We start from the raw sequence: 72089 nt of genomic DNA on the forward strand, positions 1-72089 counted from the left end.
TTCTCACTATCAGCATGGAGGCCTGTAAAACGTGTCCCTCTGTCTCCCCTCATTGACATGATCACCTACAGAATGACTGACAGAGGTCTGCTTCTGAATGTGAACATTCCACTCAATCCGCTGTGACATTCTCATCATCGCCCACAGCCTCAGGCTACTGTAGTGAACAGTCAGAGGGAGCCATTGTGTGTCCATTGAGTTGCTGCTCTCCCTCTCTGTCCCTGGCCTTCACCAACCCACACTACATAATGGCCTCCTCTTCTCCCTTCAAGTCTCCTCCTCCTTCCCTTTCACTGCACTGTATTCAGAGAGGAGTCCTCTCTGTCCTACTCTGTGAGATGTCTGGCTTGCCTGTTGTGAGAATTAGTATTAGGTAGGGGTGTAACGGTTCACGTGGGTTTGGTACGTATTGTGGTTTTTGGGTCACTGTTCAGTTTTGGTACAGCGGGAAAATGAAATTCCAACAATTACTGTAGCTCATATTAGTTTATTTTACAAAAGACCCATAACTAAAAAGCACCCCATTTGTGGCCCAAGTCCAGCTTCTGTGACAAAATTCACAATGTTCCTGGCATTGTCTGTTTTGACAAAAAGTAGGAGCTCTTCACGTGTCCAAAAAGTAGGACCCGTTCCAAAATGGACCTGGGTCTTTCCCACCAGTACCGATATGCATTAAAAAAAAATTATATAGGAGACCTGTTCCGAATGGACCCCGAGGTAAACTAGAACAGTTCCGTACAGACCTTGTCGGATCCAGACCCGGTTCGTTCCAGATTAAAAGTCCATTTGTAAGTGACTTGATTAACCAGAACTGATAAAGCATGAGGGAGAGCAAGGTGTCAGAGCAGAGGCCTTGTGGTGTGTGTACTGCAGGAGTTCCTAAACCTTTTGGCCCGCAACCCCATTTTGATACAAACATTTGTTTGTGGCCCGACCATGTAAAAAAAATAAAGTTATGTAATCAAAGGCTAATGTTCATTTTTTTATTGGGGCTATGACATTCTATTTCAAATTAGCCTGACAGTATTCAATCTGAATGATGGTTGGAAGTAACTGAAATGCATCAGAAAGGTATTGGGATGTTCAGAAGATCATCAGGCAATAATTTTGTATGATATTCTGTGTAGAAAATAACATCACTATTGATTGTTATTTTTCCCCCAGTCTGATTTACTGCCAGGTCGTCTACTATTTCTATTGAGTCCTGTGCAGCTTTGTGAGCATTGTAGTGGGAAACAGAAGACACATCCCACTGGGCATATTGAAAATCCCTTACATTAATGTCTATTTGCAAATCCAATCAGTTTTCCACGTTGATGCAGTAATCACATTGAATTTGTTGTTGTTGAAATGATGTGGAAACAACGTTGATTCAACCAGTTTTTGCCCTGTGGGATACGTGCTTCTGAGAGTTATCTTTCAGCAATGCGGGCTAAATCATTTTGTAGCTTAAAACTCTTTAGAACCCATAGCGGCAGCGAACGGCCTTTCATTAAATTACTATAGCGGCAGCGAACGGCCTTTCATTAAATTACTATAGCGGCAGCGAACGGCCTTTCATTAAATTACTATAGCTGCAGCGAACGGCCTTTCATTAAATTACTATAGGGGCAGCGAACGGCCTTTCATTAAATTACTATAGCGGCAGCGAACGGCCTTTCATTAAATTACTATAGCGGCAGCGAAACGGCCTTTCGGCAGCGAACGGCCTTTCATTAAATTACTATAGGGGCAGCGAACGGCCTTTCATTAAATTACTATAGGGGCAGCGAACGGCCTTTCATTAAATTACTATAGCGGCAGCGAACGGCCTTTCATTAAATTACTATAGGGGCAGCGAACGGCCTTTCATTAAATTACTATAGCGGCAGCGAACGGCCTTTCATTAAATTACTATAGCGGCAGCGAACGGCCTTTCATTAAATTACTATAGGGGCAGAACGCCTTTCATTAAATTACGGCCTTTCATTAAATTACTATAGCGGCAGCGAACGGCCTTTCATTAAATTACAATAGCGCAGCGCCTTTCATTAAATTACTAACGGCCTTTCATTAAATTACTATAGCGGCAGCGAACGGCCTTTCATTAAATTACTATAGCGGCAGCGAACGGCCTTTCATTAAATTACTATAGCGGCAGCGAACGGCCTTTCATTAAATTACAGCGCAGCGAACGGTCTTTCATTATTAAACGGCCTTTCATTAAATTACTATAGCGGTAGCGAACGGCCTTTCATTAAATTACTATAGCGGCAGCGAACGGCCTTTCATTAAATTACTATAGCGGCAGCGAACGGCCTTTCATTAAATTACTATAGCGGCAGCGAACGGCCTTGTTTTTCTAACAATAATATCAGTGTTAATAATCACAAAATTTACTTGCAAACTTGTCATATTCGTGTGGCTGTTGTTGTCAACCAGAAAAAGGTCATGCTGTCATTTGTCTTTTTTTCCCACTTCATTAGCCAAAATGACAGCGCTGAAGTAGGCACGACTTTTCACTGTGAAAGAGGCTGCATTTATGTTGGTTGGTGATAAGGATTCGAACACATACTTGCACAATGAAAAGCGGTGATGTCAAGGTGAGTGAAATATGTAAACAGTAGATATATGCTTGGTGTTGTCAATGTTTGCTGTGAAACTTTGAGTCAGATTAGCACGTCCTGTCATGATCACTTAGTTGGTACAGGCAAGCACATCAGCGGTGGAGCTCAAATGATTGCTCTCGGCCTCATGGAAATAGTTGCAGTGTTTAGCTGTATTTTGTCTTGTTTCTACTGATGTAATTAAAAGATGGAAACGGCCCAAGATGCTTGCTATAGCTTGCTAGCTAGTTAGTCTGTTAGGCAAGTTGTGTGTAGCGGTAAATTTGGGCTGCGCTCATGAATCGTCACCCTCAGCTATCACTTTCACTAGCTATCCATACAGACATCCAGCGAACTAGCCACCAAAATGAGTAGAGTCTTTGTGTTTGTCTGCTTAGGTTATGGTTTGTCAGGTTTGCTAGGTGCAGATATTCATAGGCTATACATTGCCTTGTTTTCCTATTATTTGACAGCTTAGCTGTTGTGTTAAGGTAGATGCCTATGCAGTGGAGCTCATATGATATTGAGTTGGATATTTAATTACATAGCCAGCTAACAAGGGGCTTGTTTTGTCCTGTTTCTACCGATGCAATTACATTTGGAAACTGTCCCATCTTCGTAACTAATCAGCTAACATTGGCGAAATCTCTAGTTGAGAATTGATTGAGGCGAAAGAGAGAGCGGGAGAGGGCGGGAAAGTGTGGAATGGGAGGCGTGTAACTGTATCACACAATTTATTATGGAAAACCCTAAGAGGTGATTAATAGGAAGAGAGTCTAAGGTTGAGAGAAAGAAAGAGACTGTGTGAGAGGGAGAGAGAGATTATGTTCCTGACTACAATGGTATCCTATTTGTTGCTCCCCTCCTCTCCCTCTGTTACTCTGTTCCTCTAGGTCAGGGAAAGTGAGGGAAGTGATGTGGAGAATCAGGGCTTAGCAGCAAAAAGGCAGGGAGGAAGAGGAGTTAGAGATGACTGGAGTGATAGAGATGTGGAGCGAGGCAGGGGAATGGAGCAAGAGGAGAGTAGAGGGAGAGAGGAAGAGGAGAGTGAAAAGGATCAGGAAGGGGAACAGGGAGAGGAGGAGGGAGACAGAGAGGAGGGGGGAGTGGAGGAAGCAGAGGGAGAGGATAAAGCAGAGTGAGAGGAAGAAGCAGAGGGAGGAGAAGAGGGATAGCACACCCGAGAGGGAAGCCTATGTTTCCATGGAGTATGTCTGCCCAAAGTCTTACCATTCACCCTTGTGCCAGACAGCCTGGGACGAAGGTGACAGTAGCAGGGGTTTTGGAGTTGTCTTTAACCACTCTGGGTAGGGGGCAGTATTTAGAATTTTGGATGAATGAGGTGCCCAATGTAAACTGCCTGTTACTTAGGAACAGAAGCTAGGATATGCATATGCATGGTAGTATTGAATAGAAAACACTCTAAAGTTTCCAAAACTGTTCAAATAAATGTCTGTGAGTATAACAGAACTGAGTTGGCAGGCGAAAACCTGAGGAAAATCCATCCAGGAAGTGGGATATTTTTGATGTGGGAAATTTTCAATTGAATGCCTATACAGTATTGAATGCCTATACAGTATGTATTGGGATAGGACCAAGATTTCAATTCCTATGGCTTCCACTAGATGTCAACAGTCTTTAGACATTGTTTCATGCTTGTATTCTGAAAAATTAGAAAGAACGAGACCATTTTCTAAGTGGACTGTAGAATGAACCAGAGCTGTTTTGCGTGACCGATTGCGTGCCGTTCGTTGTTTTTCCTTTTCTATCGAAGACGCTATTGTCCGGTTAAAATATGATCAATTATTTAGACCATAGACAACCTGAGGCTTATTTATAAAGTTAATTTGACATGTTTCTACAAACTTTACAGGTACAATTAGGGTGTATTCGTCTGCATGTCATGACCACCTTTGAGCCAGTGGATTACTGAACAAAACGTGCCAACAAAACTGAGTTTTTGGGACATAAAGAGGGACTTTATCGAACAAAACAAACGTTTATTGTTTACCTGGGACTCTTGTGACTGCAACCGTATGAAGATCATCAAAGGTAAGTGATTAATTTTATCGCTATTTCTGACTTTTGTAATTCCTTTAATTGGTTGTAAAATGTTTGCATGCTTTTGTAAGCGGGGCGCTGTCCTCAGATAATCACATGGTATGCTTTCGCCGTAAAGCCCTTTTTGAAATCTGACACAGTGGCTGGATTAACAAGAAGTTCATCTTTAAACCGATGTATAACAATTGTATTTTTATAAATGTTTAATTTGACTATTTCTGTATTTTGAATTTGGCGCTCTGCAATTTCACCGGATGTTGGCCAGCTAGCGTCCCACCTACCCATAAGAAGTTAAAAGTGGTTGGAACTTATATCTGTTCCAGAGCTTGTAATGGATTACAACAAGAAAATGGGCGGGGTTGACCATCTTGACCAACTGAGGAGCTATTACAATGTTGGACGCATAGGCAGAAAATTGTGGAAATATGTGTTTTGGGGGTGCTCAACATTGCCATCATAAATGTGTACATTGTGTGGGGGACCCTGCAAAGGCCCCTTTCCAGAAACCGCAGGTGCTGGTCCATAAAGGCATTCAGAAACCACTGTTAATTACAACCACATCTACCGGATATTGGAGGTTACTGATGGAACCCCGGTTCAATTAGCCAAGCAAAATGTTTATGTTTTCTGAGTTTCTCTCGCGACCGCATTTTCAAATCAGACGACCCCATTTTCAAATCAGGCGACCCCACATTGGGTCTTAGGGCTGACCCCATTTAGTCGACCAATATTTTTTTAGTCGAGCAGTCACAAATAAAATAAAAATAGCACGAGACACCTGTCGAATTCACACCTGTCTGGTCTGCCGCGGGATGGCACACCAGTATCACATTTACCGTTAAATCCCATAATTGTTTATATAAATTGTTTGTTTAGTTACGGTAATTTCTGTTAATGCATTCAATATATTATTATTATTACAGTCTTTTACCGTTCTCATTGTCGGTGTGGACACGTTGTTTGCGGACCACACAACCTAGGCTACATTTCTGAGGAACACGTTTTGGTGTATTTCATTCCATTTACAAGTTGCCAATTTATGAATTGTCTTTTGTTTGAAACGCTCCTGTCAATGTTGATTAAGGGTGCGCCCCCGATTACGCATAGAAGTAGGCCTAGGCAACCGGCACAAAAATATAGGCCTATAAATGTTCCCATATGGGGATCTGATAGTATTTCTGATTGTCTTAACTCACCACCACTGTGGAGCTTCTCAAAGTAATTTCTTATTCACCTCAAACAGCAAGTAAACTAAGCCTGTTTTTACATCTATTGAGAATGACAATAGTTCCTCAACGTAGCCTATTTGAAAAAGATTTCCAGTTCTCTTTCGATAACCACTTGGGTGAAAGGAGGAAAAAAAATGTAATGCTCTGATCCGGTGGAAACGTCATAAAATCGGCCTACCTGATTACTTCTTATCCCTTGCGCAAATAGCCTACAGCTGTGTCTGTCAGGAGCTCACTGGCACAGGAAACTCTGAAGGCCAAGAATATTTTCTACAATGTTGCAAGTTTGCTAGTGCCAGCTTCAGGCCAGACCAAGTTGATAGTTGATACAATGCTTCAACTTTCTTGAAGACAGGCCATGAGTAGACAATGTGTTTTATAGGATATTTATTTTTTAAATCAGAATATTTTCAACCTGCAGGCTGCAATGTTTTTATTTGTTGGCTTTATGTAGATTATTTTTTACATAGTTGGCCATTACAATTTGTATTAAACATATGATAATGATTGAGGTACAAAGACTATTATAAATTGAATAAAACGATTCCACGAAAATGTGCATATGAAAATCATAACTGGCACGGAAATGCGTAGAAATTATAAGATTGAGTGCCACTTCAAATAGAAAAGGTTGCCGACCCCTGGTGTAGCCTATTACCGTCAACTTCAGGAGGATAACGGCAGAATCTGCAAAGGCCAGCAGCAGCTGGAGGAGGGGGATCGGGAACAGGTTTTTTTTCTTCTGGCTAGGTTACCTTGATCTCTGGGGCTCCCTTCAGTAATTTGCGTGTCTAATTATTTACATCACAGTGTGCTTAAGGCATCAGACAAACTCAGTAGCCTAGATATAGTTGATTTTATTAAAACTCATAGGGTTAGTCTATATATGGAAAAATACATATTTTAACATTTAAAATGGTCACTCTTGGTCGACCAAGATAAAAAAAAAATGTCGGGGCCAGTCCTTCATTGATTGAATAATCTCCTAACTTTCTTTGCCACACAGAGGCTCTATGACTGTAGGGCCCCTTTGATGACTTGTGATTGGGCGACAACAACAAGCTAAGCGCCACTCTCATGAAAAGCATACTGTACCGTCTTTGTCCGCAGCATACCATTTCTTCTCTCTATTACAATCAGCTGTGAAGGGCTGCTTGAATACAGAGGGGAGACAATGTTGTGCTGTTGTTTCTTTGCATTTCCGCCTTGCTCCGGTGCTAGGAATACTGTCAGCATAAATGTGTCAACATGTTTGAGGTGTTGGGAGCTGCATAGGCCATTATTGTTGAGCAGTGGCAACATACTGTCAACATTTTATCCACAACTCTCTGTCCATCGCCATTGTGATCTACTCTGAAGCCAAAATGTTCACAAACTATGGAGGATCCTATGGAGGATTCTGGCTTAAAATTCTCGCCATCGTACCCCACTGGGCACAGACGTCAATTCAACGTCTATTCCATGTTGGAAATGACGTCAAAACAACATTGATTCAACCAATGTGTGACCAGTGGGACAGTTCCCGGCTGCGACTCAAAAGGATAGTTTGAAATGCAACAGTTAAGATCCAAATTTGTATTACAACGTGCACATAGGCTCTAGTTGTTTTAACAGAATAGCCTAATAGCTCAGATTTACTCAAGAGTCAATGGCATACAACGCAGCATACCATAGGCATAGCGTTTACATTTTTTAAATATGTATTCATTTGGGTTCACAGTGTAGACCGAAAGGAGGTCCCTGTACCAAACGGTTTGGTAGCAATATGTGTAATGTTACAGAACATCAAACAAATCTACATTTTAAACCATATTGAAAATCAACAGTGTTTTTTTGCTTCAATAGTGTGATCAGGGGCTTGGATCTAAAGTTTTCCTTCACAGAAAATACATTAGCGCAACACATTTGGCAGAAAATACTGTAGCTTAAGTGCAACGCTATTTGGCTAGCAGCCACACAAGCAAATCAGCTTACAATGAAAAAGCAAGGTATTTTGGCCAGAAACTATGCAAGGCCATCAAATTTGCAATGTTTATCATAGAAGGAAAGTGGGCAGAAACTATGCAAGGCCATCATATTTGTAACGTTGATCATAGAAAGAAAGTGGACAGGATATTTCCTAATGTTTTGTTTGAAGTTAATCTTGCATTTTACCAGACAAAAGTAGGCTACACTGAGAAAAGCACCACAGAAAAGTAGCTACACATCAGTCAGAGCACTGTGTGCTGATAGAATGCCCGTATGTGAATTCTCATCTCGAGTGAAGAAGTGCAAATAAAGCACAAAATTAGCAGTTACAAAACACAAGATATTTCTAATGCATATTATCTTTTCTGTTAATATGACCCCTGGTGGTGCATTCTTTTAGGTCACGAACCACTTTCTTGAGTTCTCTTTGATTACTTTTGACTATTTTGAGGAAGTGTATACTGGCTACAGCATCTCAAGATATTCAGTACTATTGCAGCTTTTTTCTTGCTTTAAAGCAGGGGTCCCCAAACTTTTTCCTGTGAGGGCCACATAACTTTTCCCTTCTCTGATGGGGGGCCGGTGTCAGTTTGTAACAGAAAAAGTGTGACGATCGTAGGGGAGCTTAAAAAATTTATTGTTTTCCAGAAAGCCACACATAACCAAATAACCCTTTCCAGGTTCTTTACAGAAAAAAAGTCAGGAAACAAATAATAACACTATTAATGAAATAAATAATAACTAAATAACCCTCTCTGAGTTCTTCACAGAAAAAACAGGAAATAAATAATAACTAAATAACTCTCTCTGGGTTCTTCATAGAAAAAAAAGCCATGGAACATTAACTTTCTGTCGTGCCATGCACAATCTTAACAGATAAAAGTTCAGCTCAGTTGTCAGAGCAGAATCTCTCTGACACATATGAGCAGTCTCTTAAAGTTCTTGTGTTCCTTCCTTATAATCCTTTTGTAGGTTCCAGTAGGCTTGTAGACACCGCTGTTTGCAGCTCTCTCTCATCAACTTCCCTGTGAAAACCACAAAAGAAGCAGGTTGAGAAACGGAACTAAGTGATACAGCACCTACACAGCACAATACATTTCACTACCAGTATGGTTGTAAAGATGGATTTTATCCCAGTAGATTTTATTATGATTATATTTGTTTATGCTCAGAATGACTCATTCAAGTCAGAAAAGTGAGCTTACCTATGTATGTTCATCAGTGTGAACTGTGGGCCTGCATCTGGCTGGTGAGAAGTTGAATATCAGGTTCCATTCTAGTTACAGCCAGTCTCAAGCACTGATGCAAATGTTCATCTGTCAATCTTGATCTCATCGGGGTTTTCAGCAGTTTCATGCGAGAAAAGGTTTTCTCGCAGATATACGTGCTGCCAAAAACTGTGGACATTATCATTGCGTGTTTTTTGATGTTTGGATATGTGTCGTTTGGGAGGGCGGCATAGAAGTCAATGAGACTGTTGGGCTTCAATGCGTCTTTCAGAACATCACAGTTCTGTAACTCAGCCAACTCAAACTGATATGAAGGCTGGGCTTCATCAATGTCGGCAACAAAGGGGTTCTGAAAAAGACGGATTTCTTTTGCATGAACATGTAGTTCACTGAATCGCACACCGAACTCCGCCTTCAGCATTTCCAGTGCTTCCACGCACTTTTCAGCTGGGAACGGGACCGCTGGGTTCTCTGTCGACAGGTTTTGGGTAGCAGGAAGATGGACGAAGTTGCGCTTTTTCACTTGTTCCAAAAGCAGCGCTAATTTCACCTCAAATGCTTTTATGTGTGAATACATGTCGCAAATGAGTTTCCCCTCGCCTTGTAGCTGCAAGTTAAGGCTGTTAAGTATTTCTGTCACGTCTGTTAAAAATGCGAGGTGCCATTTCCATTCTGGGTCGATCAGCTCTGGGACCGTTTTGTCTTTTAAATGAAGAAATGCGTTAATTTCGGGTAGCAGCTCGTAAAAACGCCTCAAAACTCTGCCCGGCTCAGCCATCGGACCTCTGTGTAGTACAGCACATCTCCGTGCGTAGACTCCAGTTCAGACAGGAATTCTTGGAACTGCCTGTGTTTAAGTCCCTTTGCTCTGATGAAGTTTATGCACGACACCACAACCTTCATTACAGAATCCCACTTCAACACTTTGCAGCACAGTGCTTGCTGGTGAATTAGGCAGTGGACTCGTAGCGGGGCGGTGAGACCCCTTTTTCCAACTCCCGGTTCATGCGTCCTATTAGACCGCGAGTTTCGCCCACCATGCTAGGAGCCCCGTCAGTCGTGATGCTAGCTAGCTTTGACCAGTCCAGGTCCAACTTCTCCATGGTTTGGCACACTTTGTCAAAAATATCCTCTCCCGTTGTAGTCCCTTTGAGACTTTGGAGGGCTGCCAGCTCCTCGCATATCTCAAAGTTTGCGCTAACTCCACGAATAAAAATGAGCAGTTGCGCTGTGTCTTGCACGTCCGTGCTCTCATCCAGTGCTAATGAAAAAAGTCAAATTCTTTCGTCTTCTGCTGCAGCTGGGCATATACATTACTCCCGATTTCTTCAACGCGTCTGGTGATTGTACTCGCCGACAGACTTACGGCATTAAATGCATCTTTCTTCTCGGGACACACCTCCTCCGCGACAGCATCCATACATTTCTTAACAAACTCTCCGTCAGTGAAAGGCTTACCGCTTCTTGCTATCAGTTTAGCAACCCGAAAGCTGGCCCGAACGGATGCCTGGTTCAGCTGAGCTTGGCGTACAAATGTATTCTGCTGAGATAGTAGTCCACTTTTTAGCTTTGAGAGTTTGTCTGCTCGTATTTGGCCTTGCAAGCTATCGTACTTGTCTTTGTGAAGGGATTCATAGTGTCGGCGAAGATTGTATTCTTTGAATACCGCCACCGTCTCTTGACAGATGAGACAAACAGACTTTTCTTTGCATTGAACAAAAAAAAAATCGTTTGTCCACTGCAGGTTAAATACCCTGCATGCTGAATCAATTTTCTCTTACCTAACCTTTTCGCCATTATTCCGTTCTCTCTTTGACAGGGCCGGGCCTAGGATTTTTTTTCTGGAGGCCAAATAGGAAAAAAATTCGATAGCGTCTCTGGTATTGTTCAGAGGGCCGGGCCAAATGTGCTGACGGGCCGTATCCGGCCCGCGGGCCGTAGTTTGGTGACCACTGCTTTAAAGGGAGTACGCGAGCACACTCGTTCCGTTCCCTCCCCAAGTTTGGATAGGCGCCAGCCGAAACCAAAACATTCAGAAGGCTGCGTTTACACAGGCAGCCCAATTCTGATCTTTTGCCCAATTACTGTCAAAAGAGCTGATCTGAATGGTCAAAAGAGGGGAGGGGGGAGGGGGGGGGGGAAATCGGCATGGCCGATTAATTAGGGCCGATTTCAAGTTTTCATAACAATCGGTAATCGGCATTTTTTGGACGCTGATTATTGCCGATTACATTGCATTCCACGAGGAAACTGCGTGACAGGCTGACCACCTGTTACGCGAGTGCAGCAAGGAGCCACGGTAAGTTGCTAGCTAGCATTAAACTTATCTTATAAAAAAACAATCAATCTTCACTACTAGTTAACTACACATGGTTGATGATATTACTAGGTTAACTTCACTAGGGTAGGGGGCAGCATTTGGAATTTTGAATGAAAAGCATGCCCAAATTAAACTGTCTACTACTCAGTCCCAGAAGATAGGATATGCATATAATTAGTAGATTTGGATATAAAACACTCTAAAGTTTCCAAAACTGTTAAAATAATGTCTGAGTATAACAGAACTGATATGGCAGGGGAAAACCCGAGGAAAATCCAACCAGGAAGTACTATTATTTTGAAAGCCTGTTTTTCCATTGAAAGCCTATCCACCATACAAAGACCCAGTTCACGGTCTCTATGGCTTCCTCTACATGTGACCAGTCTTTAGGCATTGTTTCAGGCTTTTACTCTGAAAAATGAGGGAGATACAGCACTTTCAATCAGTGACCAATGGAAATTTCCATTCATCAGCCATGCGCCCTGATCGTGAACTCCCCTTTCTTGTTTCTCCTTTCCTATTGACGAAGCTTTTGTCCGGTTGAAATATTATTGATTATTTATGACAAAAACAACCGAAGGATGGATTTTAAACATCATTTGGCATGTTTCTACAAATTTTTATTGTACTTTTTAAAAACTTTTGGTCCTGGAATTAGTGCCTTCTGCATTCAGATTACTGGACAAAACGCGCAAACAAAAAGGAGGTTTTTGCTCATAAAGATCGACATTGTCGAACAAAACAAACATTTGTCTAACATGGAGACCTGGGAGTGCCCCCAGATGAAGATCATCAAAGGTATGTGATTAATTTTAATGCTATTTCTGACTTTTGTCAGGAATTTTTATTATGGGATTTCTGTTGTTTCTGTGCCCTGCAGTTTCACTGGCTGTTGACGAGGTGGGACGCTTACCCACGTACCCTAGAGAGGTTAACTAGCATGTCCTGCGTCGCATATAATCAATGCGGTGCCTGTACATTTTTTATCGAATCACAGCCTACTTCGCCAAATGGGAGAGGATTTAACAAAAGCGCATTCGCGAAAAAAGCACAATTGTTGCACGAATGTACCTAACCATTAACATCAATGCCTTTCTTAAGATCAATACACAGAAGTATATATTTTTAAACCTGCATATTTAGTTTAAATAAATTCATGTTAGCAGACAATATTAACTAGGGAAATTGTGTCACTTCTTTTGCGTTCATTGCACGCAGAGTCAGGGTATATGCAACAGTTTGGGCCGCCTGGCTCGTTGCAAACTAATTTGCCAGAATTTTACACAATTATGACATAACATTGAAGGTTGTGCAATGTAACTGTAATATTTAGACTTAGGGTTGCCGCCCGTTCGATAAAATACTAAACGGTTCCGTATTTCACTGAAAAAATAAACGTTTTGTTTTTGAAATGATAGTGTCTGAATTTGACCATATTAATGGCTCGAATTTCTGTGTTAATTATTTTATAATTAAGTCTACGATTTGATAGAGCAGTCTGACTGAGCGGCAGCAGGCTCGCAAGCATTCATGCAAACTTTACTGCGTTTTCCAGCAGCGCTTAGCAATGCTTGCTCACAGCACTGTTTATGACTTCAAGCCTATCAACTCCTGAGATTAGGCTGGCAATACTAAAGTGCCTATTAGAACATCCAATAGTCAAAGGTATATGAAATACAAATTATATAGAGATAAATAGTTGACGCATCATAATTGCTATAATAACTACAACCTAAAACTTCTTAACTGGGAATATTGAACCACCAGCTTTCACATGTTCTCATGTTCTGAGCAAGGAACTTAGAAGTTAGCTTTTTTACATGGCACATATTGCACTTTTACTTTCTTCTCCAACACTGTGTTTTTTTGCATTATTTAAACCAAATTGAGCATGTTTCCTTATTTATTTGAGATTAAATTGATTTTATTTATGTATTATATTAAGTTAATATAAAAGTGTTCATTGTTCATTCAGTATTGTTGTAATTGTCATTATGTCACGCCCTGACCGTAGAGAGCATTTTATGTGTCTATTTTGGTTTGGTCCGGGTGTGATTTGGGTGGGCAGTCTATGTTCTATGAATTTCTATTTCTATGTGTTTGGCCGGGTGTGGTTCTCAATCAGAGGAAGCTGTCTATCGTTGTCTCTGATTGAGAACCATACTTAGGTACCCTTTCCCCCACCTGTTTTGTGGGAAGTTAACTTTGTCTTTGTTCAGGGCACATAGCCCAAAGCTTCACGGTTTGGTTTTTGTTCTTCGTTTTGTCTGTGGCATTTTTTAATAAAGAGAAAATGTATGCTTACCATGCTGCACCTTGGTCCAGTCCTTCAGCCAGCCGTGACACATTATTACAAATATATACGTTTTTTAATTTTTTTAAATCGGTATCAGCTTTTTTTGGTCCTCAAATAATTGATATCGGTATTGAAAAATCCTAAATCAGTCGACCTCTAATGTGAAGTCACTTTCAGGCACCTCCACACACACTAGATGAGGCATTACCCCAGTTGTTTTATGAGCTTCATTTACCTACAATATGAAAACAGTGTTCTGTCTCTCTCTCAGTCCAGACATGAGGAAGTAACACCTTACGGAGTCAAACCAGGTCATCATTGCAATAGGGAATACACAATCTTTCCAGTAATAACCTAATAACCTCCACTGCCATCAACATCCTGCCATCATTCTTACCCAAGTTTTTCCATAAAAACAAAGGACAGTGTACTCTTCACACAGTACAAATCAGTCCACGTTCAGCCAAATGTTTATACATTTGTCATAACATAATTAACATTAGCCTACCTAATAACAATCTAGTCCTCATAATGAGTGAAACACCCTTTTGTAACGCCAAGCAATAGCCTGATTCTGAGTCTTATTTGCACCGGTTAGTCATGCCCTGTCCTAGCCTGATCAGATGTTCTGTGGTCTCTGACTCAAAACACACACACTATGACAGAGAGATTGTGAAGACAGACATATGGGGATGGAGAGATAAAGAGAGAAGCAGGAGCGGATAGTTTTTATATAAAGCGTGCCCTAGCACTTAAAATAACGATGATGATTATAACAGGGTGATAGTAGGAGCTGCCCTAAAGGAGGAGCTTTGGTCTTTGTTACTAGCACTGGTCTTTGTTACTAGCACTGGTCTTTGTTACTAGAATGTTGATTGTCCTTTCTTGTCATCATAGTAGCCATTCAAATGATAACATTCAAACTAAGTTTGCTGAACTGCATGACTTAAGTGTGGTGGACCCATACCCCATTATCCAACTATAACCATGGACTCCACTCCACCTAGCAAGCCAACTGGATTGTCAGGGCAGGATCATATTACAGGCCTGGGACTGTGGAGTTTAGAGCAACAGATGTTTATTTCACTTTTGATCATTATCCATTTCACTTGCTTTGGCAATGCATGTTCCCCATGCCAATAAAACACTTTGAATTGAATTAAGAGAGAGGGGGAGAGACGACCATGTGGTTGGGTGACCCTGACATGCATTTTGGATCTCATCAGCCCATGGACACAGTGTGTGTGTGTACACAGTAATGTACAGTAATGCCAGCTTAACACAATTGTAAACACAGTAAAGAGTGTCAGGAATTTATCCAGGCATTCTCCTTCATGTGAAACACTAACATCTCTTCATTGTGAGACCAGAATGATGATGATAATATGACGGCATGAAATCAATTCTCTTGTGTTATTCAAAATTTAAGGCAGCAATTTTCTAGTGTTAGTCATGCAGAACAGTTGAGGATTAATGTAGCTACACTTGTTATTTTTGTCTGGAGACTGGTTGTTCACAACGTTTAGCTATTCCCCAATAAAACATGGGTGCTGAGAGACAGGAGTGAAGTTTAATTTACCTCTTGGAGACGTTTCTTGGCCCTCTGGAGAGCATCCTCATAACCCTTCTGTCTCAGCTCACTCAAACTCTCATAGTACTCTTCTGAGTCATCACTCTCCGTAAAAAGCACCTGAGCAAGGATCTTCCAGCCACAGGTGTCTAGAGCATGGCCCAGGTACACCTGGAGTTGGTAACACAGGGCATCCGTTTCCCGCTGGGACACCTCCGGGGCCCCGAAAAGCACCGTCCACATGCCCACCGGCTCCTCAGGAAAGGGGGGCAGACAGGGCTCCAGGTCCGAGTTGACCGCGCAGAGTTGAACGTGGGCTGCCCGGACGTCCTGGAAGGAGAATAGCCCAGCCCAGCTGTAGCCCTCTCGGCTGCTGTCCGACTCCTCTCCGTCGCCATCATCCGGGGAGCGAGGCAAACTAGGGACATCCGCTGGTTCCAGGACCTCAATGTCGGTCACCTTGCAGGACACGATGTCCCACGATCCCAGTGTTTTGATAACACGCTCGGCTGGCCTTGACGAGGAACCCACCGCCGCAGTTCTCTCTCGAATGTGGCTCTTTGTCGTTTTTATTTCTTTCGGGCTTACGTTACATCTAACTTTAACCAATGTGGAGATGTCATCTTTCCTTTTGGTAGGACTTTTTATTGGAGTTTTGTGTTTGTCTGCCTCGGGGGCTAGTTTGACGGTGACGGGGGATACGAGGTCGCATTCGACAGTTTCCAATAGCGAATCCCGAAACGCTGTCCGTTTCTGTACTGTTCTATCGTGGCAGGTTATGGCGAACTTTCCCTCGATCTCGTTCCAAGCAACGATGAAAATGAATTTGTGTCTTTCCTTTTCGTCGAAAACATTTGGTCGAACGGCCACCCAGTCCGACTCTACAGAATCCTCCATCATGAATGACATCTCATCCAGCCAGTAAAAACGGAGCTAGTGAGCTCACACACAAATACCCCTTTTTACAGTTCGCCGTTGAAGCTAAAAAGGCTAGCTAGCTACGTTAACCAAAAAGATTACAGAAAACCAGCCGTGGCTAGCTTTGTGTACAAGCTTTGAGTTGATTACCCTCTGAACGTTCCGCAGATTTTCCTCAAATCAGACATCAAGTAAAGGAAATATTTCCGTAAAAAGCTTGCCTACATCCATAAGAACAAAACAGACACGAAAAGCGTAAGAGTCGACTTATTATCGTAAATTGGCAGGCTAGTCATCTCTCCACCTGCCTCGCTCACCAGCCTGCTACATGCGCTGGATGGCTCCCTTTGTGCGACTACAGACAATGCACAGCCGCGGTTCCCATCGTCACGTGTGAGGATCTGTTTACAAGCCGTGAAACGGTTGAGAGCTGCTGTGCTGTCAAACCCGGGGGGGATTTTATGAACAAACCACCTTTCTGAAATGTTCGGAAATACTGTCTTTACTGTTTCTAGATTGTTAATAGTCCAAAGACAACCGGTGGATATTATCCACGAGATGTCCCTCTGTTCCATCCGACAAATTGTTGTTTTGATGTCGCATCTCTACCTCTTTCAAACGTTTTTCTTCCAACTGCGAAGTGTTGTGACGTAGTTCTGCACGAGGACCTAAACATCTGCACGTGGGACACGTAGTGGACGTGGTGACGCAGAAATTAACAACAAAACATGTCAAATGTAGCCTACAAATCCCTATTTATTTTAATCAAATCACTTTTAATATAAACCTTTATTAATGTGTTATAAATCATGCATAACACAACTAGTACTTGCCCTAGCAAGTAATCCTTTGTGCTCATACAATTTTCACTCTGTCAATGTAGCATATAGGCCTGCATTGAACTAATACATCAAATAAAAGCACCATGACATAATAGCGTCATAGCAACAAGCATGGTGGTGACAATTTGTTAAATAATCTAATCAAAAGATACATATTTCATTGACTTCAGACCATTTGTTGCCAGTGACAGAATCAACTGAATGGTTAGGTTACTCTCATGTGATGTTTTGAGGACTCACCATTGAACATCTATTTTGTTTATTTGGGAGGTGTTTAATTAAATGACAGACGTTTCCACTTTTCTTTTTTCTTTATTTAACTAGGAAAGTCAGTTAAGAGCACATTCTTATTTACACTGACGGCCTGTCAAAAGGCAAAAGGCCTCCTGCAGGGACAGGGGCTGGGATTAAAAATAAAAATATAGGACAAAACACACATCACGACAAGACAACACTACATAAAGACAACATAGCATGGAAGCAACACATGACAACACAGCATGGTAGCAACACCACATGACAACAAATGGTAGCAGCACAACATGGCAGCAAAACAAAACATGGTACAAACAAACTTTTGGCCATTAAGCTACAATATATTTTGTAAATCATGAATTAATTCGTTTTTACTTGCTGCTTTTGCCTTTGATACAGTCATTGTTTGTTATGATGATACTGAAGCCTACTGGGGATGATAGTGGGCCAGATGGTCCAACACTGCCACCTACAGATGACAGTAGTATACTACAAGGTGATTTCCATTTTGTCCACTTGATGGCATACTTTGTCTCTAAAATGTATGCAGTTAAACTGCTCTAGTCTACTCTAAACCAAGCAGTCACACTATATGGCAGTTAGGTAGAGATAGCCTACCATGTAACAAATTGCTTAACAAAAATATATAAATCATTCTGAAAACTAAAAGATACATTTCCTGGAGGAATTTTTGCTTTTGTGAACAGGTGGCAGGTAGCCTAGCAGTTAGGAGCTTTGGGCCAGTAACCAAAAGGTTGCTGATTCGAATCACTGACAATACTAGGTAAAAAAAAATCTGCCGATGAGCCCTTGAGCAAGGCACTTATCCAGAGCGACTTACAGGCGCAATTAGGGTTAAGAGCGTCTGCTAAATCATGTTTTCCCAAACTCAGTCCTGGATTTTTGATATTCCTGCAGGATATGGTAATTACTGCAGGAATCAAAATTACCTTCATTCGTCAAGTGTATTTACACATACTCAGAACTTTACTTGGTAATATGGTGCTGCTAGTGACAGACAACATTTAGAGACAAGAACTCTAAGGCAGGGTTTCCCAATCTCGGTCCACGTTTTGTTTTTTTACCCTAGCACTACACCTCTGATTCAACTAATCATCAAGCTTTTACATTTTGAATCAGCCGTGTAGTGTTAGGGCAACAAAAAAAAAAACTCGCACCCCTTGGGGTCCCGAGGACAGAGTTGGGAAACGCTGCTCTAAGGACTCTAAGTCTTCATACCACAATGACTACCACCCCATAGCACTCACACCTGTAATCATCAAGTGCTATGTGAGGCTTGTTATGGCACACATCAACTCCATCATCCCAGACCCACGCCAATTTGCATACCACCCCAACAGATCCATAAACGAGGCAATCTCAAGTGCACTCCATACCAGCCTCACCCACCTAAATAAGAGGAATAATGTTCAACACCAGTGTCCCCTCCAAGATCAACAAAGCTTAGGACCCTGGGACTGAACACCTTCCTCTGCAACTGGATCCTGGACTTTGATGGTCTGCCCCAAGTGCTGGTAGGCAACATCACCTCTGCCACGCTGACCCTCAACACGTGGGCCCCACAGGGGTGCGTACTTAGTGCCCTCCTGTACTCCCTGTTCACTGCTTAAGTATGGCAATAGTACTGCCCTCGATAGCATGGCGCTGCAGAGAGTGGGGTGGACAGCACAGTACATCACTGGGGCCGAGATGCCTGCCATCCAGGACCTCCAACAGGCGGTGTGAAAGGAAGGCCCGGAAAATCGTTAGACTCCAACCACCTAAGCCATAGACAGTTCTCTGCTTCCACACAGCAAGCGGTACCTGTGCGTCAAGTCTCTGCACACTCACAGGGCCCTACACACACTGATACTCCACACAGTCACTCCATCCATCATTTGCTCACACACACATGCATTTATACTGACTCTACACACAATCATAAACACTGCTGCTACCATTTATCATATATCCTGATGCCTTGTCACCTTACCCCATATCTATCAATCCCTGCAGACTGTAAATATGGTACGGGAACTGACCCCTGTATATAGTGTACTTTGATATTTCTAGATTTTGTGTTGGTTCTACCTTACTTATATTGTTCAATAGTTATTACTGCATTGTTGGGGTTAGCACTAGCAAGAAAGGCACTTGACATTAAAACTAAAATACAGACCAGAATTTACATACAAAATGTGTAGCAACAGAGCTGCAAGGGAATGAGCAGTCGATGTACAAATTTACAGTATCACAGCGCATAGAGATGAACGGAGTGCTAATGTAGTTGTTTTATGTGCAGTTCAGAGATTGTTTAATGTACATATTACATAAGTCTATGAACGAGATGGCCGGTTGGTGAGGGCCCCAGCCGGTGAAAGAAACTGTTCAGATGATTGAATATTTCTGCAGGACTTTTTTTGTAAGGGTAGAATGACTGCGTGTATGTAATCATTTCTATTTTGATGTCACAATTTACTGTAATTGTTAACACTTGATTTTTTTATTTCAGAAAACAGTCTAATGTTTTGATAAGAAATACAATAAAAAGTCAAACATTAAGGTCACGTGGAAGTTTATTAAATAAAACAGTATTGAAGTCAATACTTCCATTTGGTAAGACAATATTTGGCACTAGATTGTGTTCAGAACTAGGCTACATTCTTCAGAGCTAACATTGTGTTCACAGTAGTTGTTAACACTTTATAAGCTTAGGTTTAGATTGCACCAGGGATGTATTTATTATCTCTTGCAACGGAAACTGTTTTAAAAAAAACAAATGATGAAGCAAGCAGAACAAAACCTAACTGAATTTGTCCAATAGAAACTTGTTTTGATGCCAAATGTTGTTTGGCGTAAACAGTTGTTGCTAAATGACTCTGCGTAATGACTACACCCCAGATCAACAGCACACTCTGGAGACATGTGGACACAACAGCAACTTTTTAGTTTGTTTCACTAACACCACGCATCACTGGCTTGATGACTCCTGTAACATTCTGTCCAAGTAAAGCACATATCAAGTTTGAAATTAGAAATCTATAACATGTTACTTCAATTATTACAGAAGAGCATACGATGGTGCTACACTATGTACAGGTGGTGCAAATCTAAATGACAAGAAAAATAACTTTTGGTTGACAAAAAGATGGTCCTGGAAATCAGGGGAATAAGACTTTATCTGATAATTTTTGGTATGTAAACTTGGAATATGTGGGAGCTCTTCCCTCTGCCTTTCTCACACAATACCACAACACACCTACCACGAGTAGAGAACAGCATCCTCCTGGCTGGTTTACCTCCCTCCTAGCCCAGGAGGAATGCTCAGTGGCTGGCCTTTGCCTTCTCAAACAGGGGCTTGAGCTCATCCAGGCTGGTGGCTTCCTTGTGCTGCATCAGGTCAGCATGGCCTTTGGTGACACCCCAGCTGTCAGGGTGGACATGGCGGGACACTTGGGACGGCCGGATGCTGGCTTCAGCTTCTCCCAGTAGTCACGGCGGGCCCTGGGGGAAGAGAAGGATGGTCATATGTATACGCCAAACGTAGTTATAAGCTGGTACTAAAATGTTACAGTAGTATGTAACCTCATGTTTTATAGTACCAATTAGAGTTAAATAATTTAACTCTTGTAATTTTGGACTGGAGTCATATACTGGCACCCCTTCGTGGTTCCTGGTATCTTATTAATTTGTATCCTTGTGGCGTATACGGTCTCGTTACCTGGCGCGGACCCAGGGCTTGGTGTGCATCTCCAAGCCAGCACCCCAGTTGCCGTGCTTGACGGAGGCAGGGGGCAGGTAGCCTCTCTCTGTGGCCAGCTCCTCAGCCACAGCCCTGATGTGGTAGGGCTCGAAGCCGCAGCAGCCACCGATGAAACGGATGCCAACGTTGAAGGCCTCTCTGGCGTACTTGTGCATGTCCCACCTGGTCAGAATCCTGGGCTCCAGACCTGGGGGAGAGAAATGTAGTCAGAAGGAGGGAGGCAAGAAAGGAAGAAAGGGAAAAATAACCCAACTACGGGGCAGGAGAGAGATTGCGATGGAGATGTTATTGTGTGTGTACCGAAGGGGAATTCTGGCAGATCGATGAATCCCTGGCAGTTGCAGTCAGGCGTGTGGTAGGCCAGAGGCTGCACCATGTAGTGAGCCTTCAGCCCTGCCCTCTCCACTCCCTCTTTCATCATCTTCACAGTCTTCACACAGGTCATGGGGTCAAAGTGGCAGTTGATGCCAACAATATTGGCTCCTATAAGCAGAGTGAGATGACAGTTTGACAATATCACTATTGACACTGTTTTTGGTTTTACTATCCTTGTGGGGGACCAGAAGTCATCACAAGGATAGTAAAACAAGGGGGGACATGCCACCGGTCCCCACAAGGAAAAGGCCATTTTAGGCTTACAATTAGGGTTAAGGAAATAGAGTTCAAGCTCCAATTTTTTGGTCCCCACAAGGATAGTAAAACAAACGTGTGCACATCTAATGGTTAAATTAAGTCCCATACCAGCTTTGACCAGCCTGACAGCACAATCCCCAGGGCTGACACCGTTGAGGTCTCCATCAGGGCCGATGCACAGGGAGGCACATACTGGCTTCCCGGAGGTTTTCAGCACCTGCACGGCCCACTCTGCCTCCTCCACATGCTCAAAGTACTGCACAAACACACATATGGGGTGAATAAGTGAAGACCCAAAACACAGAAACCAGCATTGTCCAAGTGAGGATCCATTGAATATAGAAACGGTCAGGTCAAAATGAGATATGTATAAGAAAATGTGCTATACGCATGTACAACATCACATTCCTACCTCTGCAATCATGAAATCCACATTCTTCTTGACAAAGACATTGAGCTGCCTCTTGAAGATACCCTTGACCTCAGCCTCACTCTTGCAGCTCAGGTATGAGGGGGTCTGGGAGACCCCACCTGCCACCATCGCGTCACCCTCATTGGCCACCTCTCTGGCCAGGTCACAGGCAGCCTCGTTGATTTGCGCACCCTGGTGCAGCCATTGATTAGTGTACAACCTTATTGATGTAGTTTCAGGTACAGTACAATGTATCTTATATCACTATTGTGAAACCTGCCAAGTAGGCTAAACACCACATTGGGAAATAGTAGAGCTGAACAGAACAGGCGTTGAGAAACGTATAGTAAACTGATTTACATGTAGATTCATTTATATCAGCTCTTTCAGTCATTGGTCAATTTGGCTAAAAGGTCATTACAGTAGCATGGGTCTGGCATGCTTATTCATTCCCCCCTGAGCTTTCCCAACAGAGCAGACAGATACTCACTGTGAAGCGCTGAGCATTACCCCTGTTCTCCAGCTTATCGTCACTGGCGTAGAAGGTGAAGGTCTGCATGACATTTGACCCCGACCGCAGGAACTCACGGTGCAGCTGTCGCACTGGAAGTAAAAGCAATCGGCTTTTGGCTAAGTATTTACAACTTCGACTTAATGCCCTCAGCCTCGTCTGGTTAAAACGTGCACTGTAAAAAGTAACTAGTAGTGTCTACTCCAACAGTCAGTAGAACTAAGCATAAAAGTCATACCAACTCATGTCAATAAGATTTATCACTTAATGTTTGAGTACTGTTAACAAATTAGGTAATAGAGTAAATAACAATTTACTTGTGTTCTGCTAATCTAAAGTAGAGTTCACAAGTTATGATTATTCAATATTTTACAGTCAGGCCAACATTCATAAAATAAGTTGTTCTTACTTGACTATGTTTGTCTTTACTTAAAATAAAGTAGTCAGAGATTGATATTTGAGTAAAACAATGACATTTATGTGTTGTGCTGTAATAGTTACTTTTTTGCAAGTTAAGAATATTTAGTGCCACATGGCTCTGTTTTGGGGGGATTTGGGGTAATTCAACGAGCATACATTGTTTAAGAGTGTTAATAAATAATAAAGAAACTCATTTCTAAAATAGTATTAAGCAGTTTGTTGTGCTATGATGTGTAATTGATAAGGAACAATATCAAAACCGTTGGGAAAACTGACATTCAATAATGAGACAACCCATTCTCACCATCAACAAGGTAATGTGCCCCACTCGTCATAACAGAAGCTAATGCAGCATCTTGTAATGCTTACAGCTCTACCACCAGTTACCGTTCGAGAAATGAGCACGGTGCCCAAGAAGGACTGGCAACGGGGGTTCAAGTGGCAAGTCTTCATATGCATAAAACAATGTTAGGCTAAACAGTAAGACACTGAAAATGAGTAATCAGAACTACTTACACTAGAAAAACATCTACTTAAAGTACTAACCTTTTTTAGGGACACTATGTTCACTGCAACAAATATTAATGTTCAAGTAACTTCAATCGTTATAGCTCAGAATACATCAAGTTCATAAGAAAAAAAACTATTTACAACTTAAAAATATAACAGTATTTCCACAAAAATGTTGTTAGCGGAACTACTTTACAGTGTGCGTCTGGTGGACAAGTTGTAGGCGAGAGGCTGCGCGAACCGCTATGTATTATGACTGATGCATGGTCCAGGCTAGGTAGCCAAGCAATTAGATAAGCGCGCTCATTTTACCAGCCTCAGGATGCTCTGCGGCGGCCTCAGGAGTCCAGGGACCCGCCTTCACGTATCCCCTCTTCTCCAGAGCGAATACGAAGCCCCCATCCCCGATGACAATTTCGCCTGCATCCAGGCGCTCCAGAATGTTCTGCACAAACATTGCGTAATTAGTTGGTCATTCTCCAAATATGAAATATGCACGCTTAATTAACACGCATAACAGCTCCCTGGATGACATAAGCTAGCCGTAAACTAGGGTCGGTGCCATCAGGAATCCTTGGGACGTCCTTACCGTAAACCTCAACCCTCATCCATTTAAAAATGTCAACTTCAGTGGGTGAGGGACACTTAAAATTTAGCAGTGTTACCCAAATTAGTACCACACAGTTGATTCAGACTATTAACTCATCCACCAAAACTCTTAGGGTCGTGTTTGGGAAACGCTTCTCTAAAACAAAGTTACAGAATATAGTTAAAGTAGAAGTCACAATTGTTCCATCAAACACGCTTTGTGAGAATGTTTTATAGTTATAAAAACTTACGCATTATAACAAATAACTTCTCAATAATTGAAGCAATACATAGCACATATGCAAAGGTTCTGCAAAAGACTGCATGCATTGTATACAGCCATAATGACGTTAATTCATATTAAGTCGCCACTTACCCTCTTAGCTCCAGCGGGTGCCATGATTATTAGTGATTGCAGTTGTATTTTAGATGCACCTTCTCAACCAACCGCTTCGGCTAGATTTGGTGTTTGAAGCAGTGAAACGTCTGCCTTTATACGCCAAAAGAGAGGTGTGGTGCGCAGTGATGTCACACACAGATCCGCCTGTTCCTGCTTCTTACACATGGCGCTTTCATGAAAATTGGGAATTCAGGGAAAAACGATGTAAAATCATGACGCCAATGATCCCCAGGTCGGAAAGTCGGAGCTCTAGAAAGAGGCCCCAGTTCATGAATTGGAATTCCGAGTTGGATGACAGTCCAAAACTATTTTTCAAGTCGCTCGTTTTTTACCGAGTTTCCAGTTGTTTTGAACGTACTGAAGTCGGAAGTCGGAGACATCAGCAGATGTCACAACTTACTATACATAAACCCAGCCTAAAACCCAAATAGCAAGCAATGCAGATGTTAAGTTCCCAGTTGTTATGAACACAGCATAGATCTATTTTTTCTCTGCATCTATAAATGCAAATGTAGCACAAAGAACACTTGTTATTTTACCTTGTGCATGTTTACTTAAAAGAAAGATGTCGACAGGGCAATGTGCAATAGCTTATCATGGTTGTTTGTAACCTCAGTGAAGGCCCACAGCACAGATATTTAGCATGGGTCAATCAATATGTGCAATAGCTCTTTCCCTTATGACTTGGAATTACAGTTTTCTAGGTCATGTGTGACCACCAAAAAATAAGATCACTTGTTTATACCTTTTATTCCAGAGCCTTCAGATATAAAGTGGGGCTGCCTCTTTTTCCAAGATTAACATGTGTTCAGTGTTGGTACAGAAATATGTTTCTTTGTCTGTTTTTGTTAGATTGATTAATATAATTCTTAAACTCATCCAATCTGGTTAGACCTGTCAGAATTCCATGAGTTTAAGAAGAAAATACACAAATAACTGCAAAATCAGATGGCAGGTAAAGTTCGGGGGCTACAAAGAGTTTTTTTAAAATATATATATATATATATATACAGTATATAAGTATTTAAAGTGGCAATCAGCACTTAAAACAATAACACAATGTTTTCTCGTCCCTGTTTCGGTAAAAGTACGAGGGATGGGCTGGAGAAATTTAACCAATCTCAAATTCATAGACCGAGCTATGGATGCAACACTGGCATCTTTCTAGAGCTCTGACTTCTGACCTGTAGGTCGCTGACATCATGATTTGACCTCGTTTTTTTTCAGAGTTCCCAGTTGTCTTGAAATCACCATTAGCCAAGGGGTCTGTGGCAGGAGTGATGAATGAGAGACTAGGTCATCATGCAGCTGCATGTGTGTGTGTGTGTGTGTCCATGGGAAGCAGAGGGGATGGGGAAGGAACATTTTGGGCCTAATAAAAGAACTCAGCACAACAGTAGGCCTACACCATAACTGATCTACAGCAATATAGAGCCCCTTAGCGAATCACTGGAGCCCATCACAGTTATATAAGATGCAAAAAACCTTTATAGAGGCACTTTACATACAGTTATAGTTTTGAAGCATATATGTACTTTACGATTATAGTTTACAAGCACAGATGTACTTATAGTTTAGGGTTTGAGGGTTTGTGGTACGTTGGGCAAATCATTATAACCCAAGGTGGTGGCCTGGCAGGTTTCATAGTGGGGGTGTTGTATGTTGTCACTTACAGTTGTATGCTTACACAAGCACACACACGCAAGGACATGCTTGCATGCACACAAGCGCGTATGCACACACTCCCCTTGTATTACATTTGGTTGTGTGTTTTATGCTTTATGCTACAGGCTTCTTTAAGGAAATACACTGAGTGTACAAAACATGCTCCTCCCATGACATACTAGACTAACCAGGTGAATCCAGGTGAAAGCTATGATCCCTTATTGATGTTACTTGTTAAATCAACTTCAAACAAATCAAATCAAAAGCGCAAAATACAACTGGTGTAGACTTTATCGTGAATTGCTTGCTTACGAGCTCTTCCCAACAATGCAGAGTTTAAAGATGAAAATGAAATAGTAACACAAGAGGAATAAAATAAAATACACAGGAATGGAGATACAGTACAGTGAGGACCAGTACCAGATCAATGTGCAGGGGTACAAGGTATTTGAGGTAGATACTGTATGTACATGAATGCAGGGTAAAGTGACAACGCATCAGGATAGATAATAATAATAGTACAATATAGAACAGAGTAGCAGCAGATGATAAAAGTGAGTGTGTGTGTAATGTGTATGGATGTGTGTTTGTGTTGTGTTGGTCTGCATGTGTGTGTTGTGTGTGTGCATATGTAGTGTATGTGAGTTTTGTGTGGGCTTGTCAATGTAGTGTGTGTGAGTGAGTGTGTATATGGTTTGTATATATAGTCTGGTGAGTGTGCGTAGGGTCAGTGCAAGATAGAGTCAGTGCAGGTAGTTTGGGTACCATTCATTGACTAGCAGTCTGGCTATTTAGCAGTCTTATGGCCTGGGCGTAAACGCTGACTTGGAGCCTGTTGGTCTGACCGTTTACAGAGGGTAGCAGAATGAACAGTGGCTTGGGTGGCCAGGATCTTTGGAAATTTTTTGGGCCTTCCTCTGACACCGCCTAATATAGAGGTCCTGGATGGCAGGGGGCTCGGCCCCAGTGATGTACTGGGCTGAGAAGGATTTTTAAGCCTTGAGACAATTGAGACATGGATTGTGTATGTGTGACATTCAGAGGGTGAATGGGAAAGACAAATGATTTTAGTTCCTTTGAACGGGGTATGGTAGTAGGTGCCAGGAGCATCGGTTCGTGTAAAGAACTGCAACGGTGCTGGGTTTTTTAAGATCATATATTTCCTGTGTGTATCAAGAATGGTCCACCACCCAAAGCACTAATATTACTAATATTACTAATACTCAGTGTATATACATGTGTGAATAACTACCTTACTAACATTTACAAAATGTGGGAGTAATGATTAATAAATGGTGAGCATACTGTTTGTAAATGCCTTAGAAATAGTTTATAAATACCTCTAAAAAGTGTTACCTGTTTTTGCTAAGTATCCAATGTTTCAGGTATCATAAAAGGTATTGTAGCTTTTAACCTTTTCAGTGGCATGCTGAAAAAGTCATACAGTAGTTGAGCATCACAATATATATATCTGTACAAAATATAATAGATTTTTGTTTGACGTGATTATGTACACCTGAGACAATGGACATTCAGGAGAATGGACATTTAAAGAATGATCGAATAGACTTGTATTGTGTAAATAAAATATGACTGTCAGTAACAGTAGATTGGAATAGAATATGACATTGTGTTCTACAATCTTAGAAAAAAAGCTGCTATCTAAAACCTAAAATGGATCTCCAGCTGTCCCCATAGGAGAACTCTGCGTATAACCCTTTTAAATACTAGGTAGAACCCTTTGGGTTTCAGGTAGAACCAATTTGGGTTCCATGTATGGAACCAAAAAGGGTTCTACCTGGAACCAAAAAGGATTATTCTATGGGGACAGCTGAAATACCCTTTTGGAACCCTTTTTTCTAGTGTATTGGTTCTATTTATATCTTCAACATGCAGTTGCAGATACAACCCTGACATTAGTTAAAGGCAGTCAATACAATAGATTCTAAAAAAAGTTGTCAATTCCTGAGATATGTATTCACACTTTTTTTTAAAGTAGTTACTTTCTCAGATCTGTGTTAAAATAGTTTTGATAAGTAGTCACTTTGTGCGATCTGTATTCAAATAGATTTGATAAGTAGTCACTTTGTGCGATCTGTATTCAAATAGATTTGATAAGTAGTCACTTTGTGCGATCTGTATTCAAATAGATTTGATAAGTAGTCACTTTGTGCGATCTGTATTCAAATAGATTTGATAAGTAGTTATTTTGTGAGATCTGGACTCAAATAGTTTTTAAAAGTAGTACTTTTTTGGGATCTGTATTCAAATAGTTAAGCACCTCCAAAGTAACAGTCAGTTCCCACCTCCCCCAATTTGTGTTTTACTTTCCACAAAGCATAGGTAAACTTATAGTTATCCCAGGTCTGCTGCGCAGTATTGACAGAAGTCCACTCATTTATTTTCTTGACCAAATCTCCAATCCCCTGTTCCCCTGTCTGTCAGCAATGGTTATGACACACACACATGTGCAGTCGCACAAACAAATGCATGTGTGGATACACACATACACATGCACGTGCACACACACGCTTTTAGAAACATATGGTTAAGTTATGGTTAAACTCCCTGTTTTTTAACAATAGATCCAATAACATTCCTCAACAGATACAACCTGAATGCAGGTCAGCTGTTCCAGAGGGTTTCTAGGGGTTGTACTTATATAATAGTAGATGATACTGTAAGTCTGTGTGTGACCCAAATGGCTCCCTGTTGAGCTCTCGTCAAATTTGGGATGCAACTCTATGTCACTCCTTGGCCTGTTCAGACTGGATCCAATACATCAGACCAGCAGGGACTGATAAAAACAGCACATAACCTCCTGTGTCAATCCAGGAGCCCTTGTGAAATGTGCTACAACAATTGAGTGTGAGTATTAACTCCCGAGTGGCGCAGTGGCGCAAGGCACTGCATCTCAGCGCTACAGACCCTGGTTCGATTCCAGGCTCTATTGGGAGTCCCATAATGCGGCGCACAATTGGGTTAGGCTGTCATTGTAACTAAGAAGTTGTTCTTAACTGACTTGCCTGGTTAAATATATATAGATTTTGTTTAGATGTCCATAGCCTACTGTGAATGTCAATGTCACCCACAAAGGAATTCAATATTCTAGTCTTGTCCTAATAGTTTTCTTATCCAGTGTGTTGCTCAGAGTAGCTTTACCCATATTGTGTCATTACACATCACTGGCCCTGGTTAATGTGTATTGTGTAGACTAGTGTAACAGTGTAGATTCCGTCCCTCTCCTTGCCCCTACTTGGGATTGAACCAGGGACCCTCTGCACACATAGACAACTGACACCCACGTGGCCCTTGCAGAGCAAGGGGAACAACTACTTCAAGGTCTCAGATCATGTGAAGTCACCGATTGAAACGCTATTAGCGCGCACCACCGCTAACTAGCTAGCCATTTCACATCGGTTACACTAGGTGAGATTGTGCCTGGCCAATGCTCTATGGGCAGTTGATGTCGACTCAAGTTATGCAAGCATTGTCTGTCTACACTGCCATTAGATGACAATGACATAGATAGATCTTGTCACAAAAACAAGATTTTGTAAAGGGTCTATTGGACTAAATATCATCAATATCAACAGTGCTTATCCATTTTGTGTGTATTATTCATTTATTTGTATATTCTCTTTTGTGTTATACGCTGGGGCCCTTCTATTCCCTTGATTCCCTGAGGCACAGCCTGACCTATGATATCTAAAGAGTTAACCTTTCAGCGATTTTTAGACTGGGAGGGTCTGAACACAGTTGGTGCGTTCAAAACAACTCGGAACTCGAAAAGAAACTCCGACTAGGAAAAATCGTTTAAACGGGCATCCAAATCTGAATTACAAGTTGGAAACTAGAGCATCATGCTATCAATAAATCAATCAATCAATCAATATATTTTATAAAGCCATTTTTTACCCAACCTAAAACCCCAAAGAACAAGCGATGTAGATGTAGAAGCAGTGGCTAGGAAAAACTCCCAAGAAAGGCAGGAACTTGAGAAGAGGCAGGAATTTGAGAAGAGGCAGGAACTTGAGAAGAGGCAGGAATTTGAGAAGAGGCAGGAATTTGAGAAGAGGCAGGAACTTGGGAAGAGGCAGGAACTTGGGAAGAGGCAGGAACCAGGCTCTGCGGAGTGGCCAGTCCCGTGGAGTGCCGGGTGGAGATTATACGAGTACATGGCGATTAAGGCCAGATCGATCTTCAACCAACATAGTCATTATGGCCAGATCCTAGAGCTCCAATTTCTCCGAACTGAAGATCACTGATGTCACGATTTTCCCACTCTGAGCTCGTTTTTACCTGAGTTCCCAGTTGTTTTGAACGCACCAAGTTTCACTGTGCCTAAATTGACTGGCGCTCTGCGCGAACGAGGGCGTGTTCAGCCAACAAAATAGTGCTTTGGTATAGAAGGCCTGCAGTAAATTGCGGTGGGGAATTAGGCAGAGGTGGTTCTGGTGTGCTTTGTGTTTTAATATATATTTTAATTAGTTAAACCATGTCTAGGTTTTTGAACGCAATTAATACTCACCTCCGGAGAGATTTTGCCGCATATCGCGCTATTGTCTGTATTCCACTGCGTACAATAAACTACACTTCGCAGAAACATGTGGGAAATGGGTAAGCCCCCTCGTGCACTTTTTGCCTTGTAGTAAACAACTTATGTTACCCTTTCAGCTTTCTTGTATCCTACAGTAAGTTTACAGATTTCACGTTTGGGACAGTTGGAGAGACCACAGAGGTGTCCGGTAGGCTTTAAGGGGCTTTTTGATCGCGTAATGTTATTATGGGTCTGCCCACAACCCAACCGTTTTAATTCAATTTGCATAATGCACATGACTTCCCTGCTGAACAGACCATGATATTATTCTGACGCGCTAATGTTCTCTGTGTTTATAATGTGACAAACAACAGCCTATATCTACAATTGACGTTAATGTGCCAGGCTGTCTGAGTGATCTCATGGCAGCATGTGTTGCATTTCCTTCCAGGGGTGTATGTCAGGTCAGAACTGGTCAGGGTTGATTTTCTTCACAATAATCTCTTCTGCTTCATAGAAGTCACATAACTACTCTACACATCTTTACCTGTATTAAAATAGATTCAAATGCATTCAAATCAATTAATACATGTTTTTCACATTTCAATCTCACTGTCTCCTTCTTTCATCTCACCCCTCTTTACCCCCTCTTCCCCCTCTCAGGGACAGCACTATGGTCCTGGGGAAGAGGTGGAAGGACACGGCTGAGACGGTGATCATCGGAGGGGGCTGTGTTGGAGTCAGTCTGGCCTATCACCTGGCCAAGGCTGGACAGAAGGATGTGGTCCTGCTGGAGAAGTCTGAACTGACCGCTGGATCCACCTGGCACGCTGTAGGTCAACAAAAACTAAAACAGATCTAGGATCAGCTTACCTGTCCCAAAACCTTATCTTAACCGTATGAGGGAAGACAGAACTGTCTGGGAGCAACAGTTGGCTCAAGGGGCTCATGGATAGAGTCTTGTTTTGTTTGTCAGTCAGGGGGGCACACAAACGTGTTGGGCGAGTTCGTTTTGCAAGACCCTGTGCCCCTTAAGTGAAATCTCCACCCACCTCCACCCGTCTTCTACTAATACATAAGTTAGCAAGGTATGGGAGTTTATGTTCCCCAACATTTGAATAAATGAAGGAGTTATTACACACACCCACTGTTAGAAGGAACTGTCAGAGGAAAAGATAAAGGTCAGAGATATTCAACACGGAAATAATACATTGAGACCACACTGAAGATATTTACATTTTGTCATTGAGTCATCTTATCCAGAGTGACTTACAGTTAACAGGAAAAACCCGACCGAAGATACTACGGTACTACAAGATATCAGATAGTCCACTCAGCAGAGGGAGATTCCCAAGAAGTAGATGGAGGCATGTAAGAAGATCTAAGTTATGGTAGCTGTCAGACAGCTGCTGTCAAAGAACCAGGCCTATGTGGGTCTGCCAAGGATCTGATGACCTAATACTGCTTCTCTATGACCCCCTTCCAACCAACCCTATCCCATATAGGTTACTCTACATAGTAAATATGCTGCCCTTAATGTCAAGGGGCCAACTTTCCTAGTAGACTTATCAAACTTCTCATTCTATGTATCTATGTTAGGATCTTGTGAACTGCATGCCCTGGTTGTGTAGTGTAGTTCAAGTCAATGGAGATAACATGATGGGGCGGCAGCGTAGCCTAGTGGTTAGAGCGTTGGACTAGTAACCGGAAGGTTGCAAGTTCAAACCCCCGAGCTGACAAGGTACAAATCTGTCGTTCTGCCCCTGAACAGGCAGTTAACCCACTGTTCCCAGGCCGTCATTGAAAATAAGAATGTGTTCTTAACTGACTTGCCTGGTTAAATAAAGGTCAAATTAAAATTTAAAAAATGATGTTGTTGAAATATGTATTACTATTATTTTATAAGATTCACTTTCAAATCATTGCCTTGCAAACCTGCAGGGTCAATACAGTAGATCAAGTGTTGTCAGTGTTTCCATGTACATGACCATGCCTCCTCTTCTAAGTGTCCATGTTCATTGTCTGTTCCAGGCTGGTTTGACCACGTACTACCACCCTGGTATCAACCTGAAGAAGGTCCATTACCACAGCATCAAGCTGTATGAGAGTCTGGAGGCCGAGACAGGACAGGTATACTATATGTCAACCACAGCACAACGGATTACATCATGTCTGTCTGTATGACTGAATTTATGTACAGTGGGTATCAAAGTTTTCACCCCCCTTGGATTTGAAAAATGTTGTTACAAAGTGGAATTGAAATGAATATAATTGTGATTTGTTTTGTTGTTGTTGTCATTGATGACAAAGAATAGTCTCTATTGTGAAATTGGAAGAATATAAACGTTACTATGCCTTGATTAGACACAAATTCACTCCCCTGAGTCAATACATGTTAACTCCTTTTGTAGCAGTTACAGCTGTGATTCTTCTTGGGTCAGTCTCTAAGAGCTTTGCACACCTGGATTGTGCAATATTTGCCCATTTAGTCTTTTTAAAATGATTCTAGATGTTGGCTAGATGGTAATTTTCAAGTCTTGGCATAGATTTTGTAGCAGATTTAAGTCATCTGTAGCTTGGCCAAGCAGGAACATTCACTGTCTTGTTGGTAAGCATCTCCAGTGTAAATTTGAGGTTATTGTCCTGCTGAAAGGTGAATTCCTCTCCCAGTGTCTGGTGTAAAGCAGACTGAAGCAGATTTTCCTCTAGGATCTTGTCTGTGCTTAGCTCTGTCCCATTTATTTGTATTGTGAAACATTCTGTTTGCCAATGTCAACCATACCCATACCATGATGCAGCTGCCACCACCCTTGAAAACAAGGAGGCAGTAACTCAGTGTGTTTTGGACTTGCCCCAAACATAAGGCTTTGCATTTTTTTCTTTTCTACTTTTTAGGTCATTATTGTGGCGTAAATACAATGTTGATCCATCCTCAGTTTTTTTTTCTTCAAGCCATTGAGCTGTTTTAAAATTAGCAATGGCCTCATGGTGACATCCCTGAGCAGTTTCATTCCCGTCCTGCAGCTCAGTTCAGAAGGATGACTGCATCTTTGATGTGTCTGGGGGGGTTTAATACATAATCCACAGCATAATTATTAACTTGAACATGCTTAAAGATATATTAAATGTATATTGTGTTATTGTTACTAATCTACCAATCACTGCCCTTTTACTATGAGTCTTTTGAAAATCTCACAGGTCTTTGTAGTTGAAACTGTACTTGAAATTCAATACTTGCCTTAGTGTGAAATAGCAGGGATTGACATGTTACTTATTATGATAATTGTTTTAGGCTTGTCTAAACAAATGGGGTGCAATAACCATTTTAGTTATTACATTTTAATTAATTTAATGAAGTTCTTTGTGTAGCTCAATGACAACAAATCACAATAAAATTAATTTGTATATCACTTTGTCACACAACAAAATGTGGGGGAAAAGGGGGGTGAATAGTTATGATACCCACTATGTATGCATGTTTCACACATTTTATCCATGTGTCTATAGGCGGTGGGTTTCCACCAGCCAGGCAGTATCCGTATTGCCTCCACCCCAGTCAGAGTGGATGAGCTGAAGTACCAGATGGCAAGAGCCCACTGGCACCCCACGCCTCAGTGGCTCATCACCCCTGAGAAGATCAAGGAGCTCTTCCCCCTGCTCAACATGGACAAGGTCTGGACCTGAACCAAAAATATATATATATCTGTCAGAGGAGGCTAATGAGGGGAGGACGGCTGATAATAATGGATGGAATGGAGTTAATGGAATGGTACCAAACACATGGAAAATCAGGTGTTTGATACCATTCCATTTATTCCGTTCCAGCCATTACTATGAACCTGTCCTCTCCATTTAAAGTGCCACCAGCCACCACTGATATATAACCATGGCTCTATATATATTGTTCTGGTCTGGACCGGAGGAATGCATTCTCATGCGCCATAGACATGTAGCCTGGGTCCCAGATATGTTTGCACTGTCTTGCCAACTCCATTGGTCATTGGTATGACAATGCCCATAGGAGTTGGCAAGACAGCACAAACAGATCTTGGACCAGGCTAATAGACATCATTGTGATCTCAGTTTCATGTCATGACCTAAGAGCCTAGTGGATATACTCTAATGATTTAAAGAGGCTTTATACAACTTTTCCCTCTGCGGGGGCTCTTGAGGGAAACAAAACTTCCATAATGTATCTTTAAAGTTGTCATTGACCAAGAACGTTTGTTTGAACCAGTAGACAACGACATGACAGTAATAATATCCACCTCCCCCAGGTGCTAGCGGGTCTATATAACCCAGGAGACGGCCATATTGACCCCTACTCCCTAACCATGGCTCTGGCTGCAGGGGCCCGTATGTATGGAGCCCAGATCTACAACCCAGCCCTGGTCTCTGGCCTCACACCCACCAGTGATGGGAAGTGGGATGTCCAGACCCCACACGGGACCATCAGAGCTAACCGCATAGTCAACGCCACAGGTCAGTGGTCGAATATTTGTCAGTGGCAAAATATCTGTCTCTATGTAAACCCCAATGGAGGCTAGAGGAGAGCAGAATATGTCGACATGCTCATTGTAATGGCTGGAATGGAATGGGTCATCACCGGTACATACAATTGCATGCAGGAATACATGCACAACATGTACTTCTTGCTGCATACATGGAGAATAGAAACAAGAACCTTTGGCAAACTGGGAGGCTTAGCTTCCTGCTAGAACTTGGTCTGCCAGAGAGCCAGATGAGCATTGATGTAGTTGGGTCCAGGCTCTATGTTATTGTACAGAGTGTTTGTGCTGCAAATCATGATTGATTGGCCCTTGCACAAGTTTGTATGTCCAAACTAACATTAGTGACCATATTACAGAACATGCATTGACTGTTGACTTCTAGATAAATTGTATCAATACATTGCATCATGCACTGTAGTATCTTGTAGATATATCAGCATGTAGAGGTCATTTAGGGCTATAGATGAGTTTCTAATGTTTAAAACTGACTCAAGCAGTTTGTCCATTCGGCAACACAGTCCTGTTATTCACAGCTTTTGGGTCAGATTGAAATCTCACTGGCAAACATTGAGAAACTATGATTAGAGCCGGCCAAAAGGCTTGAACAACAACTTCAGTTGAAGATTTTTCTAAACGAGTTGGTGTGAGTCAGATTGTCTGTATAACACAGACCAGTCTGGGTGGGTGAGCTGGGGAAGTTAACACCTCTAGCTCCTCTTTAGGTTGTCAGAAACTAAACCCACAGACCTAGTTTACCAGTTTGGGTTGGTTAAAATGCAGGCCCCATGTCTCTCAAGTCAATCAAACCAGCCTTTCCTCTCTCCTTTTTAAAAATGTTTTACCTTTATTTTACTAGGCCAATGCTCTAACCACTAGGCTACCCTGCCCCTGAACAAAGCAGTTAACCCACTGTTCCTAGGCCGTCATTGAAAATAAGAATTTGTTCTTAACTGACTTGCCTAGTTAAATAAAGGTAAAATAAAATGTACTCATTTTCAGTTCAGCCACTGGCTTATTTTTATTTTTTTTCCTGCTTGTAGACAGACAAAAGAGAATTTGGTATAGTCTACATTAAAGAGCACACTCGGCACAGACTAATTAGATCTTAGGACCCCAGTCCTGAGGACAAAGAAGTTGATGAAACTAAATACTTTAGGGGTGAGTTCAGTTGTAGTTCTTGTTTGATTTGGCCCAGTGCTGAGCCTCTTTCAGTCTTTCTGACTCTTGTCTGAACTGCTCTTATTCCAAGGCTGCTATCTTAGGGACATTTGACCCTATACACGACATTCTGAGTTCAGGAGAAACTGGGTCACATGGTTTGAACTGGGTCATACCAGTTCTGGGAGGATTTAGTTGGCAAGGTTTTGTCACCACTATCATACCTCCTTGCATAACTGATTAATTTTGCAGCTGCCTGAAGTTTGCTCTCTCCCTCCTTTATGGGTCGCTGGAGGAGGAGGAGAGGGGCACGTTGTAGGTTTACTTTGCTTTGTTCTAGCTTTGCTAAACCCATTACTATTATGGCCCTTGGCCCTCCGTTCCCTCATCAGTTTATCCAAACAGGCCAACAGGTTTTAGCCAATCACAGAGCAGCAGCTGAAGGACGCCTCTTCAGCAGATTTTTTAAATGTTGAAGAACAAACATTTTCTGATTCCTTAGTGATGCTTGGGTTTCCATGTGCTTTTTCTCTGCAAACTCTGATTTCTTTAAGTTCATGAATTTGCAGTTTGGGTCCACTCATTTGACAACCTTGTGTTAACATCACCTATGTACAACAGTCAAACCATTGCTGACTGGGCTTTCCGAGTGGCGCAGCGGTCTAAGGCACTGCAGATCCGGGTTCAATCCCGGGCTGTGTCGCGGGTGGTTTCCGGGTTAAGCGAGCAGTGCGTCAAGAAGCAGTGTGGCTTGGCAGGGTCGTGTTTCGGAGGATGCATGGCTCTCGACCTTCGCCTCTCCCGAGTCCGTACTGGAATTGCAGTGATGAGACAAGACTGTAACTACCAATTGGGGAGAAAAAGGGGTAGAAATTGTTTTATTACAAAAAATCAAAAAAATCATCATCTTTGAATAACAGTCCGCTATCTTAGAATTTGACTCATGTTTTGTCAACTCAACTTGATTTCCTCAGTTGGTGTAATGTAACAAGCTGTAACTACATTTAAGTAATTTAGAAGACACTCTTATCCAGAGCTATTAAGGTAAAGTGCCTCACCTAGTCTGCTTGGGGATTCAACCCAGCAACATTTCAGTTACTGGCCCAACTCTCTTAACCCCTAGGCTACCTGCTGCCTGTTACTACCAAAATGTTGTCTAGTGCTTGACACGTAGTTGATTCACAGCAGCTACAACATTGTCCAGTCAGGCAAAAAAACAGATATGTATTGTTTTGGTACACAGGATGAATTAGGCTATAATATTAATATAATGTATAATATATTTCATTTAGCAGACGCTTTTAACCAAATGCCATTTACAGTCATGCGTGCATACATTTTGCGTACGGGTAATCCCAGGAATCGAACATACTATCCTGGTGCTGCAAAAACCATGCTCTACCAACTGAGCTACAGAGGATAACGAGTGCTTGGTAGATATAACACTTCCTATAGGGGATCTGCAGATATACTGCCCATCGATGTGTGTTATTGCATAAGTCACGGCTGGTGAGAGACTTACAGCCTTGTCATATACATTACACTTTGCATACAATCAACATGGAGAGAGAGAAATGTATAGCTGCACATAAAGCTGCTGGGGCCAAATAAAAGCCACTTTGTCAGGGGTACAATGGAAACATCCCATAGCGCAGCTGAGGGATTTAATCTAAAACCTTGTCGTTGAAGCTGCTGTTTGAAACCCCACTGGACACTAGATTTATAGTGTTTGACCAATGCAGTAATGACTTGTCTCCATATGGTCCAGTAAAATAGAACAGTGCACGTACAGCACACACAGGCCGGGTAGGGGGAGTTTGTGGTGATTGTGTCGGTTGCTGTGTTTGCACTTTGCAGACACGAACACATACACAACCTGCAGTTTGAGAGTCTTATGTGTCCAGTTTTGGTTTTGTGGGCGACTTTTTTTTTATCAGAACATCCTTGGTTGTACTCATAAACAGTAGCTACTACACCCATTAAACTCACTCCTTCACTTTGGAGCTAAATCTCTCAACTTCATTATTATACTTTGGAATAGGCCCACTGATTTGTGGTTGAGTTTTGGACATTTTGTGAGCTTTGTTCATATTTGTGGGAATAACCCTGGGAGGAGGAGGAGGATCTTTTGTGAAGAGCACTTCCGGAAGCCTCCCACTCTATACATATCATTGGGAAGTTTATATCTTTCATTACAATACAACTCTCTAACCCTCAGGTCAAACTACTCTCTCTCCTTTAGTGGGTGGGTGAGTTGTTTGTGTGTGTGTGGTGGGATTTGGGGGTTCACCCCTCGACATGCAGGGTAGGATACGTGATTTATGCTTGCTGGCGCTATGGTGTGCAGAAATAACTCCACGTGAAAGCAGATCCTGAAGTACCGCTGTAGCATTCCCCACAAACAGTCTCTCATTTGCTCCCTCCCTCTACTCCCACACTAATTCCATTCCATCCCTCCCACCTTCTAAAATAAAATAAAAAATCTAATCTAATCAGTTTATTGGTTGCGTACACATATTTGCAGGCGTTATAGCAGGTGCAGTGAAATGCTTATGTTTCTGCAGTAGCTCCAACAGTGCAGTAGAATGTCTCACAAATACAATACACAAATAACACACAAATTATAGTCCCACACTCACCCTATTCCTTCTCTCCTTCCACTGTCTCAAACTCGCCCCTTTCCTTCCCCCTTGTTTCACTCCCACATTCACCCATTCCATCTCTACCTCCCCTTCTCCAACCCTACCTTCATAATGCTACACCCCATCACTGTTTGGCACCTTGACCAAAGAGAACCCACAGAGTAAGGTAAAGGGTTGTGGTTCTTGGAATGTCACTCCCCCTGAAGAATCGGTTTCAAAAGTTGGCCCTGTGACCTACTAAAGGTGCACAGGACACTGAGACCCCCAGTGAAAGGACAGTGTCTCAATGAGAGAGAGAAACCTTGTTTATCAGAGTCTCTGGCCTTCAGAAACGATTTAGGTTATTACTGGTGCTCATAAATATAAGCGAGGGAGGGAAATTAACTAGTTAGTTAGAGGTGTGGAGGTGGTTGTACTCTGGACATGGCTGAGCCTGTGTCAGACAGCCCCACTTCCAATGAGTCCATTCATTAGAGGTTATTCCTGGGAGGGTCTGTGAATGGCCCTGTGTGTGTCCTCCTACAGGGAGCTTGTAAACATGTGTGCTGTCTACTCTGACTCCTTCAGAAGCTCTGCCCTGGCCCAACTAGCTGTATTCTGCAGAATTGGTGCAAGGCAACCTTTAAAAGTAGAGTACGTACATCCCTCTGAGCTGGAAAATGTCAACAACACTGATGTTCAAATCAGCCAAACTGCCCAATTTGAGAGCGAGAAAGCAGAATCTAAAATGAGCGATTATATCAGACCCTACATGTAGTTTAAGTATTTATGTACAGTGCATTCCAAAAGTATTCAGACCCCTTGACTTTTTCCACATTTTGTTACGTTACAGCCTTATTCTAAATGGGTAAAAAAAATATATATATATATAAAATCAACATCAACCTACACACAATACCCCATAATGACAAAGCAAAAACAGCTTTTTAGAAATGTTTGCAAATGTATAAAAAAAAAATCCTTATTTGCATAATTATTCAGACCCTTTGCTATGAGACTCAAAATCGAGCTCCGGTGCATCCTGTTTGATCAACCTTGAGATGTTTCTACAACGTAGACTCCACCTGTGGTAAATTCAATTGATTGTATATGATTTGGAAAGGCACACACCTGTCTATATACCCACAGTTGACAGTGCATGTCAGAGCAAAAACCAAGCCATGAGGTCGAAGGAATTGTCTGTAGAGCTCCGAGACAGGATTGTGTTGAGACACAGAACTAGGGAAGGGTACCAAAAAGAATGTATGGAGCATTGAAGGTCCACAAGAACACAGTGGCCTCCATCATTCTTAAATGGAAGAAGTTTGTAACCACCAAGACTCTTGCTAGAGTTGGCCGCCTGGTCAAACTGCGCAATCGTGGGAGAAGATCCATGGACAGGGAGGTGACCAAGAACCCGATGGTCACTCTGACTGAGCTCCAGAGATCCTCTGTGGAGGTGGGAGAACCTTCCAGAAGGACAACCATCTCTGCAGCACTCCACCAATCAGGCCTTTATGGTAGAGTGGCCGGATGGAAGCCACTCCTCAGTAAAAGGCACATGACCGCCCGCTTGGAGTTTGTCAAAAGGCACCTAAAGACTCTCAGACCATGAGACAAGATTCTCTGGTCTGATGAAACCAACATTGAACTCTTTGGCCTGAATGCCAAGCGTCACGTTTTGAGGAAACCAGGCACCGCTTATCACCTGGCCAATACCATCCCTACGGTGAATCATGGTGGTGGCAGCATCATGCTGTGGGGATGTTTTTAAGCGGCAGGGATTGGGAGACGAATCAGGATCAAGGGAAGGATGGACGGAGAGAGGTCCTTGATAAAAAATCTGCTCCAGATCTCAGATTGGGTTGAATGTTCACCTTCCAACAGGACAACAACCCTAAGGACACAGCCAAGACAATGCAGGAGTCTCAATGTCCTTGAGTGGCCCAGCCAGAATCTGGACTTGAACCCGAGCTAACATCTCTGGAGAGACCTGAAAATGGTTGTGCAGTGATGCTCCCCATCCAACCTGATAGCGCTTGAGAGGATCTGCAGAGAAGAATGGGAGAAACTCCCCAAATACAGGTGTGCCAAGCTTGTAGTGTCATACCCAAGAAGACTCAAGGCTGTAATCGCTGCCAAAGTACAGAGTAAAGGTTCTGAATAATTATTATTTCAGTTAGATTTTTTTTATACATTTGCAAACATTTCTAAAAAACAGTTTTTGCTTTGTCATTATGGGGTATTGTGTGTAGATTGAGGGGGGGGGGGGGTTGAATCCATTTTAGAATAAGGCTGTAACATAACTAAATGTGGTAAATCAAAGGGTATGACTTCTTTTTGAATGCACTGTATTTGAGCCAGTGTCTGGTGTGGAGCAGTTGCAACTCAGCGGATAACCCCAGTTGTTGACTTCTGCCATTCCCCGTCACAACTAGTTCCTGCAGGCCATTACCAGTCTGATCTGTGGGGACAAACAGCTGTGGTGGCAGCAGGGGCCATGGTGTGTGTCTGTGTGTATAGAGAGAGAGAGAGCGCAGTTGACACACGTCGGACTTTCGCCCCACAAATCATTGTTTGTCTGGCTAGGGACCAGTAGCAATAGGTTGCACCTCCGTCACTCAGTCGCCGTATCACATTATTATGAAAGTTCTCTAGCCGCCCTTTATCGGCAGCAACATAGTGGTTGGTGCCCTTGGTAAAGTTGTGATAAGCACAGTCATTCTGGACGAATACTTAACTACTGTTTAGTCTAAATTAAACTATAGTGCCTGGAAATACAATGACTTAGCTGAAGTATTAAAATATTTAGTAGGGAACAACTTTTCCAGCATTATCATATCATCAAATTGACTTTAGACAGATTGCAATGTTATTAGCTAGCAAAGTTTGTCAAATAGCTAGCAATGCTAATGTTAGCTAGCTAAAATCCGGTGACCTCCCCTCAGTTTTAGCTAGCTAAAGTCAATCCCGTGACATCAAAATTACATGCTTTTCCTTTCTTCCTTTTTTGATTTGTCATTGTAATGCACTTTTTGATAAACTCTTTATCAACACTCATTGACAATGTATTTGAGTAGAATGCTGTTGGGAATCAGTCCAAAACTAACGTTCAAAACAAGATTGTGACTAAACATGCAACCCATGAATACTGGTTAGTAGTCAGTTTGCTGTAACAGAGGTTATGCCATAAATAATTTTATGTGTACAGTTTTATGGGTGCCTCTTATTAAAACTATTTGGTGTAGTGTATGCATATATATAAAGTTGTGCAATACTGTAATGACCTGACTACATCATAAAGGAACAATTTCCAGACTGAGGCTTGAGTTTACGAATTGACGGTTTATTAACCCAACTTTACACAGGCTACTGTTTGGCCGTAGCCCACGCCAAATAAATGAAGGATAACCCACAAGCCAACCGTGACCTTCTCTTGTGAAGGCCAGACATAAGAGAGAGAACAAAGGCTAAACCTGGTCTTCACTTCCAATGCTCCATCCCCCTGCCCAACCCCCCTCCACGCCACTCCGCCAACCGCCAGGATGCCCGGCATCAGAACATTCCAGGCATTCCCGTGATTGGCAGGTTGATTGGCATGTCGGACCCCGCAAACACTGGGTACTGGTAAGTACAACACAACCACCTACTAGCCTAACACACAGCTGTCTGTGCGGGACGCTACACAGCCCCCCACCAAAGTCCCTCGTCCCCGTGGGAACAAACAAAGTCTCTGAAGCGACTCGGAGGTCTCCTTTGCTTGCGTGGCCGTGATGGTTCGCAGAGTGCCCCTCTGGGAACCAGGGGATGAAGGCAGGGATATGGGGGACAAGGAAGTGGGAACGGGTAATACAGTCCGTGGCTCTTGGGAACCACGTGGTGACACGGGGGGGAGACAGGGGGAGTGGGCTGTCTGGAGCCTTGTCTGCGGCACCTGGGGGTGGGTGCCTGGAGAATGTCATTGCCAGAGAGGGGAATTGTGGGGTTCCCTGGGGTTTGGGGAGAAGAGGCCCCTCTGAATGGGGCTAACCTGTCCCGGTGCAGTGTCACCTTTCTCCCCCTGGGAGGAAGCTGCACCCGCTAAACAACCTCCCCTACCCTCTCCAGGACGCTGCAGGGTCCCACCCAGTGACTTTCCAACTTAGGGCATCTGCCTTTTTTCCTTAGGGGGTTGTAGACCCAGACCAGCTCCCCAGCAACAAAGTGCCTTCCCCGGGTGTGCACGTCATAGTTCCTCTTCTGCCTCACACCTGCATTCACCAGCTGCTCTCTGGCAAAGGTGTGGGCTGTCTCCAGGCAGTCCTGGAGTCTCCGGGCATACTCCGGCCCCAGGAGAACATGAGGGCTATCCAGGGGCCGACCAAACACCATCTCCGCAGGGGTGAGGATCTCTCTCCCCAGCATGAGGAGGGCAGGCGTGCAGGAGGTGGAGTCTTGGACAGCGGAGCGGCATGCCATGAGGACCATAGGCAGGTGCTTGTCTCACTCACGCTGGTGTTTGGAAGAGACGATGGCCAGCTGCTGCCCAAGCGTTTTGTTGAAGCGCTCCACAAGGCCATCACTTTGAGGATGGAGAGGAGTAGTGCAGGTCTTGTGCATACCCAGCCTTTCACACATGGTGGCGAACACACGGGACTCAACGTTTCTGCCTTGGTCGCTGTGGATGGACTCTGCAGCTCCAAACCTGCTGAACATCCCCGTTGTCAGGGCGTCGATGATGGTCTCTGCCTCCTGGTCAGGCAGAGCATAGGCCTCAGGCCATATTGTGAAATAGTCCATGGCCGTGAGCACCCAGCTGTTTCCACTGTCTGTGGTGGGGAACGGCCCAACTACATCCACTCCCACCCTCTCCATGGGAGCCCCCACTGGGAACTGTTGGAGCTGAGCATGAGAGCGGCCTGGGGGGCCCTTTCTCACTGTGCAGTTGTCACAGCGGCGACAAAAGTCCTCCACATCCCTCTTGTGCTGCCCCCAGTAAAAGCCCTGACTGAGGCGGCGCAGTGATCTTGTGACCCCAAAGTGTCCTGTCCCCACCCCCCCATGAGTACTCTGGAGCACAGCCTCCCGCAATGCTTTTGGGACCACCACCTGCCACCTCTCCTCTCCCGTAGCCGACTCCTTCCATGCGCGCTGTAGCACGCCATCAGCCAGCCGCAGTCTCTCAAACTTTGACCACAACCCTTTGGTCGCGAGTGAGAGCGCTGTCACCTCTTCCCATGGTGGCCTCACCTGCACCTCTACCCACTGTAGCACTGGCTGTAGGTCTGTGTCCTGTCCCTGCTGCTGCCCCCATTCAGCCATATTGACAGTCTGCAGCTCACAGCAGACAGGCCCGCTTGCCCGACACACTGTGGCACAGACCCCCTCCTCTGCATTCAGCTCTCTCTCCCATTCCTCTCTCCGCTCACAGTGGCGGCAGCCGTCTGCAGTACAGGGCCGACGGGACATGGCGTTGGAGTGGCGTGCCCCTGCCCTGTGCACCACTGTGAAGTCATACGGATGAAGCTCCTCCAACCAGAGAGCCACCTGTCCCTCTGGCTCTCTGAACGACATGAGCCACTGGAGAGCAGAGTGGTCAGTCCTTACAGTAAAGGGCTGGCCACCCAGATAGTACTTGAAGTGTTTGACGGAGGCCACAACAGCCAAGAGCCCCCAGCCGGGTGACACAGTAGCGGCGCTCATGTTTGTCAAATGTTTTGCTGAAGTACACCACCACTCTCTCCCCCTCTGGCCTCACCTGGGCCAGCACCCCACCCATGCCCACATTGCTCGTGTCTGTGTCCAGGATAAAGGGCAAGGTGAGGTCAGGGGGGGGCGAGCACGGGGCCTCAATCAGTGCACATTTGAGGGTGTTGAACGCCTCCTCACACTCCACTGTCTAAGTGAAAGCCTTGTCCTTCGGCAGCAGGCGGTTCAGGGGAGCAGCGACGCTTGAGAATCCCCGTACAAACCTCGCTCGCCCCCCCTGTAGTACGAGGCCAGGTCCAGGAAGCTCTTCAGCTGACGCTGGTCGGTGGGGGTGGGCCAGTCTCGGACAGCCCCCAACAAGTCAAACAATGCCCCTGACATGGAGCTGATCCCGTCCTTCCCCACTCTGTGGCCCAAGAAGGACACCTCTCTCCTCCATGAAGTGGCACTTCTCGGGTGGATCTTCAGACCTGCGGCAGCCACCCTCTCCAGCACACGCCGTAGCGCCACCAGGGCTGACTGGAAGGAGCTGCCATGGGCCAGGATGTCATCGAGGTATACCAGACACTGCTGTCGGGATGCCATCCAGCACCCTGTCCATCAAATGCTCAAAAGTAGCTGGAGCGTTGCACAGGACCTTGAACTGCCAGTATCCTCTGTTAGTGGAGAACACGTTTTTAGCTCTGGCCTCTGGGGAGAGGGGCAACTGCCAGTAGCCACTGCGGAGGTCTAGTGAGGAGAACCAGGAGGACCCGCTAACCAGGCCCAGTGACTCATCGATACGTGGTATGGGGTATGAGGCTCGATGAAGTCTCCAAAACAGCCTTGTCTGCCGCCTCCTGGCGTGCCAGCGGGATACGGCGGGGACGCATCTTGATGGGTCGAGCATCACCTGTGTCGATCTCATGCTGCACCAAATGAGTCTGACCCACCTCTTCCTCACTCAGCGCAAAGATGTCTCTGAATTCAAACAGCAACTGCCACAACCGTTCCTGCTGCTCGGGGTCAAGACCAACACAGTCCCTCCCCCATATCTCCCTCACTGCAGACAGTGTCCTCTCCTCTCCCATCTGGGGTAGCTGGGCTGGAGGGGCGCGGCCCGGGCTCACAGAGGGCTGTGTCGTGGAGGTATGGGGGAATGTGACAGGGGGGCTGGGGAAAAGTCACACACAGATGTGGGGGAGGGGGGCAGCCATGAGTCTCTGCTGCTTTAACTGTTGGAGTAAAGGGTTTGTTGGGTTGAGTGAATGTGACATTAGGGGGGGCCATGGTGACTGCTGGCCCTCCCTGGAAGCTCAGTGTGCCCCCATTTAGGTCTAACTGGCAGCCTGTGCTCCTAAGAAAGTCCAACCCCAGGATACAAGGGTCCTGCACAGCTGCCACCCACACAGGATGACACACAGACCTGCCCCCTACTGTCAGTCATTATTCCCTTCTCTTTCATGGGTGCCAGCTCACCTGTGACTGTGCGGAGCTGCACAGTTGTGAGCTCACACTGAGTAGAACCTGGCACAATATCTAGCCTCACCAGGGTTACTGTGGACCCAGTGTCCACCAGGACAGAGCAGGGCACCCCCTCCACAGTGACAGGGACATGACAAAAGTCCCCAACACAGGTCCAGCCCACCACAACAACAGGCTCCATCCGCTTGCCCTCGTCTTCTTCTGGGGCAAGTGGAGCCTTGCTTCCCCGTCTGTGCCAGTGGGCTCCTCCTGAAGAAGATGGTGGTTGGGAAAGAAAGCCAGGGGTCCGCACTACCCGGTCTATGCGGACCCTGAGCCGTTTCCCTGAGCTCTGGGGGACATGGGGCAATCTCGGCGCAGATGGCCTGGCTGGCTACAACCCCAGCAGATCCTGGGACCAAGGCGTGTGTTTCGCGTCGCCTGTAGTGACACAGCACGTATGAGTTCTGTCATTTCAGCAGGCTTTTCCGGCTCCGGACTGCACCCCCACCAAAGCCCCAGCCCACACCAGCTCCCTCTCCAAAGCCATCTCCAAGGCTATCTGCAATGACTCAGGATGAGCCAGCTGGGTCTGTATGCGCAGCTCCGTAGGAGAGAGCGCCTGTATGAACGGGTCCCGTGCTAGCTCGCTCTGCACGGAGGGGGGCATGTGAGCATATGCCCGCCGAGAGAGGCTCTCAATGTCATTAGCTAGCACCGGTAGAGGCTCTCCAGGCTGCCTGCGTCTATTACTCAGTTCGGAGCGCAGCAGCCCGGGCTGTACACACTGTCCATAGCGCCTCCTCAGTGCTCCCACTAAAGCACCATAATTACGTATGTCCTCGGGGCTAATCAATATCAAACAGCCCAGAGCATCATCCGTGAGGCATAAAGCCAACTGCAGTGCCCTTTCTTCATCCGACCACCCTCTAAAATGAGCTAACAGTTCAAACTGAGCATGAAAAGCTCCCAATCCGCCTTACCGGAATACTTCGGTGTCTTAACAGATACGGACGCAGCCTGGAACTGGGCGCCGCCATGTTTGTTTACATCCTGAGCCCCAGATTCCTCGGCGGCGTCACCCCTTCGGTCCGCCCACCATAATCCGCGCGAAGCACAGTCGACGAGGCACTCATGCCCGCTTCAGCCGCCATCACTCTAACGTCCTCCCTCAAGCGGCCTCTGGGCTCCGACGCCCTGGCGATCTCTTCAGCCAGATCCTCCGACGTCCATGCACACGCATCTTCTTGGCCATAATCGTCCCTTACTTCCACCTTCACTTTCGGATTCCCTCGAAGCATTTTCAACCCCGTTCTCACCTACGGTAGCTAGCCACAGAAGTCAGCTAGCTAGCTGGCTAACTTTTATCAATGTTTTTACTTCTGACACCAATGTAATGACCTGACTAGATCATAAAGGAACAATTGTCCAGACAGAGGATTGAGTTTACGAATTGACGGTTTATTTATTAACCCAACTTTAGGGGGGGGGGGGCTTTAAACTTACTCTTGAAAGTTATAATAGTAGAATGCATAAGGTGCAATTTCGAAATTGGGTAGTGCATCATCAGTTCCTCTTGTCATGTTAGAAATATCTCTAAGGTATGCAGTGACTAACTTGTCAGAACTATCCAGATCAACTAGCCCATGTCAGCTAATGTTTTTCCCCCAAAAATTGGCCAAAGATATTGTTGTAATTTTTTTTCGCTCAAATATCACATGAATACACATTAGACATTGCAAAACGTATAGAACGTTTGCTTTAAAACTGCAACATTTTCTTTGCACCCAATGACAATGTTTACAATTGCAGGAAATAAGCAAAGTTAAGAAGTTTGGGAACCCCTGTCCTAAGATGTGGAGCCCTTAAAATTCGGAATTAGAATAAAGATAAAACATTTGGAGTAATTTAATAGGATCTCTATGTTGGAGCCATATTCAGACGGCTAACTCTGTTAGTGTAATATAGCAGGTCTCAATCTGAAATGGCATCCTATTCTCCATATAGTGCATTACTTTTGGCCAGTGACCCATGGTTCTTGCCTAAACTAGTGGACTACACAGGGTACAATTTTGAATACAGCCCATATCTGAGTGGCATAGAGTACACCATAGTACTGTAGTAAGTCATGCTCTCACTCTTCTTAGCTGCCAGCTTATACATTCTGTATATGGGATTCTAATATGCTCAAGACATCCCTTTGACACACGCACGCCTCCATTTATGTCAATATCTTTTTACAATCCTCTGTGGGACCCAGTTGGCTTTACAGTGTTTTGGTCTCAAGAAGTGAAGGCTGGTTGGTAGAGGGCAGAGAGTGTAAGTGTGTGTGAGACTATTCCTAACCTTGTTTTCCTTTCCTTATGGTGGAGACTGGAGCGGTTCAGGGATGGCTGTTTACACGTTGGTGGTGTCTTTCTCCCTACTGTCTGTGTTAACTGCTTCCTGGTCTCATCAAAACTCATCAATTTCCTGTGTAGACCATGAACTCATTACTAATCTTTGATTGGTCAAAAGGTTTCTGGGCTCGGGAAGTTGGCCAGCAGATTGGCTTTGACCACCCCACTATCCCTGTCCATCACCAGTATGTTGTCACGGCAACGGTGCCTGAGGTACTAATTGAATCACATCTTAATGTCTTACTGTCTTAACTATCCTTCATTGTGCATATTTTACAGTAAATGTGTTGTGATGTTTAACAGCGTTTGATTTGATGTTTAATAAAGTTTGTGTTTTGTTGTGTCTAGGTAAAGGCACTAAAGGCAGAGCTGCCAGTGATCAGGGACTTGGAGGGTTCCTACTACCTCAGACAGGAGAGAGATGGACTGCTGTTTGGACCCTATGAGAAAGAGGAGAAGATGGTGCTGCAGGACTCCTGGGTTAGAGATGGAGTACCACCAGGTCTGTCTGCTGATCTCTCTATCGCTCTCTCACCCTCTCTCTCGCCCTCGCTCTCTATGCCTTAACCTCAGTTGTAATCTCTCTGTGTGTGTTGAACAGGTTTTGGTAAGGAGTTGTTTGAGTCAGACCTGGACCGTATCATGCACCACGTAGAGATGGCCATGGAGATGGTGCCTGTGCTGAAGAATGCTGACATCATCAACATTGTATCTGGACCAATCACCTACACCCCTGACCTCCTTCCTATGGTCGGACCGCACCAGGGAGCACGTAACTACTGGACCGCTATCGGCTTTGGGTAAACGGGAGTGTTTGTGTGTGTGATGGGTTCGGGTGGATGCTGAAATCAATATGACTGGATGGTGTAGTGTGAAAGTTCGAAGCATCTTCCCTATTGTGGGAACTATAAAAGCCTTGTTATGTTTGATTGACAGGGAGTAGGAGTTTGTAGCTTAAAGGCATACCTCAGGGTCTGTTTGTGTCCCAGGTATGGAGTGATCCACGCCGGTGGCATTGGGAAGTTCCTCAGTGATTGGATCGTGACAGGGGAACCCCCCTATGACCTCATTGAGTGTGACCCCAACCGGTATGGAAAATGGACCACTGTACCCTACTTGTGTGCCAAAGCCAGAGAGTCCTATGGATTCAACAACATGGGTGAGTAGTCACTACCAATGTTCCCTCAAATGTTTTTCATCACTGAGCAAATTTTCAGGTCTGCTATGCACAAACTTCAAGGTTGTGAAAATCCTGTGCAACTTTGTGTGTTTATTGTAAACACTGAGGCTGTACCCGCTATAAGTTGTATCAAAAGCCACTTTAAACAATGCCTCTTAATATAATGTTTACATACCCTACATTACTAATCTCATATGTATATGCCATCTACTGCATCTTGCCATCTTTATGTATTACATGTATCAATAGCCACTTTAAACAATGCCTCTTAATATAATGTTTACATACCCTACATTACTCATCTCATATGTATATACTGTACTCGATACCATCTACTGCATCTTGCCTATGCCGTTCTGTAGCATCACTCATTCACATCTTTATGTACATATTCTTTATCCCTTTACACTTGTGTGTATAAGGTAGCAGTTGTGGAATTGTTAGGTTAGATTACTCGTTGGTTACTACAGATTTGTCGGAACTAGAAGCACAAGCATTTCGCTACACTCGCATTAACATCTGCTAACCATGTGTATGTGACAAATAACATTTGATTTGATTTGAAGTTAAGTGGTCAAGTATGCTACTATGGCTATTTAATCATAATGTAGGCCTATGAGAGTAGTCTACCATCAAAAGCAATGGAGAAAATGCATCCCATAATATTTTAACATGGACATAGCTGTTCTATCATTCAGTCTACAGTAGCAGTTAATGTAGGCCTAGATTCCATGAGACTTTTGAAAAAAACATGCAGGTCTTGACATTAACCTGTTTATCCACTTGTCCTTCAGACAAGGTGACTGACCATGTTATAGTGGTGTTTGATGCAAGAAACCACTTTACAAAATAAAATGCATCATTATTCCCACACCATTATTACAGAGAATCAGACAAATTATGCTACATTCTACCTACTTAGCTTATGCAAATCCGTCTCAAAATACAACACATTACATTTACATTACATTTAAGTCATTTAGCAGACGCTCTTATCCAGAGCGACTTACAAATTGGTGCATTCACCTTATGACCTCCAGTGGAACAGTAGTGCATCTAAATCTTTTCAGGGGGAAGAGGGATTACTTTATCCTATCCTAGGTATTCCTTAAAGAGGTGGGGTTTCAGGTGTCTCCGGAAGGTGGTGATTGACTCCGCTGTCCTTCGTGAGGGAGTTTGTTCCACCATTGGGGGCCAGAGCAGCGAACAGTTTTGACTGGGCTGAGCGGGAACTGTACTTCCTCAGTGGTGCAGGCCAGATTGAACGCAGTGCCCTTGTTTGGGTGTAGGGCCTGATCAGAGCCTGGAGGTACTGAGGTGCCGTTCCCCTCACAGTTCCGTAGGCAAGCACCAAAGCGGATAGCCAACTGGAAGCCAGTGGAGGGAGCGGAGGAGCGGGGTGACGTGAGAGAACTTGGGAAGGTTGAACACCAGACGGGCTGCGGCGTTTCTGGATGAGTTGTAGGGGTTTAATGGCACAGGCAGGGAGCCCAGCCAACAGCGAGTTGCAGTAATCCAGACGGGAGATGACAAGTGCCTGGATTTGACCTGCGCCGCTTCCTGTGTGAGGCAGGGTCGTACTCTGCGGATGTTGTAGAGCATGAACCTACAGGAACGGGCCACCGCCTTGATGTTAGTTGAGAACGACAGGGTGTTGTCCAGGATCACGCCAAGCTGTTCTTAGCGCTCTCTCAATGGAGTTGTCAACCGTGATGGCGAGATCATGGAACGGGCAGTCCTTTCCGTCTTGCCGAGGTTCAGCTTGAGGTGGTGATCCGTCATCCACACGGATATGTCAGCCAGACATGCAGAGATGCTCGCCACCTGGTCATCAGAAGGGGGAAAGGAGAAGATTAATTGTGTGTTCTGCATAGCAATGATAGGAGAGACCATGTGAGGTTATGACAGAGCCAAGTGACTTGGTGTATAGCGAGAATAGGAGAGGGCCTAGAACAGAGCCCTCCCTTTAAGACAAAAAAAGCTCTTTACCTGACTCACTTTTCAAAGATTTTGAGCTCTTGTAGGAAACATACACTTGCCCATTGCTGACTGCAAATGATCCATAACTGAGCTAGTAAAGGATATGAACAGATGTACACACGTCACTACCTGTAGCTCTCGCTTTGATCACAAAACAAGCGCATCTACTCACGACCGCTCATGCTGTCAAAACTCTTCTCTCTCTCTTTATCCCCCCCCTTCTGCTCTCCCTCTCCTTCCCCCCTCTCTCAGTGGGCTACCCTAAAGAGGAGCGTTTTGCTGGCCGTCCAACCAACAGGACGAGTGGTGTGTATGAGCTGCTAAAGGGAAAAGCTTCCATGGGGTTCCACGCCGGCTGGGAACAGCCTCACTGGTTCTATAAGCCTGGAGACAATGCCGGTTACAAGTAAGATACCAAACCAGTCAATCAATCAGTACAAATATGACAGTACACTGAGCGTTAACCCAATGAGTCCCACCATAACGCCGGCATGAATTAGGACTTCAAACCCCTTTGAGCTACAGAGTCATACCATTGGATTTGTCTATTTTGTCTGCATCTGCAGATACCAACCATTAGTCTGTGTGATTGACTGGGGTTGAGTTGTTTTTGAGACAAGGGTGGATGCCGAAGGGGCCAGGGCCGGGTCTTATTACAAAAACATCTGTGGAGTCGGAATAGTTTAAGATACGAACTATTAAAAGTTATCTATGAGACTCTCATGAACACACGTGTAACATGCTTTGCTCTGACGCTCACAAGGTACACAAGAGTCGTTAGAAGGTAAGGAGTTCCATTACATAGAAGATCATAGTATTATAGACACCGTGTCCTGGGATTTCCTATCTCACATAGTTGCTGTCACAAACTCAACTCCATGTAATTGTCACTGACTAGTAGGACATTCATTTTCCACAGAGCAAACAATTTCTGTACCTACATTCATATAAATTCATTTTGTATATGGTATATGCTTTGATGGACTTAAAAGAAGAAACAAAAATTGGGCACATGACAGCAGTGTGGTTTCGTCCTGGTGCAGCCGAGAGTGTGTTAGAATGTTCAAGGACTTTCTTTTTTGGGGGGGATGGAAGGGGGGAGGTTAGGATAGGCTGGACAGCTCCCAGTGGAGGAGTGGAGACCACCCCCTGTGAAAATATCAGCCAGCCCCAATGGGTCTTAGAGGTGAGCTCACCGACTGTAACATGGCATTATGTAACAGTTACTCTAGCCAGCACAATAGAACCATTTAGAGAACATCAAAACACATTTATTTACAGGTAATGCCGTGGGAAATAAATCCTGTGTAGCTACTGTTCAATACCCTTATAGACTGATAATATTAGTCTGACTTCATCAGGTGTTGGTCTGAAACCACTTTTGTTTTAAGAGCTGGAGGTGTTTTGGAGATCAAACTTAGGGTTAGGTTCCAGTTGGCCCGTTTAAACGCCGGTTTAAGATTGTTGGCCAACTCAAACCCAGGGTTAGCTTCCACTTGACCACCCACCAGTGATTGACTAGGCTATTTATTGACTCAGAGAATTTAGCACCACCTGTGGGATTTCTTTATGAAATGATGCCCATGGTATATGAAAATAGTTTTCCATATGTAAAACTACACAACCTACTGTATAAGGACTCAGTGATGCAACGTTATGTAAGTACTGGCAGTGAATAGTCTCCTTCCTAACACCATGTCTTTGTATGACTTATTTTATAACAAAGTGTTAAGTCTGGCAACCAACTCTACCCAATAAATACACTAAATATACAAACGTATGGGGACACCTCTTCAACTTAGTGGATTCGGCTATTTCAGCCACACCTGTTGCTGACAGGTGTATAAAATCAAGCACACAGCCATGCAATCTCCATAGCCAAATGGCCTTACTGAAAAGCTCAGTGACTTTCAATTTGGCACCGTCATAGGATGCCACCTTTGCAACAAATCAGTTTTTATCATTTCTGCCCTTCTAGATCTGCTCCGGTCAACTGTAAGTGCTTTTGTTGTGAACTGGAAACGTCTAGGAGTACAAACTTTGTAGGCCACACAAGCTCACAGAACGGGCCCTCTGCGTGCAGAAGCGCATAGCGTGGTAAAATTCTGTCCTCATTTGTTAGAGCGTTGAGCCAGTAACCAAAAGGTTGCTAGATCGAATCCCTAAGCTGACAAGGTAAAAATCTGTCGTTCTGCCCCTGAACAAGGCAGTTAACCCACTGTTCCTAGGTCGTCATTGTAAATAAGAATTTGTCCTTAACTGACTTGCCTAGTTAAATAAAGATTAATAAAAAAAATGACAGCTTTGCACAGTCTATGGCTTGGGTGGCTGGAGACTTTGTCAATTTTTGGGCCTTCCTCTAAGACTGCCTGATATAGTCCCGAATGGCAGGGAGCTCGGTCCCAGTGATGTACTGGGTTGTCCGCACCATCCTCTGTAGCACTTTGCAGTCGAGGGCGGGGCATTTGCTGTACCATGCGGTGATGCAGCCAGTCAAGATGCTCTCGGTGGTGCAGCTCTAACTTTTGAGGATCCAAATCTTTTCAACCTCCTTAAAGGAAAGAGGCACTGCCATGCCCTCTTCACAACTGTGCAGGTCTGTCTCAGCCAATACTTTGCTATTACATTTTAAATTAACCAAGTAACTAACCCACAAGTGTCTGTCTTTACTCCCCAGGCCCAGTTTCAGGCGTACCAACTGGTTCGGTCCGGTGGGGAGGGAGTGTAAGCTGGTGATGGAGAAGGTTGGGGTCGTTGACCTGACACCCTTCGGCAAGTTCATGGTTAAAGGGAAAGATTCTCATAAACTGCTGGACAGACTGTTCGCCAACACTATGCCCAAGGTAAGGTTAACACTACACACAACTACTCACTGTATTACAACTATTCTGTACACAACTCACTGTATTACAACTATTCTGTACACAACTCACTGTATTACAACTATTATATACACAACTCACTGTATTACAACTATTCTGTACACAACTCACTGTATTACAACTATTCTGTACACAACTCACTGTATTACAACTATTCTGTACACAACTCACTGTATTACAACTATTCTATACACAACTCACTGTATTACAACTATTCTGTACACAACTCACTGTATTACAACTATTATATACACAACTCACTGTATTACAACTATTCTGTACACAACTCACTGTATTACAACTATTCTGTACACAACTCACTGTATTACAACTATTCTGTACACAACTCACTGTGCTTTTATATCACATCTTACTGTATCTCACCAACGCTAGGCCCAAAACGAGAGGGACTAAATGTATCATTGCATCGCACTAGGCAAAACTCACTGACTCTCATGGACAGCTCATTGCACCACTGTATAAGTCCCTATATAACTCACTATTGCCAACAGGTGGCAGTGATCTGTTTGCTGCTCAGGCAGAGGTTTAGGTTATATTTATGTTTCACTCTCTCCCCTGTCAGGTGGGCCTGACTAACATCAGCCACATGTTGACCCCCACTGGGAGAGTCTACGCTGAGGTCACCATTACCCAGCTCACACCTGGAGAGTTCCTCCTCATCACAGGATCTGGATCAGAGCTGCATGACCTCAGGTAACACAGGCAGACAGACTCTAAGCATCCCAGGCCAGCTAACAAGGTGTAGAGTCTAGCCGTCCCATATAAAAGGATTCAGTAATCCATTATATAACATTATTCTATCCCACTTAGAAACACTGGTAGTTACAGCAGCTGCTACTTTAACGGCCCCTCTCTTTGCTCCAATAGGCAAACAGCACATTAAAAACAAATTAATCTCTATTCTAACTATTCATTCAGCTCTCTGTCTCTCATACACCCTGAGACATCTCAAAGTGCTGTACAGAAACCCAGCATAAAACCCCAAACAGCAAGCAATGCAGGTGTAGAAGCACGGTGGCTAGGAAAAACTCCCTAGAAAGGCCTAAACCTAGGAAGAAACCTAGAGAGGAACCAGGCTATGTGGGGTGGCCCGTCCTCTTCTGGCTGTGCCGGGTGGAGATTATAACAGAACATGGCCAAGATGGTCAAATGTTCATAAATGACCAGTATGGTCAAATAATAATAACAATCACAGGCAGAACAGTTGAAACTGGAGCAGCAGCACGGCCAGGTGGACTGGGGACAGCAAGGAGTCATCATGTCAGGTAGTCCTGAGGCATGATCCTAGGGCTCTTGGCCAGGTCGCAGTTGTAAATGAGAACTTGTTCTCAACTAGCCTACCTGGTTAAATAAAGGTGAAATAGAAAATAAAAAAGGTCCTCAGAGAGAGAAAGAGAGAATTAGAGAGAGCATACTTAAATTCACGCAGGACACTGGATAGGACAGGAGAAGTACTCCAGATATAACAAACTTACCCTAGCCCCCCAACACATAAACTACTGCAGCATAAATACTGGAGGCTGAGACAGGAGGGGTCAGGAGACACTGTGGCCCCATCTGATGACACCCCCGGACAGGGCCAAACAGGAAGGATATAACCCCACCCACTTTGCCAAAGCACAGCCTCCACACCACTAGAGGGATATCTTCAACCACCAACTTACCATCCTGAGACAAGGCCGAGTATAGCCCACAAAGATCTCCGCCACGGCACAACCCAAGGGGGGGCGCCAACCCAGACAGGAAGATCACATCAGTGACTCAACCCACTCAAGTGACGCACCCCTCCTAGGGACAGTATGAAAGAGCTCTAGTAAGCCAGTGACTCAGCCCCTGTAATAGGGTTAGAGGCAGAGAATCCCAGTGGAAAGAGGGGAACCGGCCAGGCAGAGACAGCAAGGGCGGTTCGTTGCTCCAGAGCCTTTCCGTTCACCTTCACACTCCTGGGCCAGACTACACTCAATCATATGACCCACTGAAGAGATGAGTCTTCAGTAAAGACTTAAAGGTTGAGACCGAGTTTGCGTCTCTCACATGGGTAGGCAGACCATTCCATAAAAATGGAGCTCTATAGGAGAAAGCCCTGCCTCCAGCTGTTTGCTTAGAAATTCTAGGGACAATTAGGAGGCCTGCGTCTTGTGACCGTAGCGTACGAGTAGGTATGTACGGCAGGACCAAATCAGAGAGATGGGTAGGAGCAAGCCCATGTAATGCTTTGTAGGTTAGCAGTAAAACCTTGAAATCAGCCCTTGCCTTATACAACACAGTCTGCTGGTGTTGTATATCACCCCTAGTGGTGACCTCCAAGGGCCATGTGGGTGCAGGGTTTTGCTCCAGCCCTGCACTAATATACATGATTCAACTAATCAAAGTTCATATTGAAGACTTTTATTAGCTGAATCAACATTGTGCCAGTGTTTCGTTTCCTTTTGAGTTCCTTGAAGTTATAAATATAACCCCATGGATCCCTCCCTAACCCCAGGTGGATGGAGAAGGAGGTAGCAGAGGGGGCGTATGATGTAGATATTTCCAACGTGACAGAGGACATTGGGGTGTTGGGTGTGGCTGGACCAAAGGCTAGAGATGTTCTACAGAAACTCACTCAGGAGGACATGAGCGATGCAAGCTTTAAGTTCCTCCACTGCAAACCCATTCAACTGGGTGGCATCAACCTCAGAGCTATCAGGATCTCCTACACAGGTGTGTTTGTGGGCTTAAACATTTTTAAGAGTATGTGTGGCATGTGAGTGCATGTACAGCTCAACTAACGGACTGTGGTTCAGGTGAGTTGGGCTGGGAGCTGTACATTCCTCACAAGGACATGGCAGCTGTGTACCAGGCTATCATGGCAGCAGGAGAGGACGAGGGCATCGACAACTTTGGTACCTACGCCATGTCATCACTACGACTGGAGAAAGGCTTCAGAGGCTGGGGTGCAGAGGTACGTACACACACCTTTTTAAGTTGTTTGTGGCTGTTGGACTGATGTTTTTGTCTCATCAGATGAACTGTGACACCAACCCCCTGGAAGCTGGTCTGGACTACTTCATCAAACTCAACAAGGTAGACATTGTTACTAGCTACTGCTGTTTCACCAGTCAACCACTGTGTTCAAATATTGGTGTCATATTCAAACGTGTAGCTTATTTTTAGATGTTATGAAATTGTGGCCTACTACGTCTACTTAACATTTTCTCCTACACTCCTGTATTCCTTTTGGGGTTATTTATTCTACTTATAAATAAAGCACACATACCAACACTCTCAAATCTCTCCCTGTCTGTCTCCAGCATGCTGACTTCATCGGTAAGGCAGCGCTGCAGGAGATAAAAGCTAAAGGTCTGAAGAGGAAGCTGTCATACATCACCATGGAAACGGATGATGTTGACCCCGAGGGCAACGAGACTATCTGGCTCAATGGCAAGGTGAGCTGTGTGTGTGTGTGTACATTGTTTTCCTACCTTATAAAGACCACAGTGTCCTGACAAGTTACCAGAATGTTCTGACAAGGTAAGAAACAATTTCACTGTTAGTCTACACTTGTTGTTTACAAAGCATTTGACAAATAAAATTGATTTGATTTTGTAGTAGTAACAGAGTGTTTTTGTTAAATTAATTTGTTCAAATGCTATTTTAGGCTTAAGGGTTAGGGTTTGGGGTTAAGGTTTGGGGTTAAGGTGTGTGTGTGGGGGGGGGGGGTGTATAGAGGCAACACAACATTAGAAGCTTACACTTCCACCCACCGTTTGCATTCCTGCAACCTTCTCTATCTCTCCTAGGTGGTTGGTAACACTACATCTGGGGCCTACAGCTACACCACCCAGCAGAGCCTGGCGTTTGCCTACCTGCCAGTGGAGCTGTGTTCTGTAGGGCAGAAGGTGGAAGTGGAGATGTTGGGGAGGAAGTACCCTGCCATGGTGGTCCAGGAGCCACTGGTTCTCACAGAACCAACCAGGACCCGGCTGCAGAAGAAGAGCAAGGCATAGACACTGGGGACAGGCAGAGAACCAGATTAGAACTAGGGTACCAGACTTGGGTCGAAAATAGGATGTTTTCTTTCAAATATTTACAGTATGCTCCTGGTGCTAATTTCAACCCAGGTTCGACCAAGGTCCGCAAACGGTAGAGCTGACACCAACCAAGCAACTACACTGTGAAGTGAACTATGCTGGCTGACAAAGTTACTTATGAAAAAGACTGAAATGTGATGAATGGTACTCAAATTACACCCTATTTCCTATTGTGTGCACTGTTTGTAGTGTACTATATAGGGTATCATTTGAGACAGACTGACTGTGAAGTAAAATAAAAAATACTTTCCTGTTTGGTCATCTGGTGAGGAAGAATCAGCTAGAGCAACCTAGAATGTGCATATAAGAGCTTAACTCTAGGTTCCAATGTGGACCTATGGACATATTGGAACGTAGACCTAGACTTGTATTCGTCTCAGTATTCATAGTATTACAGGTCCAATGCAGCCATTTTTTATCTCGATATCAAATCATTTCTTGGTAACAATTAAGTACCCAACTGTGATGGGTTTAAAAATTGTTTTAAAAAATCACCCCTAGGAAAAAGAAAGGAAAAAATGTGCAATTTCTCAAGCAAGAATGTTGTTAGTATAAGACCACTCCCATACAGTCCTAACTGTTATTGGCAGAGAGGTTTGGAACTCTTTCTTATTGGTCTATTAACTAATTTACTGCCTGGTGATTTCAACAGGCAGGCCAAAACTCCATCCCACCAAAAGAGGCTGAAATTTCAGGTGGTCTTTTCAAACAGCTCTTACACTAAAAGGGCATTATCATGTTCACAGTTTTGTTCTAACCTCGTAGTATGGAAATGTATATAAAATACTGAGCCTTTAAAGTCATGATACCTTTGGCTTAAGTCTTGAATCCATCCAACCCTTAGAATGTGGTCATTAAGTACCTATACCTTAACTGCTTAGCAACAGAGCCAATCATTACTCTTAGGTGGCATTTTAATGTCTCAGTATTGCAGTGTTATCTGTTTGAATGGCTTTTTAAATTCCAGGTATTAAGGGTTATTATGGGGTTGAAAAGCAGAGTCTTGGTAGAAGTGTTATTGTAGCTACACTATCACAAGAAGAATGGGCCAAATAGATGCTGCTTTACTTCCTACTGTAGTCTCTACATTATGTGGAAGAGACAATTAACTATGATAATGCTTTGCACAAACTTTAGTCTTGAAAGCAGGGCGGGCATAATTGCAGATAATAATGAATTATGCACAAGGCAGGACAAGCTAAGAGAACTGTTTTTTTAGAGCACAAGCTCTTTTATCTTTTCAGTTATTTTGTCATTGTCTGTACATTTAAACATTGGTTAATTAAATCCAATGCCAAGCTTGGTCCTGTGTTGTGTGTTTTTGTAATGATTCTAGGTATTTCAAACACTAGAATTAATCCCGCTCGCTGAATGGCGCAACATCAATCATATTGGCTATTTGAACTTTGAGTATGACAAGTGTCACTCCACTGTACCACTACACAACAACACAATATCCAGGAGCAACCAACAATAGAAGATTCACAAGAATGGAATGAATGTATTGCATCATACAATTATTTTTTATAAAAAGCAAAAATAAGGTCATTTGTAATGAACAAGTTTTTCTTGATCAGAACCCTGGTATGGGTAACACAACACAGAACTCTTACTACTACATAAATCAATTTTTGTAGACGCTTTGTAAACGACAGGTGTAGATTAACAGTGAAATGCTTACTTTTCCAACAATTCAGTTAGATAAAAAAAAAAAATTGGAAATAGTGACGAGGAATAAATTGACAGTGGATAACAATAACAAGTAAAAATAACATGGCTACAGGGAGTACCAGTACTGAGTCACTGTGCAGGGGTATGAGGTAGCTACACGACTGTCTTGGTGTGCTTGGACTATGTTAGATTGTTGGTGATGGTTTGTTGGTGACAAAGGAACTTGAAGCTCTCAACGTGCTCCACTACAGCCCCGTCGATGAGAATGGGGGTGTGCTCGGTCCTCCTTTTCCTGTAGTCCACAATCATCTCATTTGTCTTGATCACGTTGAGGGAGAGGTTTTTGTCCTGGCACCAAACGGCCAGGTCTCTGAACTCCTCCCTATAGGCTGTCTTGTCGTTTTTGGTGATTGGGCCTACCACTATTGTGTCATTTGGCAAACTCGATGATGGTGTTGGAGTTGTGCCTGGAGTACAGGAGGGGACTGAGCACAGGCCCCTGTGTTAGGTGTTCCTTTTGTCCAGCTTCTGATAGGCTAAATGACATAATTTGAGTCAATTGGAGGTGTACCTGTGGATGTATTTCAAGGCCTACATTCAAACTCAATGCTTCTTTGCTTGACATCATGGGAAAATATAAAGAAGTCAGCCAAGTCCTCAGAAAAAAATTGTAGACCTCCACAAGTCTGGTTCATCCTTTGGAGTAATTTCCAAACGCCTGAAGGTACCACATTCATCTGTACAAACAACAGTACGCAAGTATCAACACCTTGGGACCACGCAGCCGTCATACCGCTCAGGAATGAGACTCATTCTATCTCCTAGAGATGAACGTACTTTGGTGCGAAAAGTGCAAATCAATCCCAGAACAACAGCAAAGGACCTTGTGAAGATGCTGGAGGAAACAGGTACAAAAGTATCTACATCCACAGTAAAACGAGTCCTATATCGACATAACCTGAATGCTGCTCATCAAGGAAGAAGCCACTGCTCCAAAACCGCCATAAAAAAGCCTGACTACAGTTTGCAACTGCACAAGGGGACAAAGATGGTACTTTTTGGAGAAATCTTCTGTTCTGATGAAACAAAAAATTGAACTGCCATAATGACCATTATGTTTGGAGGAAAAAGGGGGAGGCTTGCAAGCCAAAGAACACCATCCCAACCGTGAAGCCGGGGGGTGGCAGCATCATGTTGTTGGGGTGCTTTGCTGCAGGAGGGACGGGTGCACTTCACAAATTTGGTTTTCCAAATGGACATTGACACCAAGCATACTTCCAAAGTTGAGGCAAAATGACTTAAGGACAACAAAGTCAAGGTTTTGGAGTGGCCATCACAAAGCCGTGACTTCAATCCCATAGAAAATCTGTGGTCAGAACTGAAAAAGCTTGTGCGAGCAAGGAGGCCTACAAACCTGACTCAGTTACACCAGCTCTGTCAGGAGGAATGGGACAAAATTCACCCAACTTATTGTGGGAAGCTTGTGGAAGGGTACCTGAAACGTTTGACCCAAGTTAAACAAGTTAAAGGCAATGCTACCAAATACTAATTGACTGTATGTAAACTTCTGACCCACTGAGAATGTGATGAAATAAATAAAATCTGAAATAAATCATTCTCTCTACTATTATTCTGATATTTCACGTTCTTAAAATAAAGTGGTGATCCTAACTGACCTAAGACAGAGAATGTTTACTAGGATTAAATGTCAGGAATTGTGAAAAACTGAGTTTAAATGTATTTGGCTAAGATGTATGTAAACTTCCGACTTCAACTGTACATACATACACTGCATACACACACTGCATATATACACGTACATACATACATACATACATACATACATACATACACACACATACATACATACAGTGGGGCAAAAAAGTATTTAGTCAGCCACCAATTGTGCAAGTTCTCCCACTTAAAAAGATGAGAGAGGCCTGTAATTTTCATCATAGGTACACTTCAACTATGACAGACAAAATGAGAAAATAAATCCAGAAAATCACATTGTATGATTTTTAATGAATTTATTTGCAAATTATGGTGGAAAATAAGTATTTGGTCACCTACAAACAAGCAAGATTTCTGGCTCTCACAGACCTGTAACTTCTTCTTTAAGAGGCTCCTCTGTCCTTCCACTCGTTACCTGTATTAATGGCACCTGTTTGAACTTGTTATCAGTATAAAAGACACCTGTCCACAACCTCAAACAGTCACACTCCAAACTCCACTATGGCCAAGACCAAAGAGCTGTCAAAGGGCACCAGAAACAAAATTGTAGACCTGCACCAGGCTGGGAAGACTGAATCTGCAATAGGTAAGCAGCTTGGTTTGAAGAAATCAATTGTGGGAGCAATTATTAGGAAATGGAAGACATACAAGACCACTGATAATCTCCCTCGATCTGGGGCTCCACGGAAGATCTCACCCCGTGGGGTCAAAATGAAAAAATTCCCAGAACCACACGGGGGGACCTAGTGAATGACCTGCAGAGAGCTGGGATCAAAGTAACAAAGCCTACCATCAGCAAGGGCATTGAAGATGAAACGTGGCTGAGTCTTTCAGCATGACAATGATCCCAAACACACCGCCCGAAGGAGTGGCTTTGTAAGAAGCATTTCAAGGTCCTGGAGTGGCCTAGCCAGTTTCCAGATCTCAACCCCATAGAAAATCTTTGGAGGCACATGCCCATTCATCAGATGGACACACTTCGTCTCCCAGTCCCCCACATGCATGTGTGTTTGAGCGTGCACATGTAACCGATGTGAAATGGTTAGCTAGTTAGAGGTGGTGCGCGCTAATAGCGTTTCAATCGGGTCACTCACTCTGAGACCTGAAGTAGTTGTTCCCCTTGACTTTTGTGGTGCGATGGGTAACGATGCTTCGTGGGTGACTGTTGTCGGTGGGTGCAGAGGGTCCCTTGTTCGTGCCCAAGTGAGGGCGAGGGGACGGATGAAAGTTAAACTGTTACATTGATGCTGTTGACCCGGATCACTGGTTGCTGCAGAAAAGGATGAGGTCAAAAGGGGGGTGAGTGTAACCGATGTGAAATGGCTAGCGGTGGTGCGCGCTAATAGCGTTTCAATCGGGTGACATCACTCGCTCTGAGACCTGAAGTAGTTGTTCCCCTTGCTCTGCAAGAGCTGTGGCTTTTGTGGCTCGATGGGTAACGATGTTTCCTGGGTGACTGTTTTCGGTGTGTGCAGAGGATCCCTGGTTCGAGCCCGGGTCGGGTTGAGGGGACGGACGAAAGTTAAACTTACACACACCTCAATCCCCTTCTTGGCTTCCATGGCAACCCCCACGGGAACCTTTCCCCAATAGAATCTTTCCCCCACGGGAATCACACTTGTTGGCTTTCTCACAAACATACGCAACATTGTTTCAATAATGCTTAGAACTTTTCTCGCAGCTCTGGTATATAAAGCTTTTTTGAGGCCTTGCTCACAATTCATTCTGTGGCAGCACAATGACCAAATGAAATACTGTATGAGAGGCTCTTGATCATATCTTTGATCATGACACTGGTGAGGAGGAGAGAGGCCAGGAAACTGACAGTGAAGATGCATTAGAGGAGGAAGTGTCAGAGGTTGAAGACAACACAGAATATGATCCAGACCAAGAGACAACCGATGTGGAACAATCTAGTGATGAGGAAGAGGGCCCTGCTGAGGTTGTTGTTACAATCCAGTGTTGAGGAAGAGGGCCGTGCTGAGGTTGTTGTTACAATCTAGTGATGAGGAAGAGGGCCCTGCTGAGGTTGTTGTTACATTCCAGTGATGAGGAAGAGGGCCCTGCTGAGGTTGTTGTTACATTCCAGTGATGAGGAAGAGGGCCCTGCTGAGGTTGTTGTTACAATCCAGTGTTGAGGAAGAGGGCCGTGCTGAGGTTGTTGTTACAATCCAGTGTTGAGGAAGAGGGCCCTGCTGAGGTTGTTGTTACAATCCAGTGTTGAGGAAGAGGGCCGTGCTGAGGTTGTTGTTACAATCCAGTGTTGAGGAAGAGGGCCCTGCTGAGGTTGTTGTTACAATCCAGTGTTGAGGAAGAGGGCCGTGCTGAGGTTGTTGTTACAATCCAGTGTTGAGGAAGAGGGCCCTGCTGAGGTTGTTGTTACAATCCAGTGTTGAGGAAGAGGGCCGTGCTGAGGTTGTTGTTACAATCCAGTGTTGAGGAAGAGGGCCGTGCTGAGGTTGTTGTTACAATCCAGTGTTGAGGAAAGGGCCGTGCTGAGGTTGTTGTTACAATCCAGTGTTGAGGAAGAGGGCCGTGCTGAGGTTGTTGTTACAATCCAGTGTTGAGGAAGAGGGCCCTGCTGAGGTTGTTGTTACAATCAGTGTTGAGGAAGAGGGCCGTGCTGAGGTTGTTGTTACAATCCAGTGTTGAGGAAAGGGCCGTGCTGAGGTTGTTGTTACAATCCAGTGTTGAGGAAGAGGGCCCTGCTGAGGTTGTTGTTACAATCCAGTGTTGAGGAAGAGGGCCGTGCTGAGGTTGTTGTTACAATCCAGTGTTGAGGAAGAGGGCCCTGCTGAGGTTGTTGTTACAATCCAGTGTTGAGGAAGAGGGCCGTGCTGAGGTTGTTGTTACAATCCAGTGTTGAGGAAGAGGGCCCTGCTGAGGTTGTTGTTACAATCCAGTGTTGAGGAAGAGGGCCCTGCTGAGGTTGTTGTTACAATCCAGTGTTGAGGAAGAGGGCCGTGCTGAGGTTGTTGTTACAATCTAGTGATGAGGAAGAGGGCCCTGCTGAGGTTGTTACAATCTAGTGATGAGGAAGAGGGCCCTGCTGAGGTTGTTGTTACAATCCAGTGTTGAGGAAGAGGGCCCTGCTGAGGTTGTTGTTACAATCCAGTGTTGAGGAAGAGGGCCGTGCTGAGGTTGTTGTTACAATCTAGTGATGAGGAAGAGGGCCCTGCTGAGGTTGTTACAATCTAGTGATGAGGAAGAGGGCCATGCTGAGGTTGTTGTTACAATCCAGTGTTGAGGAAGAGGGCCATGCTGAGGTTGTTGTTACAATCCAGTGTTGAGGAAGAGGGCCCTGCTGAGGTTGTTGTTACAATCCAGTGTTGAGGAAGAGGGCCATGCTGAGGTTGTTGTTACAATCCAGTCTTGAGGAAGAGGGCCCTGCTGAGGTTGTTACAATCTAGTGATGAGGAAGAGGGCCCTGCTGAGGTTGTTGTTACAATCCAGTGTTGAGGAAGAGGGCCGTGCTGAGGTTGTTGTTACAATCCAGTGTTGAGGAAGAGGGCCTTGCTGAGGTTGTTTTTACAATCTAGTGATGAGGAAGAGGGCCATGCTGAGGTTGTTGTTACAATCCAGTGTTGAGGAAGAGGGCCCTGCTGAGGTTGTTGTTACAATCTAGTGATGAGGAAGAGGGCCCTGCTGAGGTTGTTACAATCTAGTGATGAGGAAGAGGGCCATGCTGAGGTTGTTGTTACAATCCAGTGTTGAGGAAGAGGGCCACGCTGAGGTTGTTGTTACAATCCAGTGTTGAGGAAGAGGGCCCTGCTGAGGTTGTTGTTACAATCCAGTGTTGAGGAAGAGGGCCATGCTGAGGTTGTTGTTACAATCCAGTCTTGAGGAAGAGGGCCCTGCTGAGGTTGTTACAATCTAGTGATGAGGAAGAGGGCCCTGCTGAGGTTGTTGTTACAATCCAGTGTTGAGGAAGAGGGCCGTGCTGAGGTTGTTGTTACAATCCAGTGTTGAGGAAGAGGGCCCTGCTGAGGTTGTTTTTACAATCTAGTGATGAGGAAGAGGGCCATGCTGAGGTTGTTGTTACAATCCAGTGTTGAGGAAGAGGGCCCTGCTGAGGTTGTTGTTACAATCTAGTGATGAGGAAGAGGGCCCTGCTGAGGTTGTTGTTACAATCCAGTGATGAGGAAGAGGGCCCTGCTGAGGTTGTTACAATCTAGTGATGAGGAAGAGGGCCCTGCTGAGGTTGTTACAATCTAGTGATGAGGAAGAGGGCCCTGCTGAGGTTGTTGTTACAATCTAGTGATGAGGAAGAGGGCCCTGCTGAGGTTGTTGTTACAATCTAGTGATGAGGAAGAGGGCCCTGCTGAGGTTGTTGTTACAATCCAGTGTTGAGGAAGAGGGCCCTGCTGAGGTTGTTGTTACAATCTAGTGATGAGGAAGAGGGCCATGCTGAGGTTGTTGTTACAATCTAGTGATGAGAAAGAGGGCCCTGCTAAGGTTGTTACAATCTAGTGATGAGGAAGAGGGCCCTGCTGAGGTTGTTACAATCTAGTGATGAGGAAGAGGGCCATGCTGAGGTTGTTGTTACAATCTAGTGATGAGGAAGAGGTCCCTGCTGAGGTTGTTGTTACAATCCAGTGTTGAGGAAGAGGGCCGTGCTGAGGTTGTTGTTACAATCTAGTGATGAGGAAGAGGGCCCTGCTGAGGTTGTTACAATCTAGTGATGAGGAAGAGGGCCCTGCTGAGGTTGTTGTTACATTCTGGTCAAAGAATGAAATTTGTCCTGGTCTTCATCCCCACCTGAGAGGAGAGGTCGACTGTCGGCTTAAAATGTTATCAGGATGACCCCGGGACCAACAAAATACACCATATCCCGGGTTGATTACATAAAATCCTGCCACAATTAAAACATTATTTAATATAACAGCCTTTTAATTTCTACTTAAAATATCAAAGGGATTCCAAATATACTAATTACGTGGAATGACCCTCCTACAGTAAGGATTGAAGAGTAGTGTATTTGTTTATTGTACACCTGTTTGTAATAAGAGATACATACAAATGATAGGTCCATAGCCATTCCCAGTCCCAGCCAACACCAAATCAAATCAAATCAAATTTTATTTGTCACATACACATGGTTAGCAGATGTTAATGCGAGTGTAGCGAAATGCTTGTGCTTCTAGTTCCGACAATGCAGTGATAACCAACAAGTAATCTAACTAACAATTCCAAAACTACTGTCTTATACACCGTGTAAGGGGATAAAGAATATGTACATAAGGATATATGAATGAGTGATGGTACAGAGCAGCATACAGTAGATGGTATCGAGTACAGTATATACATATGAGATGAGTATGTAGACAAAGTAAACAAAGTGGCATAGTTAAAGTGGCTAGTGATACATGTATTACATAAGGATGCAGTCGATGATGTAGAGTACAGGATATACGTATGCATATGAGATGAATAATGTAGGGTAAGTAACATTATATAAGGTAGCATTGTTTAAAGTGGCTAGTGATATATTTACATCATTTCCCATCAATTCCCATTATTAAAGTGGCTGGAGTTGGGTCAGTGTCAATGACAGTGTGTTGGCAACAGCCACTCAATGTTAGTGGTGGCTGTTTAACAGTCTGATGGCCTTGAGATAGAAGCTGTTTTTCAGTCTCTCGGTCCCAGCTTTGATGCACCTGTACTGACCTCGCCTTCTGGATGATAGCGGGGTGAACAGGCAGTGGTTCGGGTGGTTGATGTCCTTGATGATCTTTATGGCCTTCCTGTAACATCGGGTGGTGTAGGTATCCTGGAGGGCAGGTAGTTTGCCCCCGGTGATGCGTTGTGCAGACCTCACTACCCTCTGGAGAGCCTTACGGTTGAGGGCGGAGCAGTTGCCATACCAGGCGGTGATACAGCCCGCTAGGATGCTCTCGATTGTGCATCTGTAGAAGTTTGTGAGTGCTTTTGGTGACAAGCCGAATTTCTTCAGCCTCCTGAGGTTGAAGAGGCGCTGCTGCGCCTTCTTCACGATGCTGTCTGTGTGGGTGGACCAATTCAGTTTGTCTATGATGTGTATGCCGAGGAACTTAAAACTTACTACCCTCTCCACTACTGTTCCATCGATGTGGATAGGGGGTGTTCCTCTGCTGTTTCCTGAAGTCCACAATCATCTCCTTAGTTTTGTTGACGTTGAGTGTGAGGTTATTTTCCTGACACCACACTCCGAGGGCCCTCACCTCCTCCCTGTAGGCCGTCTCATCGTTGTTGGTAATCAAGCCTACCACTGTTGTGTCGTCCGCAAACTTGATGATTGAGTTGGAGGTGTGCGTGGCCACGCAGTCGTGGGTGAACAGGGAGTACAGGAGAGGGCTCAGAACGCACCCTTGTGGGGCCCCGTGTTGAGGATCAGCGGGGGAGGAGATGTTGTTGCCTACCCTCACCACCTGGGGGCGGCCCGTCAGGAAGTCCAGTACCCAGTTGCACAGGGCGGGGTCGAGACCCAGGGTCTCGAGCTTGATGACGAGCTTGGAGGGTACTATGGTGTTGAATGCCGAGCTGTAGTCGATGAACAGCATTCTCACATAGGTATTCCTCTTGTCCAGGTGGGTTAGGGCAGTGTGCAGTGTGGTTGAGATTGCATCGTCTGTGGACCTATTTGGGCGGTAAGCAAATTGGAGTGGGTCTAGGGTGTCAGGTAGGGTGGAGGTGATATGGTCCTTGACTAGTCTCTCAAAGCACTTCATGATGACGGAAGTGAGTGCTACGGGCGGTAGTCGTTTAGCTCAGTTACCTTAGCTTTCTTGGGAACAGGAACAATGGTGGCCCTCTTGAAGCATGTGGGAACAGCAGACTGGTATAGGGATTGATTGAATATGTCCGTAAACACACCGGCCAGCTGGTCTGCGCATGCTCTGAGGCGCGGCTGGGGATGCCATCTGGGCCTGCAGCCTTGCGAGGGTTAACACGTTTAAATGTCTTACTCACCTCGGCTGCAGTGAAGGAGAGACCGCATGTTTTCGTTGCAGGCCGTGTCAGTGGCACTGTATTGTCCTCAAAGCGGGCAAAAAGTTATTTAGTCTGCCTGGGAGCAAGTCATCCTGGTCCGTGACTGGGCTGGGTTTCTTCTTGTAGTCCGTGATTGACTGTAGACCCTGCCACATGCCTCTTGTGTCTGAGCCGTTGAATTGAGATTCTACTTTGTCTCTGTACTGACGCTTAGCTTGTTTAATAGCCTTGCGGAGGGAATAGCTGCACTGTTTGTATTCGGTCATGTTGCCAGACACCTTGCCCTGATTAAAAGCAGTGGTTCGCGCTTTCAGTTTCACGCGAATGCTGCCATCAATCCACGGTTTCTGGTTAGGGAATGTTTTTATCGTTGCTATGGGAACGACATCTTCAACGCACGTTCTAATGAACTCGCACACCGAATCAGCGTATTCGTCAATATTTTTATCTGACGCAATACGAAACATGTCCCAGTCCACGTGATGGAAGCAGTCTTGGAGTGTGGAGTCAGCTTGGTCTGACCAGCGTTGGACAGACCTCAGCGTGGGAGCCTCTTGTTTCAGTTTCTGCCTGTAGGCAGGGATCAACAAAATGGAGTCGTGGTCAGCTTTTCCGAAAGGGTGGCGGGCCAGGGCCTTATATGCATCGAGGAAGTTAGAGTAACAGTGATCCAGGGTTTTACCACCCCTGGTTGCGCAATCGATATGCTGATAAAATTTAGGGAGTCTTGTTTTCAGATTAGCTTTGTTAAAATCCCCAGCTACAATGAATGCAGCCTCCGGATAAATGGTTTCCAGTTTGCAAAGAGTTAAATAAAGTTCGTTCAGAGCCATCGACGTGTCTGCTTGGGGGGGGATATATACGGCTGTGATTATAATCGAAGAGAATTCTCTTGGAAGATAATGCGGTCTACATTTGATTGTGAGGAATTCTAAATCAGGTGAACAGAAGGATTTGAGTTCCTGTATGTTTCCTTCATCACACCATGTCTCGTTAGTCATGAGGCATACGCCCCCGCCACTCTTCTTACCAGAAAGATGTTTGTTTCTGTCGGCGCGATGCGTGGAGAAACCCGTTGCACCGCATCGGATAGCGTCTGTGCACGATTGTGCAAGTGACGTCGTCCTACGTCATGCTTCCGGGTCCTGTCCCATAATCTTTTGAATGGGCTTGACGGATTATATAATAACATTTGTGAAAATGCAGACATTTAAGATATATGTCAAATTATGTTTGTGGATTAATTTACTTCTGCCAGATACCTTTTATAAAGTGTTTTTGCTGAAGACTATTGCACTACGTTTTTGCCCATTGAATACCATTCAAAAACCCTACAAATTTTCAAAAATGACAAGGCTACTTCCTGGATATCAAAGATTTACCTTGGGGATATTTATCAAGACGGACAGAAGATGGCAGTGTTTATACATTTGAACTGATTTGAACAAACTCCATGGCTAAACGGTGGCTAAACACTGTGGCTGGTTGAGATAACAGAGAGAGTAACATAAACACTACGGGTAACAATGCTATGTTGGTGTAACAGCCAGGTGTGTTAACACTTTTCATTTAATAAACCAGTGGTGTTGTCCTTGTTTAGTTGTGCTTCCACTCCACTACATCCCTGCTGCAGCCATTTTAATCTGGATCAAAGGTGAATGTATCATTCTGGTGAGCTTGTTGTTGTCCGGTTGTTATGTGGGCAGGTGTCCGCATAGAAATCTAACTTTATTTCTATGGGTGTCACTCCCTTCTCATGAATTTTTACAAAAACATTGTCACAAAGTGCTTAACAGTAACCAGGTCTAGACCCTGAAAGAACAAGCATGTTATTGATTGGCCAGAGAATCCACTGACAGGGTCTGAATCAGTCCCTGATTAAAGGGGAAAGATAAAAACCAGACAAACCATTTCAAATAAAAATTTATTTTCGCAAACAACAGATGTAGACTAACTGTAAACGCTTACTTACAGGCCCTTCCCAACAAAGCAGAGAGAAAAAAATAGAAATAATAGAAAATAACAATAACTTAGCTATATACACAGGGTACTAGTACCAAGTCGATGTGTAGGGATACAAGGTATGTACATATACAGTCCCATTCAAAAGTTTGGACACACCTACCCATTCATCGGTTTTTCTTTATTTTCACTATTTTCTACATTGTAGAATAATAAAGACATAAAAATGATGAAATAACACATATGGAATCATGTAGTTACAGAAAATGTGTTAAACAAATAAAAACCTTTTATATTCTTCAAAGTAGCCACCCTTTGCCTTGATGACAGCTTTGCACACGCTTGGCATTCTCTCAACCTGCTTCACCTGGAATGCTTTTCCAACAGTCTTGAAGGAGTTCCCACATATGCTGAGCCCTTGTTGGATGCTTTTCCTTCACTCTGCGGTCCAACTCATCCCAATCCATCACCATTTGGTTTAGGTCAGGTGATTGTGGACGCCAGGTCATCTGATGCAGCACTCCATCACTCTCCTTCTTGGTCAAATAGCCCTTACACAGCCTGGAGGTGTGTTGGGTCATTGTCATGTTGTAAAACAAATGATAGTCCCACTAAGCGCAAAACAGATGGGATGGCGTATCGCTGTAGAATGCTGTGGTAGCCATGCTGGTTAAGTGTGCCTTGAATTCTAAATGAATCACTGACAGTGTCACCAGGAAAGCACCATCACACCTCCTCCATGCTTCATGGTGGAAACCACACATGCGGAGATCATCTGTTCACCGACTCTGTTTCTCACAAAGACACGGAGGTTGGAACCAAAATTCTCAAATTTGGACTCAGCAGACCAAAGGACAGATTTCCACACTTCTCATGTTCATTGCTCGTGTTTCTTGGCCCAAGCAAGTCTCTTCTTCTTATTGGTGTCCTATAGTAGTAGTTTCTTTGCAGCAATTTGACCATGAAGGCCTGATTCATGCAGTCTCCTCTGAACAGTTGATGTTGAGATGTTACTTGAAGTCTGTGAAGCATTTATATGGGCTGCAATTTCTGAGGCATATAACTCTAATGAACTTATCCTCTGC

The 72089-nt window shown here is 44.1% G+C and overlaps 3 protein-coding genes across 3 annotated transcripts in view; 1 reads left to right on the top strand and 2 right to left on the bottom strand.

The window, feature by feature from the left end:
• The window catches only part of LOC115121031 (junction-mediating and -regulatory protein-like), a 62905-nt gene extending 46072 nt beyond the window's left edge, over nucleotides 1–16833 (bottom strand). Inside the window, exon 1 of the mRNA XM_029650054.2 lies at nucleotides 15268–16833. Within this exon, the coding sequence (XP_029505914.2) occupies nucleotides 15268–16167 (900 nt within the window). The 5' untranslated portion in view covers nucleotides 16168–16833. The remainder of the gene's footprint in view (nucleotides 1–15267) is intronic.
• Nucleotides 16834–19831: 2998 nt separating this feature from the next.
• LOC115121040 (betaine--homocysteine S-methyltransferase 1-like) lies at nucleotides 19832–24594 on the bottom strand. Its single transcript, XM_029650064.2, has 8 exons — nucleotides 24487–24594; nucleotides 23835–23967; nucleotides 22572–22684; nucleotides 22082–22273; nucleotides 21778–21925; nucleotides 21337–21519; nucleotides 20995–21223; nucleotides 19832–20777 (listed from the first exon to the last, which is right to left on the bottom strand). The coding sequence occupies exons 1-8, from the start codon at nucleotides 24508–24510 to the stop codon at nucleotides 20669–20671; spliced, it is 1131 nt and encodes a 376-aa protein (XP_029505924.2). The 5' UTR covers nucleotides 24511–24594; the 3' UTR covers nucleotides 19832–20668.
• A 5664-nt stretch (nucleotides 24595–30258) lies between these two features.
• Nucleotides 30259–59971, top strand: dmgdh (dimethylglycine dehydrogenase). Its single transcript, XM_029650074.2, has 17 exons — nucleotides 30259–30795; nucleotides 31379–31547; nucleotides 32747–32845; nucleotides 34223–34387; nucleotides 34993–35197; nucleotides 48654–48748; nucleotides 48884–49037; nucleotides 49137–49335; nucleotides 49525–49694; nucleotides 51948–52101; nucleotides 54373–54538; nucleotides 55161–55291; nucleotides 57081–57298; nucleotides 57382–57539; nucleotides 57602–57661; nucleotides 57889–58023; nucleotides 58378–59971. Exons 1-17 carry the CDS (start codon nucleotides 30674–30676, stop codon nucleotides 58582–58584), a joined length of 2607 nt encoding a protein of 868 aa, XP_029505934.2. The 5' UTR covers nucleotides 30259–30673; the 3' UTR covers nucleotides 58585–59971.
• Nucleotides 59972–72089: the final 12118 nt, after the last annotated feature.

This window comes from Oncorhynchus nerka, linkage group LG4 (assembly GCF_034236695.1).
Source record: "Oncorhynchus nerka isolate Pitt River linkage group LG4, Oner_Uvic_2.0, whole genome shotgun sequence".
Classification (NCBI taxonomy): domain Eukaryota; kingdom Metazoa; phylum Chordata; class Actinopteri; order Salmoniformes; family Salmonidae; genus Oncorhynchus; species Oncorhynchus nerka.

Excerpts from the sequence above, each read along its gene's own strand:
- LOC115121040 (XM_029650064.2), bottom strand. The coding sequence starts at position 24,510 with ATGGCACCCGCTGGAGCTAAGAGG. Across the intron at positions 21,926-22,081 it reads TGGATTTCATGATTGCAGAG|TACTTTGAGCATGTGGAGGA; the intron begins GTAGGAATGTGA and ends GTGTTTGTGCAG. Across the intron at positions 21,224-21,336 it reads TCTGCCAGAATTCCCCTTCG|GTCTGGAGCCCAGGATTCTG; the intron begins GTACACACACAA and ends TCTCTCCCCCAG.
- dmgdh (XM_029650074.2), top strand. The coding sequence starts at position 30,674 with ATGTCTAGGTTTTTGAACGCAATTAATACTCACCTCCGGAGAGATTTT. Across the intron at positions 48,749-48,883 it reads TCACGGCAACGGTGCCTGAG|GTAAAGGCACTAAAGGCAGA; the intron begins GTACTAATTGAA and ends TGTTGTGTCTAG. Across the intron at positions 54,539-55,160 it reads TCGCCAACACTATGCCCAAG|GTGGGCCTGACTAACATCAG; the intron begins GTAAGGTTAACA and ends CTCCCCTGTCAG.